A 65,899-nucleotide genomic window follows, 5' to 3' on the forward strand; every position below is an offset into this window, starting at 1 on the left:
TTAAGGGCCCGCGCCTTGAGCCCCGAAGAGGAGGAGCTGGTCAGGCGCCTACACCCCCATATGGCCTCCTTCCCTGCCTCTCTGCGCTCAGGCCTGGAGCTGACTCTAAAAATAGACCAAGGCGCAGGATCCTGCCCACCCAGGAGGGGGTCTGGGAGGGCTGAGTCACTGCTGCAACGGCCCCACCCCTCCACCTCCCCAACCCCCCAAGCCCCCACCCCTCCCCCTCCACTCCCCACCCCTCCCCCCTCCACTCCCACCCCTTCCCCCTCCATTCCCCACCCCTCCACCCCTCCACAGGAGGCGAGGCCGCCTTGATGGCGGGGCACCCCTCCAATGCTGTTGGCTCGGCCCTGCGCTCTTGGCTGTGCAGGGTCCGGTTTCCAGGGCTGCGAGCTGGCCAGGCAGTGGCGGCCCAGGCGGGCGAGCGGTAGCAGCCACAGCCGGGGAGAATTAGGAGTACCCGGGCTTGATTTATTTGGTTGTTTTTGTGCGTCTAGAGGCGGAACCCGGGGCTGGTGGGACCAGTGACATCTGCAGCTGCCCTGCCCTCCCGCTGGGGTCCCTGGGGCTGTTCTGGGCTTCTGGACGGGAACTTGGGTCTTAGCAGCAAAGAGTTCCGACTTGGATCTTAGAGGTTCTGGCGTGAACACCCCCATTCTACAGATGACTTGAGTCCCAGAGAGAGGAAGGGGCCATCATACAGCAGAGTGTGATGTCGTAGCCCTGGGTTCAAATCCCACCTCTGTCTTTTACTAGACAACTTGCTTAATGTAAAATGTTCAATTTGAGGAAGAAATCCAGGTTTATGGCTCATTCATTTATAACATGGAAATGATGATACAGGCTTAGAATTGATTCCATGATTAAAATAATTAACAATCAGCAGGGGTCTTTTGGGAGTCATGCACACCTGGGTTCAATCCCAGCTCAGCAGTTAGTCACCTTACCTGACCTCTGTTTTTCTCACCTTTGAGATGCACAGAGAAAGATGAATGGGTGTGGGGTGACAGGCTCCCCTCCTTGGGGCAGTGGGGCGAGGGGGGGTGGGGTCATGGTCACATGGCACTGGATGGCTGCGGGACATCTGTGTCATGTTTTGGACCCAAGTGAGGGCATCCTGGGCTGCGGACAGGTTTGGCTCAACACGCCCATCCCAGGGTGGGGGGCATGTTTGGGTCATCCTTAGCCTTGGGGAATTAAAGGGGCTCGGGAGTCCCCGAGGTCAGCCTTCCCTTGTTGTCAAAGGCCAGAGACTGTCCCAAGGCCAAACAGTCCCTGGACTTGAATCAAGTACCCCATCAGGAACTCTTCTCCCCACCTCCAACCAACTCTCCTCTTGAACCCAAACACCAGTGTCAGGCTGTTTCTAAGTGGTCAAGGCTGGCATTACTCCAGTTGGTTTTATTTCTTCATATATTATTTGTTATTGAGGCTACTTTGTGGAAAACAAAAATCAAACTATTTTGTGTTTGGCAGAAATGTCATTGACCTCTCAAAGCTATGTGAACTCACTATGTATAAACAATGAATTGGAAGGTGGGGGTGCCTGTCGGAGGGGCACGTGGGTGTGAGGTGCAGCGTGAGACGCTGGCAAGTTGCCAGTACTCTCCAATAATAATAATAATCTTAATAATAACTAACATTTTCAGTGCTTCCTATATGCTTGGCTTTGTTTCACATGTTATCTCATTAAACCTCACAACAACTCTGCATGATTAGGTGTTATCACTAGATGCATTTTAGATATGGAAACTAGGTTTTAGAGAGGTGAAGGGTTTTGCCTAAGAGCCAGGATCCAACCCTCAATGGTCTTTGATTTTATTTTCAGCCTTGCTGAAAAAAATTGAGGTGTTCACTCCGATCTCTCCCTCCCCGTCCGCCACTCCTGCAGCCTCCCTTTCTGGCCAGGTTGTCAGGCCCCCGCCCAGCCTTGGGCACTGCTGGGCGGAGGTGGGGCTGGGTAGCAGCCAAAGCCGCTCTCCACCCAGAGATTCCAGGATTTGAAGAATTTATGATTCCAACTGTCTGAAGCGCTTGCATGCTAAAAAAAGAATCTGGGAGTCCCTGAATGCTTCCCCCTTCTTACCAGGCCTTGGCCCCTGGGAGATTCTCGGGCTTACACTGCATGGAGGGGAACTTGCCTCCAGAAGGGGCTGGGCCCCCCTCTTTCATTCATGCAGCAAATATTAAGTACCTAGTTTCTGTCACGGGGCTCTGGGGATCAAATGGAAGCAAAACCAATTCCTCTCCTGGGGCTTATAGTCTAGCAGGGCACAAAGACACTCAAAGAAATCAACAGCAAATAACTGATTACAAGTCTGTTTACCCAACCTTGGGCTTGAATCTACCTAATTGCTAATTGTCTCAAAGCTAAGTGTGTGGGAGGGGGTGTGGAAGGGAAGCCAACCAACAGACTGTGTGTTGTGGTGGGAGCCACACATTTTCATAGTATGTTCACAGTAGCAGACATCGTTGGAAACTGGGCTCAGCACTTTAAATGTATCATCTCAGGTGAACCTCACAGCATCTATTTTACCAATAAGGTAAACTAAAGCTCACCCCAAGATGTGAGGTGATTTGCTAATAGTCGCACAGCTAACAAATGGTATCAGTGAGGTGTGAACCCAAGTTTCCGAGGCTGGAGCCCTCACCCTTAGCCACTGAACTGGGCAATTGTTTGATTTTTATAGATGAAGAAATTGAGGCCCAGAGAGGCCCAGGAATTGGCTCAAGGTCACACAGCATAGCAGGGCTGACATGAGTTTGTCTGGTAGCAAAAGAGATGCCTGAGTAAGGGTATACAGACAATTCCACCAGAGCCGTAGGAGGCCAACTCCTGTTCTAGAAGGCTGGGATCACTTGGGGTGGGGCAGGGTCTGGAGGGAGGATGGGGACCAGGTCAGCCAGGGGGTCTTCACTGCTGCCACTAGGGTTGGCCCAGCCTGTGCTCCACCCTCATGGCTGCTCCGGGAGGCCCTGTGCTCCTTGGGATGCCCCTCCTGCTCCTGTTCTGACATGCCATCTCTGGGTCCTTCCCTGTGCAGGACCAGGGAGTGGCAGGTAGACAGGGATTTGGGGAAAGGCCTGTGTTGGTGATCATGGTGCTGGCCAGCAGCCCGAGCCAGACCCAGGATTGAACCTAGATACAGGATATCTTATACCATGCTCTGCTGCAGGGGCTCCTAAAGTGTGAGCCCTAGGCCACCAGCATCACTGTCTCCTGGGAACTTGCTAGAAGAGCAAATTCCACTGAATCAAAAACTCTGGGGCCAGGGTCTGGCGATCTGTGTCTAATGCATGCTCAAGTTTGAGAACCCCTCTGCTCTCCTGCTCCACAGTACTTGGGAGGCTGCATGTGTCATGATATAGGTTATGAGCCCAGAAGTTTGGCAGAGCTGAGTTCCAATCTCTGCTTCCCCCCTTCCTAGCCCTGTGATCTTGAGACTTACATCTTGAATCCTCTCTTTCCTAGCCTATGAAATTGTGCCTTACCTCCTAGGATTGTCTCTGGAGCTACAAGAGATCACACCTCCATTTGACAGATGAGAAAGTGGAGGCTCCAAGAGGGAAAAAGATTTTCCCAGGCACTGCTATGGGGGTTCTTTCCCCCATAAAGAAAGGGAAATGCTGCCCATTTCAAATTCAGACTCCATCCTTGCCAGCTGTGTGACCTTCTCTCTGCCCGTCTCCTCAGCCCTAGAGTGGGGGTGTTGGCAGTGCCCAGGCCGCATGTGTTCTGAGACTAAAATGAGTTTGTCCGTGTGTGGTGCCTGGCACTTCAGAAGAGCTCAGTAAATGTCAGCTGCCGTTATTAAAGGCAGAGCCGGATCAAACTCTGGTGTCCTGGGGCCCACACTCCATCCTGGTCAGCATATGACTAAGAGTTGAAAGGAGGTCAGGAGCGTGGGAATTCTGAGAAGCAGAATCTTCCCTTTGGGGTAGAGCAGGGCTTCTCAGCTGCAGCACTGCTGATATTCTCGGCCCGGTGATGCCTTGCTGTGGGGGGCTGCCCTGTGCATTGTCAACGGTCAACAGCAGTCCTGGCCTCTACCCCCGTGGGTGCCAGCAGCACCTGCCCCAAGTTGTGACAACTAAAAATAGCTCTAGATCTGGCCAAATGTCTTCTGGGGGAGCAAAATCGCCGCTGACTGAGAACCACTGAGATGGGGTCACCAGCCCAATGCTTCTAGGTGCTTTAACCTTCAGATTAGGTGGGACAGCCTGGGATCCTATGTGGTACATATCTACGTGGTACTATGGGGAGGCCGGGCCCTGGGACATGCAGTGGGTAGAGGTAAGGCTGGAATCCAGGGCTTTTGCTGCCTCTCTATGGGCCCCTCTGAGCAGTGGGCAGAGCCCAGGGCAACCTAGCCGGGGCCCAGGATACCTGGAGTATCATTCCTTCTTCTTTCAGGGCCCACCTGCCCTGGCCACTGCCATGGAGTGTGGGCTTAGCTCCCCAGAATCTACAGGGCAGTCGAACTGAGCAGGTGCCTGGGGCCGTGAGCTACTTGAAGCGAGATGCCCAGGCTGAGCCTGGCTAGCGGCTAAAGTAGCGGGGCTGGGCGTCGATGTGGAGCGCACCGAGACCCTGCTGGGGCGGTGGGGCATTAGCTGAGTGGAGCGCCAGCCTGCCCAGTGGGACTGTAAAGCTGCCAGCCAGAGGTGAAAGATGGACCTCCCTGCCATAGGGATGCAGACAGTCGACGCGGAGGCTGATTTAGGGCAAGGAGAGAGAGGGAGGGTGAGATGCAGAGATACAGAGATACACACAGAGAGACAGAAAGAGGGTGGAGAGAGATATACAGAAGCAGAGACATAGTGTCAGGGAAGTTCAGAGAGGAAGAGACAGGACACAGAGATATAAAGGTGCACTAAAAATGGGGAAAAGACAAAGATAAAATAGCACAGAGAGATAGAGACCCAGAAATAGAGACAGATTCAAAAGCAGAAGGAAACAGAAGAGTTAGAAACGGAGACAAAGGCAAGAAAGAGTTGGAGAGAGGGGTAGGCATGGAGGAGGAGGCAGACACAGCAGAAAACCAGAGACCAGAGGATTGGGAGACATAAAGACAGAGAAAAGGGGACCGAGACAGGGGGGAGTTGTATGGAGCCAGGACAGAGGCACTCAGGGAAACTGAGGGAGGTAGAAAAGGGGTCCTGGCTTCTGGTCTTAGTCTCTCCTCGGTGACCCAGAAGCTGCGTTTGTGTATGTGCGTGTGAGTGAGAGAGTATTCCTCTGAATATGTGTGCATCCATGTGTGTTCTGGTGTGTGCTGACGGCCACACCGGACGGACACGTGTGTCCGCGTGCTTGCAGTGCTCGTGTGCTAATTCCCTCAGCAGCTGGTGGGTGCCTGCGAGGCACCGGGCTCAGCCGTAGGACAGCAATGCCAGCGGTGGACGGGGCCCCTCCCAGAGCCTCCCTGCCCAGCCGTGGAGAAAGACAACAAACCAACAAAGACACCAGAGTTTTGCAGAGACGTCGAACAGGGTGATGTGCTAGCGAGTGAGCTGCGGCTCCTCGGGCTCCTGCGGCCAGGGAAGGCCACTCTGAGGAGGTGATGTGGGCGGCGAGACCTGGACATCAAGGAGCTGACCTGGCAAAGGTCAGGGGAAAATCCTTCTGGGCAGAGGGAAGACTCGGTATAAAATCTCCAAAGGGGAAGCCAGGATGGCGAATTCAGGGCCCAGTAAGGAAGCCAATGGGGTGGCTTTTGGGGTGAGGCAGCTGGGCAAGAAGGCAGAGGCCCGATTGTGAAGGACTTGGGAACCTGAGTGAAGGGTTTTGGATTTTATTCTAGAATAAAGGAAAACCGGAACATTTAAGTGGGAGAATGAAATCAACTACAAGTTTTGAGAAAGCTGACTGACTTCTGGGTGGGAAGAGTGTAGAGGGTCCCAAGGAGGCAGGGAGGTCAGCTGGGAGGTACTTGCAACAGCCCAAGTGAAAGATGGTAGTGGCTTGGGTGAGGGTGGTAGCAGTGGAGGGGAGAGAGAAGTGGATGGATGAGGGCTGTACTTTGGGGATAGAATGGACAGGATTGGACGGGAATGGTAGGGGAAAGAAAAGAGCCAAGGATGACTCCTAGGTTTCTGGCCTGAGCAGCTGAATGGATTGTGGTAACATTTATAGGAATGGGGAAGACAGAGCAGCTCTGGACAGAAATCAAGAGGTCCGTTTTAGCCATGCATGCCCTGACTGTGTGTACCCGTATGCACACATGCCAGAGCCCACGTGTGCGTGTGGAAGGGGGGTGGTCCCAGGACCACTGTGCTAGGCTAAAACATTCAGACCACCTCTGTTAGGCTGTATGAAGATGCTAAGCCCGTCCTGACCAAGCCCTGACCTTGGCTCTGCACCCTCTCTTAGTCCCAGGTGCTGGCCCTGCCATATGGGGATTCCCCAGTGACCAGCTGGGGCAGGGGGATGGGCGGGCCCTTAGGCACTGTCCGACATCTGGATATACTAGCCTAGCCCCAGGAGGCCTTGGCAGCCTTGCCCGGCAGTGGCAGGCAGGCTCCAGGGCAGCTGGTGGCAATTAGCAGTGTTGATTACCTCGTGGAGATGCCATCTGGGGCGAGGGCACTGAGCCCAGCCCCACAGGATACCCTGCTTGCTGGAGTACAGGGCTTTCTGGGGCGGAATGCATGTAAATGAGTTAGCATAGCTGCATGCATGTGCTGTGCACATGTGTCAGTATGTGCATATCTGAGTGGGTGTTCGGGGGGCTGAATCTGTGTGCACACCTGTCTTTGTGCACATACGTGTATGCGTGATAGGTCTGCAGTTTTCTCTGTACTTGCATATCTGAGTAAATATGGCCGTGGGTATGTGTGCTTCTGTTTGTATGTTTGTGTGCACACATGTTTTTGTGTGCATGCATGGGCTCTGTGTCCGTTCAGTGCTGTATGCATGCATTCTGAGAATTCTGCACCTGTCTATGTCTGGGTATGTCCAGGAATTTATTTCTGCCATATGTCTTTGATTACTTATTAATGCAGAGGTTTAGTGTCTGTGTGCAATTGTTTGTGTGGAAATATTTCCGGGGTCAGGTGTGTCTGTGTGCACTTGTCTACATATCCATGTGCAGGGACTCCACACACATATGTTGTGAGGGAGCATATCTGACCGCTGGTTTCTGGGTGTGTGCACATATGTGCCGGACAGCAGAAGGGACACAGGTGCCTTTCTGAGACTGGGTCTGGGATAGTATATCCAGGCCTGGGGTATGCCCTGTGATTTCCTGTGAGCATCCTTGGGGTGCTGGTGCTGGTGCTGTGGAAAGTCATCTGGAATCCCCCTTTTCAGGTTCTGCCATCCCAGGTTCCTGCTGCTCTGGGCCCAGCCATTCCCTCCTGTGTGGCAGAGCCTGGGTCTGGGGCACCGCAGGGAGAAGGGAAGGGTGGGAGTCGCCCAGGATAGCACAGTGGTTAAGAGCTTGTGCTGAGATCCCAGGCCACCGGGGTGTGGGCCTCCTCGCTACCACCCAGAGCTGCGCAATCTCGGGCATATTGCATAGTTTGCATGTTCCAGGTTTCCCCAGCTCTAAAAGAAGGATGGTATCTTGCTCCTTGGGGTCGTTGTGAGGTTTAAAGGAGTTAACATACGTGAGGTTCCTATATCAAAGCCGGTCCTCTACGCATTTCCTATTGTTCTCCAAGTGCCCACTACTAGGGCGGCACCCCCCTGGGCAGGCCAAGCTGCGCCTGCGCCCCTGGGGCTCGGAAAGCCCTGCCTCCTCCACTTCCCGCCTGCTGAGCTCAGCGCTTCCAGGTCCCACCAGGCCACAGCCACATCTGGGCCTGGCTCCGCGCAGGGACCACAGCAGGACCCCGCCATGGCCGTGGTTGGGGTTTCCACTGACTCAGCACCTGGAGGCCTGGCGGCGGAATCCGCCTGGGCTCAATGGGGCCACAGGGCTAGGCCACAGCAGGGTCCCTCCACAGGGAGCCCCCTCCCCCTTCAGGAAACCCAGTTACTCCCCCCCTCAACCCCCATCCCCATCCCCATCCCCATCCCCATCCCCATCCCCATCCCCACCACTCACGGGTCTTTTGAACCTACTTCTCAATGGTTCCTCAGTCTTGGTGTCTGGAAATCTGTTTGAGGCCTCCAGGGGGCGACACTTAGGAGGTCAACTTGGCCATCCCACTGCCTCGGGGCAGAAAATGAAATGTTACCTTCTCCTTCCTCCTCAGAAGTCCAATTTCTCATCCAACCCCAATTTCTCTCCTTTCCTTGGACCCCTCCCCATCAATGGCCTATGAGCCAGCCCCAACCTTCTCTCCACCCCTCCCTGTCTCCTTTCCCCTCCCTCCCTGCCTGAGACACTAATAGTGATAAAAATGGAATATTTACTGAGCTCCTCCTATGTGCTCCTAAGTGCTAGGCACTTTACAGACTTCAATCATTTCTGGCTCACAATAACCCTGTGAGGTATTATACCACTATTATCCCATTTTACAGATGAGAAGGTGGACTCCTAGTTAAATGATAAGTTTGAAGCCACGAAACTAGAGCGGGGATAGGGAGTTGAGGCCTTCTAACTTCATGCTGTAAGGAAGAACAAGAGGACTCGCTGGGTTCCACTTTGCTGGGAATGAGGCCAGAGAGGAAGGGGTTAATTTAGCACCCTCCATGGCTCTCCCCCCACCCCCCCACATCCTCCATTGCAGACAGACAGACTGGGAATGTTAGACAGAGGAACTGGAAAAGGCTGACCACCGAGGCTTGGGCGGCAGCCACGTCACGGGTGCCACGGAACCGGGAAGGAGGGTCTTCCCCCTCCCTCCCCCAGCCTCTGTGGGCCCAGCCGGGGAAGGGGAAGGGGGTGGCACTGGGGAGGCCCTTCGAGCCCGGGGCCTGGCTCTTAAAGGGCCAGCACGTCCGCCTGCCCGCCTTCTGGAGCCCCTTCCAGGACAACTCTGGGCATGCAGGGTCCTGCCTCTCCTGCTCACCTGGCGGGGAAGTTGAAGGGGCGGGCCTGGGAACACCGCCAGGCCAGGAGCAGAGCTGTGTGTCTGTCTGTCCAGCCGCCTGCAGCCGCCACCGGCTGAGCCCTCTCCCGGCCCACCCTCCTTCCTCCTGCCTGGCGGGCTGGTCCAGCTGTGTTCCATTAGCGGTCCTGGCAAGCCCCCAGCCTCCTGGAACCACCCCCTCTCCCCCCACCCGGCGTGGCGGGCAGTCTCGAGTAGGCGAGCACGGAACAGCAGTCGGCCGGAGAACTCGGGACCCGGAAAGCTGCGGACCTACCGCCTGGAGAGATCGAGGACCAAGGCAGGGCTGAGGAACCCTGACCTTACTTCTTCTGCTGCATTGCCTGGGCTACCTGGATTGTCAGTGAGGTGGGGGACCTCCCCCTCCCCCAACCACAGGTAAGTGAGGCTGACGTAGACTGCCGGCAGACTCTGGGTTTCAGGACCTCTCTGTCCCTGACTTGCTGTGTGACCTGAGACAAGTGGCTTTACCTCTCTGGACCTCAGTAACCTCTGATTGAACAATCCCATTCTGACTCTCCCTGCCCCCAAATCTCGATACATCTGAGTTGCTGGATGGAGGGGTAGGGGTCACCTCCTTGGAGCTTCTCTCCCTCTATCCCTGTAGTCCCTGGCTCTGGCGGGCCTGGGAAGTAAAGACCAGGATCAGGAGCCGGAAGGGGTCACGAGCACATCCATGCTCACGCCTCCACATGCGTCCACATGCTTCCCATGGTTGGCAGCCCTTCCATTGGCTGGCAGGAGGGGGAGGCTGGAATAGGGCTTGAGAGTTGGGGTGTGCACACTGCTAAGATGGAAGGTGAATAGGGTGGGGGCACAATTCTACCCCAGAGAGGAGGGGGCTGAGTTCCTGTCTCTAAATACACTGGGGTGAGGGCTCTTTTCTGTTCTCCTTCCTATCCAGCATTGAGGGAGGGGAAATAGGATTCCATTACGGCAGGAGGAATGAGGTCAGACTTGCATAAGAACTTCCCGATAGGAAGGCCTACTGGAGGGGTGGTCATAGGCTGGTTGTGTACACATGTATATGTGCAAGCTGGTGTGTCTGTGTATATTGGTATGCATATCTCTCTGTGTTGGAGCATGCCTGTGTGCAGGTTCATTTGTCTGCACACACTGGCATGTATGTGTCCCTATGTATATGTGTATATGTGCTTATCTATCTACGTGTATCATGCGGACACATGATTTCAACATCTGTGTAGGGCTCTGTGTATGTGCATCAAGCTGCCTGTCCCCGGGGAGACCAGATGATGTATGACTCTGCTGGCTGCTTGCTGAGCTTGCATTGATTTATCTGGGCCCATCCATCAGGGTTTAATAAAACTAAAAGACAAACATCCATCAGTAGGGGAGGTTGGTGATGAGGTCCTGAGCCCCGGTGACTTGTTCTCCTGCCCACTGTACCCCTGGGGGAAGCTTCCTTGGCCCACACACAGCTCTGTGTTGCCTTCCAGGAACATCAGCTCAGTTGGCACCCCCTGACCTTGTGGGTTCTTTGCAGGGCTGCCTGAGCCGACCTGGGTGCTGGTGGCCAGGTACCGGGCTGGTAACACCAGTACAGTGCACAGGTTGTTTAAATGTTGAGATACTTCGAAATGTCTTGGTAATAGCCTCTGCCTCAAGCCCTGTCACTATACCAGTTCCCCTGGCCTTCCAGGACTACCTACACCTCTCCTTGATCCAGCAGCTTTCCGGTGGCAGAGCCAGGTACTGCCCGTCTCTGTGCTCTAGCCAGCGTTTGCGCTGGCTGGTCAGTGACCGTGCCATACCGGTAGTTAAATATTTTTAATATCGCCCCTGCCCAAATCCTAGCCCAAGGACTGACGCCTGCCCAGACCTCCTGCCAACCCAAGACCGGAGGTGCCTGGGCCCGTGGACTGGCTGCTTCTTGCCCATGTGTGGAACTGTGCTGTGTGAGCTCAGGAATCCGCCTTCCCAGCCTCTGTGGTTTACAGGTGCTGCAGCTGTGGCCGACCTCTCTGGACCAGGATGTGGGCATCTTGGGCTCCCAGCCTGTGGCTGCTCAGTGTCTGGGCCACCTGCAGCCATGGGGCAGATACAGGTGAGATGACACAGGACGGTCATAGGCCTGTGACTGGCTCCCTGGAGTTCTCCCTGTGTACTTATGTGACTTTATCCCTAGGTCATGTGGGCACCTGTGGGAGAGTTTGGGTGGGGGTGGGGGGATGGCTAGGCTCAGGGTGGCCTGGGGCGTTTGTGCACCCAAGCCTGGGCTGGGGTGAGCTAAAGGGTGTATGTGTGTGTTTCTGTCTGTACATGTGTGTCTCTGAGCATCTCTGGGTTTGTTTCTTCATGCCTCTCTGTGCATCTGTATGTATTTCTTTGTCTGCAAGAGAACACACGTGCATGCACCCATCCTGTGCATAAATTACTAGCAGGACCGTGGGGTGAAGAGGAGCAGGCAATGAGTTCTCCTTGCAGAAGGAAGCTGCCTCCCAAATGAGGCCCAGGCCCTTCTGATCTGTTTCGTGGTGGAGAATCCATCCTCCAGCCCACGTACTCCTCCTCCTCCCAGGCTGGCCTTGGATCTTGGATAAAGGGCCCACCCCAGGGCCCAGATGCTGGATGGGACAGAGGGTGAAGCTTTCCAGGGCCCAAAGCCAGGGGAAGTTGACAGGGCACCTTGCCCAGCTCTGCCAAGTGCCCTCTGGGCTCCACAGCTCAGCTGCCCAGCCAAGCCAGAACAGAACTCCTAGACCCTAAATCTAGCTGAGAGAGGCAGAGAAACCAAAGTGTAGATATGAGGGTGGTTGTGCACCCAGGGCACATATGATTGCCTGTGGGTTGTGTATGCCACATATGTTTGTGCATATGTGTGTATCTCCATCCATGTGCATGTGCCTTGCTCCCCTTCCCCTCACCATGTCCCCTGGGGGGTACTGGGGCAGAGGATTTCAACATCTGTAAGGAATCTGGGTCCATTGCCAAGGGGTGAGTCACTCATTGCTGCTGCTGATGCCGAAGACAGTGATGGTCTTTCTGGCCAGATCTGGGGGAGGGAGCCTCCGAGGGGGACACTGGACCCAGGGACCCAGCGTTCCTTCTTCCAGCCAGGCCAGCCAGGGAGTCCAGTGCCCAGCTTCTTGAAGCTGTCTTCATTGCCTTGTCCCAGCTACCCCATCCACATTGATGGGAAGGGCTTTGAGGTTCCAACCTCTTTCCCTGCTATTGTAGCACCCTCTCCCCGGCCCCGACATGTGTTATTCAGGGAGAAGGGAGGCCCACTGCTGCCTACCTGTCCTACTGGGGCTTTGGAGACCAGAATTAAACTATTCTCTTCTCCAGGAGCTCTTACCCCTAAAATATACCCTGTCTGGAGCCCCAAGCCTTCCCTGGTGGTTCCCTTAAGGCTGTGGCCCTCCTCAGGCCTTCAGTCTCTTCTCACTGCTTCTCAGGGTGATTATTCAGGTGAAATGGCACTCTGTCGGCTCAGACTCGTGTCGGATCTGCTTGTCTGCTTGGGGTGTGGAAGATGAGCCCCACTCATTGCTGACATCACATGTTTCAGCTGCACATGGCATTCCCGGTGGCACGGGAATCCACAACTCACACTTGCGCAGACATGCACATGCAACTGTATATAACACAAGCGTGTGTGAACCCATTTTTTCCTTACCCTGAAGTGCCCTAGGGCCCACCTGAGTATGAATCCATGCAGCGAGCACATGTGTACATCCCATCTGAGCTCTAAGACTGCCTAGAGCTTCTTTCAGTCTCTCCCTTGCTGGCCAGGCCCCAGACTAAGGGTCTTGGGGTATTTGTGTTATGGGATTTCTGGTCCTGCTCTGCTATGGACTCAGTGCCCGTGGTTCAGCCCTCAGTCTCTGGACCTCAGTCTTCCCGTCTGTGTGATGGGTGTCTTCCTGCCTCCCTGGGTGCCAGGGTCAGAGGCAAATGGTGACAGCAGCCCCAAGGCAGGGCCTGGTTGAAGGTCCAGAATGGGAACTATAAACTTGCTCCTTCCCGGGTTTCAAAGTACCCGACTATGCACCTCCGTCAACCTGATCCCACCTAATGCCCTCTGCTAATTTTCTTCCAGGCGAGCAATGCCCACCTTCGCAGCAAGAAGGACTCAAGTTGGAACACAGCAGTGACTTATCAGCCAACGTGACAGGTGAGTGCCTACTTCTACCGTCTTCAACTTCTTCCTGGAGTGGCCTGGGCCCCTCCTCACCTGCCCAGCTGACCTATCTGTCTGGTGTCTCCCCTGAAGGCTTCAACCTCATCCACCGACTCAGCCTCCTGAAGATACCCCCCATCAAGAAGATCCGCAACCCCAAGGGTCCTCTCATCCTGCGGCTGGGGGCGGCCCCGCTAACCCAGCCCACACGGTAAAGACACCAGGATGCCTGCTGAGACTCAATACCGACCTCACCTACATTCCCCAGAACCTCTGGGTGTGGGGCCTAAGCTTAGGGGTCCCTCTGGGGATCATTTCATCCCTCCCTCTGAGGAAGTCAACTGGGTTTTCACCCTCGTGGCTGGTAGGGTGGGCAGAGAGGGTGTCCCTGGAAGACCACCCTCTGTCCCTTCCCCACCTCTGGCTAGATATCTGTAGATCTGGACAGATCTACACCTGTGGGCCCTATAAGAGCTCCAGGATGGAAGTGTAAACCCGGCAAGAGTTGAGTCTGTCTGAATGTGTGTATGTGTGTGTGTGTGCTCACCTGCCTGAGGCCCAAAGTCCCACAAGTCTGGTCCTGCTTATCTCTCCAGCCTCAACTCCCCAAATGTTCCCTTTTCTTTCTTGCTGCTCTGGTTGGGATGAAACCTGTTCATTTTTTCACCATTTCTCCTCCCATAGGAGGAGAGCTCACTCGGCTATTTCTCTTCCAGGGAAGCTCACCTTTCCCTCATTTACTCTAACTCCTACTCATCCTTTAGGCCTCAGTTTATTCTCCCCAGGGCATCCTGTACTCCTTGGAAGCACTTGCCACAATTGTAATGAAACAGTCATTCTGAGGATTCTTTGTGGTCTGTCCCCTTCATCAGACTGAAGGCCCCACAAGGACAGACACCTTCTCTGTATTTTCATCACTGCATCCCCAGCAGCCAGACCCACACACCTGGCACTCTGTAGGCACAATAAGTGTGCAAGGAATGAATGACTGTGTGTGTGGGTGTGTCACTTTAGAGGTGTACACCTGTGCGTGTCTCGCGTAGGCTCAACAGACCCAGTGGGGGGACCAGTTGGGGCTTCACCTGAGGCTCAGGGCACCCTCCCTGCTCCATCCACAGACAGGTATTCCCCCGGGGCCTCCCGGATGAGTTTGCACTGGTGCTCACACTACTGCTCAAGAAGCGCACCCACCAGAACACGTGGTACTTGTTTCAAGTGACCGACGGAGATGGGTACCCTCAGGTGAGCCCGCCCCCAAGTTCCGATTGTCTCTTGGGGCCTCAAGCAGTATGACTTCAGCCCAACTGGCAATTACTGGGCCTCCCTGCTCTATCCCAGCACCCCAAGCACCTGTCCCGTTCTTTCAGGATGTAACTGTTTGGGGACCCCCCCAACCCCCCAGCTTCTTCCCTTTCTGGCCTTCAGTTTCCCTTTCTTGTGAAATGAGCTCGATGGCTCTTGTCTTTTCTGTGCTATGGCTCTGGAGCTCTGATTCCCTGTCTTGCTCCCTTTGCTGATTCCACCCAGATTTCCCTGGAAGTCAACAGCCAAGAGCAGAGCCTGGAGCTCCGGGTCCGGGGTCAGGATGGCGACTTTGTCTCCTGCATCTTCCCAGTGCCCCAGCTCTTCGACCAGCGTTGGCACAAGCTGATGCTGAGCGTGGCCGGACGCGTGGCCTCCATGCATGTGGACTGCACCTCAGCCTCCTCCCAGCCTCTGGGGCCCTGGCGACCCTTGCAGCCTGTGGGCCACGTGTTTCTGGGCATGGATGCTGAGCAGGGCAAGCCCATCTCAGTGAGTGCTAGGTTGGGCCCTGACCTCCCCTGTTACTTTCTGGGAGCCTGAGTCAGCATCCCATTGTCTGTCTGTATCTGCACAGGTCCTTCCCTTGCTCAGACCCCTTCCATGAGTCCTCGCTGCCCTCCAGATGCAGCCTAAACTTACTCATCTGGCACTCAGGGCCCTTCATGACCTGGTCCCTGTAAATGTCTGCACATCATCTCCCATTAAACTCCTCCTCTGGCTCTGTTCTGGCCATTTCCATCCTACGTGTCCAGCTCACCTAGTCCTCTCACCCCTCAGTGCCTTCGCCTGTGCCGTTACCTCTTTCTGGACTGCCTTCCCTTGTGTGCCCATCTGCTAGATATCTACTGGCCCTTCAAGACCCAACTTGAATGGACTCCCCTCCTCCCCTGTTCCTCTGAGTCACTTGTCCCTCATGTCCCCCTTTCCTGCATGTACAGTTTCATTCTGTTTTTGGTGACAACTGTATTCGTGATTGTCTCCCAAGCCAGGCAGGAAACATCCTGGGGTCAAATTCTGGGGTTCTGGGGGAAGGACATCTTTGAGCCTCAGTGAGGGCCAGGGTGCAGCACACATTGATAAAATGAAGTAAAACTGACTTGTGTGTCCCTGGCAGTTTGACATCCAGCAGGCGCATATCTACTGTGACCCGGAGCTTGTGTTGGAGGAGGGCTGCTGTGAGATCTCGCCGCGAGGGGTGAGCGGCTTGGCCCCGGCACGGCTTGGGGTGGGCACTGCCCAGAGGCGCGGTGTGAGGAGATGGGGGGCCAGGAGGGGAGGTTTGGAGATCTTAGGATGGGTGGGTAAGGGCGGGGGGTGTCTGCCCTCTGTACCGACCCCAGCTTCTCCCCTACATTGCACAGTGCCCCCCAGAGAGCTCCAAGGCCCGCCGAGACACCCAGAGTAATGAGCTCATTGAGATCAACCCACAGACTGAGGGCAAAGTCTATACCCGCTGCTTCTGCCTGGAGGAACCGCAAGGCAGTAAGGTGGGTGAGCAGGAAAGGCAGACATGGACGCAGGCACAGGTGAGACTGCCCCCTCCCTGACCTGGCAGGGTCTACCAACAGGGTCAGGCGGCTGTGTGCCCAGGACTGGAAACGTATTTACCACCCCATAGGATTCAGGGAGGACAAGAGACAGCCCACTGGGTGACTCTGTGCCTGCCTGCCTGTTGCCATTGAGAGTTACGCCCATCTAACTCTGCCACTACCCAGACCCTCTCTGATGCCAATCCAGGTCCTTCTGGTGAGGGCAGGGTCAGGCTATACCCAAAGGCAAAGGATACCTGGGGTCAGAGGTCAGTTTGCACTGCGTCCCCACTTGCTCATTCTTCTGGGCCAGCCCCGACTAATACCAGGCTGGTTCTATGCCCAGCCCCCTGGCCGGCTGCCCTGCCCACTCTCAGGTTCTTCGGGGGTGGCAGGGAAGCCCAGGCCTCTTTTAACCCCACCTCCTGGCTAGGAAGTCTCCTTTTCCCCTGGGCATCGTGCCCAGCCTTTGGCTGCAGAAACATAGGATCCCATTGATTCACGGTCTTGTTTTCTCCGACATCACGTGGGTGGGGGGAAGAGGAGGAGGGTCCAGGAAGAAGATGGATGGGGCTCGGGGGTAGCCTTGGAGACACAAGCAGACCCTTGGTGCCCTGGCAGGTGCCAGCTGCCAAGTGGAGGGGGTATCTGGGGTTCATGCCACTGGCCTGGGTGCCCTTTTCCAGCATGGACCCCAGAACTGGCCCCTCCTCAAGGGTTCCCTTTGTTCTGTCTGCCCAGGTGGATGCCCAGCCATCAGGAAGAATCAGCCAGAAGGGAGAAAGTAGAACAAAGGTAGAGATGGTGGGGGGAGGGTTCCACGGTGTCCTCAGTCTGCCCCTGTGGAAAAGACACTGCTCCCACTCTCTTCCCACCTGCCTGCAGGTGCCAGCTCTGAGAAAGAAGGGTAAATGGGGGTGAGACAGACTCAGCACCCTGGTGCTATTTAGGGTGGCTCTTGGGTAAGAGTGTTGGAAGCAATGCTTGATTCCTTGAATTCCCTGCCCATGCCCTCCCTCTTCCTAGGCCCATCAGGAGGCAGCAGCAGATGAGGTAAGACTCCTGTCTAGACTGGCAAAAAGGGCTCAATTGAGGAGGTGCCAGCCTGAACTCATTGAACAAGGCTTTGGAGCTCTGGCGCCTGGACACGGGGGTGGCTGGATGGCTATTAGCTGCCAGCATTCTTTGGGAACCCAGGGAATTCCAGGGGGGCCCCATCTGCCCACTGCCTCTCCTGAATGGGGGGTAGCTCTGGACACTCCTGCTGAGTTGGCAGAAATGGCCACGGATGTTATGGGGAGAACCCAAGCCTTGGACATGGAACCACTGGATTCTGAGTCTCAATCCACCCCTGACACTCTGTGACCTGGGCCCACTGCTCTTCTTCTCTGGGCTCCAGTTTGCTCATCTGAAACATGGCTTTGGGTCTGTACTGGTGGGAGTCGGTGGGGCGAGACTGGCTTAATGTGTCTGATCTTCATGCTCTCCTCACATTCCTTCCAGAGCACATGTGATGTTCCTTGGGCTTGGTGTACATGGGGGAGAAAAGGGGCAGGGAGGGCTGACCCTGCAGGCTCAAAATTGATATCCTGGCCCTGTTCTTCCATTTCAGTGCCCACCTTGTGTCCATGGTGCCCGCGAAAGCAATGTGAGTGAATGGAGGGTGTGTGGCGTGGGGTGGGTAGGGCCTGGGGCATCTGAGCAGGCAGGGCTTGGGAGTGGGCGTTGCCTAGAGGTTGGGTGGGCAGCCTCTTGGTTGAGGACAAGGGGATCTTTGTGCCCTTTCACATGTCCTCCCTGTCCATCCTTCAGAGTTGGGCTTGACCCCTACTCCATCGCTGCCAAGGAAGGCAGACCCACACCCCGTTTTCTGGACCGTGGGTTGGGATCCAGGATGGAGTTGGGGGTAGGGAGGTGCCAGGCAGGAGCAGGACCTTGGCTACTGATGCCTGCTTTGCATTCCCCACAAGGTCTCGGGCCTGCTCTGCTTAGAAGTTTTCATGGGTCATCTTGGAGGCCTAGAGATGGAGAAGACCTGGCTCTGGGCTACTCAGATCAGCTTTGGCCCCCAAAACCAGATGTTGGCTCGGGGTCTAAGCAGAACCCCTTCCTGTCCCCCTCCAGCTGGCCCTGGCCCAGCCTCCCTCTGGCATCCAGAAAGCAGGGCAGAGGGGCACTGTGAAAGCCTAGCTGTAACCCAACTGTGCCTCTCCCATGGGAGGCATGAGTCATTACTTTCCCACAGCCTGACGTTCTGAGTTGCCATGCCATGTTGGCCCACAAAAGGCACAAATCCAGCTCTTTTCAGGTCCAAGGCCCCTGACCTTGGGAGACATCCCCCACTTCTGCCTACCCCTTTTCCATCCAGCTCCGCACCAAATCCCAGGTGGAGGGGTTACCATGGCGACTGAGAAGCCATGTTATCCTAGCAACTGGGGAGTGGAGACAGCTAAAGGTTAGAGGAGGTGGATGAGATTCCTCTGCAAATTTTACAGCCTTAGGAAATAAAGTCAGCATTCTGGTCAGCCTGGCAGGCAGAGCAGGGGCTGGGATTTGAGTCCTGCCGCCATGTTCTGTGACCCTGGCTAAACTGCTTGCCCTCTTTGGGCTATGGGTGTCCTTCTTCCTCCTTGAGATCCTCCCTCCTCTGTCCCCTCAGGTCACGCTTGGTCTCTCTGGCTCCAAGGTGAGTCCCAGGTGGGGAGAGCACTCCTGCCCTCTTCAATAGCCCCAGCCCACACTAAGATGTGACCCTATGGCTGTGTATTTTTATCAGGGCTACTTGAAACTGTGTATGGCTGGTGGGGCAGTATTAGGTGTGTTACTGTTAGAGAGAGCAGGGGCTTGTGTGCATGCAAGGATGTTCAAGGCTGCCCTTTCCAAAGGATCTACTGTATCTCAGGCCCTGGGCCATACACTTGCAGCATCTATTACCTATTTGAACCCCTGCAAGCCCTTTGCGGGGTGGGTACTATATTACTGCAGGGGGAAACTGAGGTCCAGCTATGCAGGTATGCGTGACTGGGTGTGTCAGAGTGATTGTGTGGTTGGTTGCATGGCTAGATGCATCTGGGGCACTGTTTGCGTGAATGCCTTTGCACAAGTGTGACTCACTGGAGAAGTGAGCACAAACTTGTGGATGGGGCCACAGAGCTTGCAAGTGGTGGGGTCAGCGGCAGGTGTGTAAACACGAGGCTGTGTCTTCTGAGTGCTGGAGGTATGTGATATAGTTATTGGAGCTGCTGTCACGTTGGGGCTTAGCGTGCCAGCTCAGTGCCGAGCACTTTACATGCAGCATCATGCTTCATCCCTACCACAACCCCTCGAGCCCAATGCTGACCTCACACCCATTCTGCTGAAGCGAAAACTGAGGCTCAGAGAGTGATTTGGCTTGACCTAAGTCACACGCTTGCAAATATGGAGGCAGGATTTGAAGTTGGACAGCTGGACACTCAGCATTGTGGGTTTCTGCCATCCCACATGTGTGTGTCCATGCGTGTGCGTCCATGTGCCCTGGGGTGTGCTGTGTGTGAGCTGGTGTGCTTGGGTATGGGTGTGGGGGAAGAGATACCAGTGCATGAGACTAATTTTGCCAAATATAGCCCTTGTAGGGGCTGGGGGGCATGTGGAGGAATGCATATGGAATCCATATGCTGTGTGCCTGGAGGGGGAGTGGGCGGGGCCTGGGGATGGCCCGCATTGTGCACATTTACACACCCATGTGTGCCGGGTGGGTGGAGAAGATGGGGCAGGGAAGGGGGGACGCTTCCTCAAGCTCCCATGTGCCCCTCTGGTCCCAGCTCTGGTTCTGTCCCCCTCACAGGGAGGAAAAGGCGAGCGGGGTCTGCCTGGTCCCTCAGGCCCCAAGGGCGAGAAGGGAGCACGGGTAAGCACCCAGCCATGCCCCCTGCCCGGTGTGGGGTGGGTTGAGGAGCCATCACCCCAGCATCCCAGCTGGGAGCCTTCAGCCTGCCCTGGATGGGGGATAAGAGTTTGAGGGGTCTTACTAGGGGTTAGTGTGTATGGAAGCACCTATATTCCAGGGATATCTGGGATTAAGGGATTCCTGGGCTTACCCACCCAAAGCAGGTTCGGGTGACTCCCCTGGGAGGCCCACCCCTTCCTGATCCTCTGTTCCCTGTTCCCAGGGCAATGACTGTGTCCGAATCTCGCCGGATGCCCCGCTTCAGGTAAGACCTGGAGGTGAGGCCCATTTCAGGCCAGGATGGGAAGGGGCCTGTGCCCTCAGGGGTCCATGGAGAGGGGGCTGGGCCCCTCTCATCACCTTATCTCCCTGTTCAGTGTGCAGAAGGCCTGAAGGGAGAAAAGGGGGAGTCAGGAGCCTTGGTGAGTGTGGGGCCAGGGATAGGGCAGGGATGGCGTGCTCCTAGCCCACCCTCACTCTTCTTTCTTCACCCTTTCTTTTGTGTCTCCTTACTCACCTAAGGGACCTTCAGGACTCCCGGGCTCAACAGGCCAGAAGGTAGGCCTAGATTTGGAGGGGCAGGTGCCAGGGAGATCTTTGGGGATGGGGTGGGGCGGTCCTATAGCCAGGAGGAGGTGGCGTCCAAAGTCTTCCTGGGAGACCAGCATCCTGGGACCAGTGGAGTTGGCAGTCCCCTCCTTCTACCCTGTCCCTCCCAATCATCCTGCCTTGCCCAAATACCCACCCAGATGGAGAGCGAAATGCCACAGACTCCCCAAGCCAGTGGCCTGGCTGGCTTGGTGGTTCCTCCCCTGGTGACTGAGGCCATTCAGTCTCGGGGAAGCAGGACCAGAAGTCTAGAAGGCGGTTGCCTCTTCCTCAGGCAGAGCTGCCCCAGCTTTTCTAGCCCCTTCCCTCAACCTGGTCATTTTGCCACTTCTTTCCTCAGGGCCAGAAAGGCGAGAGGGGAGACGGAGGCATCAAGGGCTCACCGGGGAAGCCGGGTCGAGATGTACGGTGCTCAGGACCCTCCCCTATCATAACCCCCAGCATGGGAACTTAGGATCTTGGAATGCTGGAGTTTAGTCATTCAAATCCAACCCCTCCTTTTGCTCAGATTGGAGAACAGAGGCACAAGAAAGGGAGGGGCTGTGCCCCCTGAGGCACAGGAAGGGGGGGCAGAAAAGCACTGGACCTGTTTTCCTCCTTGACCTCTAAAGCCCTGAGGTTGACATTTGATGACCTTGGGGCATTGGGGTGGGGTCTGGTTTTGGGGAGGGACAGTGAGGGTGGGGTGGGTGGGTATTCACTGTTTCCTGGGGTGGCTGCTAACTCAGGGAGGTGCCTTGGTCCATCCTGACCGCCTCCGCCTCCCCGCAGGGCCGGCCAGGAGAGATCTGTATCATGGGGCCCAAAGGGCAGAAGGTGAGTTGGGTGGAGAGTGGGGTGAAGAGTGGGGTTGTGGAGCGGAGGGGGCAGCACTCTCATACCCACCTATGTCTGTGCCAGGGCGACCCTGGCTTTGTCGGGCCTGAGGGGCTGGCAGGCGAGCCTGGGCCCCCCGGCCTCCCTGGGCCCCCTGGAGTAGGACTGCCTGGGATTCCAGTGAGTAGCCCCTTGCCCCACCTGTTGTCCTTTCCTCAGAGAGCCCTCACCTGCCCTGACTGGTGGCAAGGGAGAGCTCTGTCCCAGGGTTCCTGGTTGGGGAGGGGGTTAGGTAGGAGATCCAGAAGCCTTCACCCTAGTGAGAGGCCCCTGGGAAGCATCCCCTTCACCATGTTTCTACCCTCAGGGGGATCCAGGTGGCCCAGCAGGCCCTAAGGGAGACAAGGTAAGCACAGACAGGTGTGGGGACATGTTGGGGGGAGGCGGGGCTCACGGTTGGTAGGAGGAGAGAAAAGAATGGGACAGGGGCAGCTGTGGCCACAGGTATGTCCAGGGAAAGTGCAGGCAACTTGGTCATCTGAGTTTAAGCTCTGCTCGGCCGGGTCCCCTGGTGTGTAGTATGTGTCCCCATCCCAGGGCTTGCTGACTAGGAGCCTTGGCCTGGGTTCCAGGCATGGGGACAGGCAGCCCCCATCTAGCTGTGACCAGAGGGGCCTTACCTGGGGTCCCAAGCTCATTTTAGGGTCTTGTGTCTTGATGAGTAGGAAGCTCTGTGAATGTATGTCTGTCTGTCTGTCTGCTGTGGTTCCTCTGGGGTCAGCCTGATCACCTCCTAACCTGCTGTACCCAGAAGCCTCATTTTCTCCCTTCTTTTGCAACCAGAAGAGCTTGGGTTAGACATTAAGGACAGCAAGGGGAAGGAGTATTTGTTGACCAAATGGACCAAATGGATATGGGAGATTTGGCAAATATTATCCTCCTGGGGGTGGTCGGGTGGAGGGCTAGACGGGGAGGAGGTGAACGGTCTGAGGTCACATGAGCTAGTTTCATAGTGCCCCTCTCTTAACCTTTCCTTCTGACCACAGGGCAGCTCCGGGACTCCAGGAAAGGAAGGTCCTGGTGGGAAACCTGTGAGTGACCCCGATGTAGCAGGGAGAGGGTGGCAGCCATCATGCCCAGGTCTGCTACCAGGGGCCCTCTGAGGAAGGAGGGGCTGGATCCTCAGGTCCTCTCTCAGCACACCAGGCCCCTCTGCCCTGGCACTCATGCCCACTGTTTCTTCTCCAACAGGGGAAGCCGGGATTGCCAGGGGTGAAGGGAGAGAAGGTGAGTTCCAGGTTTGGTTGCCCCAGAGTGAGGGTGAGAGTGGGAACTCCTCTCTGAAGTTGAAAGGGCATCAAGGCCCCGGGTCCAGGGAAGTTGGACTTCCTCAGGGTAGCTCCCCACCCCCTGCTTTGTTCCTGCGCTGTGCAAGTGAGATCACTAAATAAAGAGGCTGGCCGGGGAGGTGGACAGCTGGGTTCAAGTCCCGGCTCTGTCACCCACATGATTTATGAATATGGGCGGTTCAGTTTACCTCTTCATTAGCCCATGTTCACCATCTGTAAAATGGGGACACAATAAGTCTCCATAGTCTGTTGGGAGGATGTAGTTTTGGGATGTCCAGGACCCTTAAGTTAAATGAATGAATAAATTGAACAGAAATCTGTCCCAGTGTCCCTGCTGTCCACTTTGATGTTGGGATAAAATCCTGGTCCCTGGGTCTCTAGCCAGAATGGGCATGAGGTTCCTTGCCTTCTCCAGGGTCTGAGCCCAACCCTGTCCACTCATGGCCTCTCCCTTCTGTTAGGGTGACCCCTGTGAAGTATGTCCGATGCTGCCTGAAGGAATCCAGAACTTTGTGGGACTACCTGGAAAGCCAGGGCCCAAGGGGGAACCTGGTGATCCTGCACCAGCCAAGGTGAGTGCCCAGATTGGACACTAATGGACCCCACAGAAAAATTGGGGGCATGACCATAGAGAAGCATTGGGCAGAGAGGCTGGGTACTTCTCATGGTCATAGAGAGATTGTGGGTAGAGGGTCCAAGCTCTTACCCAGGGGAGAGAGGGTACAGAACCATAGAGCTTAGGGCTGGGCTAGAGGGCCACCCCGGATCTCCATGGCAACTTCCATGGCTCCTTCCACGGCTCTTGAATAGGTTCTAGGATGCCATTTGGGCAAGCTGGGGTGGAGCCAACCCTTATTGTGAGTGAGGCTGTGCCCTGTCCCTGGGAGTGGATATTGGTGGGGGATGAGGAAAATGAGTGGCAGATAGGGCTGAGGCAAGAGTCCTGGCCTGGATCCATCCCACTCTCTCACAGACCTTCTCTTTCAGGAGGGCCTTGGAACTGTCAGACAAAAAGGTGACCGGGTAGGTACAAAATGGTGATCGGGCAGGGTGGCTTAGCCTTCATTTTCTCCATTGGTTACGTGGTTGATGAGCCCTACCTCTGGGGTGCTGGCCTTGAACCCTTTGGGACCCCTGGATATTTGAAGGGCTTTTGGTGGTGATGTTACCATCCTCATATATGGGTAAGAAGTTTGGGGTGCCCCAACACATCCAATCTCAGCCCACAAACCTGTTCTTCCTGCAGGGAGACCCTGGCATCCAAGGCATCAAAGGAGAGAAGGTGAGGGAAACCCAGTCCCCTGGCTGTCCTTCCCTGACTACCTGGGAGTCTTTCTGATCCCTTCTTTTCCATCCCAAGGGGGAGCCCTGCTTGTCCTGCAGCTCAGCTGTGGGGGCCCAGCAACTTAGGCCCCTTACGGAGGACAAAGGAGATGTGGGCTATCCTAGCTTTGGCTTGCCTGGTCTTCCGGTGAGTGACTGTCTCTTCCCAGGCCAGCCCAGCCCAGCCCCTCCTTGCCACACTGGCAGCCTTCCTGAATCTTCAGGCCCTGAGTGTCAGGGAAGGGAAAAGAGGGAAGCCAGGAGGCGGGTGTCCTGGGCCTGCAGCTGGCCCTCTTCTTTCATCCACATGCTGCTCCCGGCCGCTTGCTCTGGTACTCCCTCTTAGGACCTTGAAGTCCCCGGTTAGTGGTATAATGGAAGGTACTGTCCAGCTACCTGCAGGACTGTGGGATCCCTAATTCTGAGCTTGCTTTTCTTTTTCTGGTGGACACTGGGCCCATTGAGTCTTGGAGGGGTGGGAGTTGGGGGAGCAAGCTGTGACTCTGACTTGGTTGGTTTTCAGGGGAAAGTTGGCGCTCCAGGACCAACAGGGCTGAAAGGAGAGAAGGTGAGACCTGGTTAGACATCAGGGGACACAGGGCTTCCTTCAGGGAGGTAGAGGAGGAGGTGGCCTGTGGCCACAGAGTGGGTACAATATAGAAAAGAAATAAAGATGTAGATTCACAGTGAAATAAATGCATCAGAGATTTGCACACTGGGGTTAAAGAATTTATTCCTGAGAGCCCTCACATTTTGCAAGAGCATTCCTTAATGTTGTATTTTTAAGTTAATGATCATTTAAAACAAACACATTCAACACCACCTTATAAGAAAATAATAGTTGACACTTTGATACCTCTTCCTATGTGCTGGGCACTGTTCCAAGTGCTTGCATATGAATTAACTTGTGTTATCCTCCCCAAACCTTACAGGGTAGTTACTCAGCTAGACCCATTTTACAGATGAGGAAATAAAGGCACGGGTCGAATAAATTGCCCAAAGTCATGTGGTGTCTGGTGCCGAACTGGGATTTGAGCCCAGAAAGTCTGGCTCCGGAGTCTGTAATCTTCTCTGCTCAGCTGGACGCTCAATTTCCATGCTTGTGTTAACATTTGTATTTATGATTGCTTTGGAGACAAATGACAGCATTGAACTTACAAGGCAGCATTACTTAAATGCAGGGTTGTGTGTGTGTGCACGTAACAAGCACGAGAAAACCCAAAATATATGTTCAGACTCAACTCCAACAGGCAAATCACATTTGTTAGGGTTCTCCAATGGAGCTTTTGCACTCTCTCCCTGCCCCCTGCTTTTTCTTCCAGTCTTTTCCATCTCAATAAATAGCATTTTTCCAGCTTCTCAAACCTGAAACCTGGTGTCTTCATTGATTCCTCCCTTCTCCTCATCACCGCCTCCAACCAGTTCATCGGTAAATCCTGACCATCTGCCCACAAAATCTCTCTCGACTCTGTCCTCCTTTCTGCATCTCCACTCTTACTACCTTGGTCGAAGTTCCAATCATCTCACTCCTGGACACCTGCAGCAGCCTCCTCTCCAGCCTGCCTGCCTCTCCCTGCAGCTCTTCTCAGTCCATTCTGCATCTAGTAGCCAATGTGGCTTTGTAAAAAGAAATCAGATTATGTTATTTCCCTGCTTAAAAGCCTCTACTGATTTGACTTTGTCTTACCTACCAAGACCCTGGACGATCTGGCCCCTGCTTACCTTTCCAGGCCCACCTCCTACTTTTCTCCCACTGCTTACTTGGCTGTCGTGGCCCACGGTCCATTCTGGAAACTGCCAAGACAACTCCTGCCTCTTGGATTCTGTACTTGGGTTTCCCACTACCTAGAAAGTTTTTCCTCTTTACCCTCCCCTTAGTCATTCTTTGGCTGACCTTATTCTCATCTTTCTGATAGTAATTGTGGTTAACACTTCTCTGTCTAAAATGGCCTCTTTCACTTATTCTAGTTCATCACCTTCCTTCCTTCATAGTACTCAGCACTATCTAAAGTCACTATTATCTTTTAATGTCTTTATTGTCTTCCAGAAGTATGTGAGCTTCATCAGGGATTTTTGTCTATCTTGTTCCCTGCTGCACACCCAGCACTTATTACGGTGCCCAGTGCATAACGGGCATCCGATGAATAGCTGTTGGATAGATGAATTAATGATATTTGTGTGCTGGGTCAGGGCTGGGGTGCAGGCTGGGATTCCGTGAAGCGAGGATGGAGGCAGAAATATGGCCTCAGTCCCTGGCTTGCTGCGGAGTCTCTGGGTGACCTTGGAGAAATCCCTTTCCCTCCCTGGGCCTCAGTTTCCCTCACCAGGAATTGAGGGGGTTGATTTAGAAGTTCCAAGGGTGTTCTTTTGTAGTCCTGAGTTTGGGGTTGCTCTGCCACCTCCATCCCACCCCCCACTTAGCCCTGATGCTCTCTGCTTTGCTTTCAGGGTAATTTTGGAGAGGCAGGGCCAGTCGGCAGTCCAGTGAGTATGTTTTGGATGGCAGCAGCTCAGGGGGGAAAGGCGAGGTGGGAGGTGCTACCCACTGCTGGGACAGTGACAGAACTGGGCTGTTCCAGACTGATGCCAGGCCTCACATGTGGCTTTTTATCATGTAGGGGCGACCAGGGCCAGCTGGACCAGCAGGCGTCAAAGGGGAGAAGGTGAGTCTGGGAACATTCTCCGAATCTGCAGTCAGGGTGAGCTTTCCAAACACCTGCTCATTTACCTCCCTCCAACCTTCTGAGGCTCCCCTGCTGCCAGTAAGGGGAAGTCTGATTCCTCAGTGGGATGGTCAAGACCCTGTTGACCTTCGTTTCCCCTTCAGTCTCTCCTGAGATACCCCATGCCCAGGAGGTGCCGGGTCAGGGACAGGCTGTACCCCAGCCCCAGATTCCAAGCCTGGCCCTGGTGCACCATGTTCTGGGGACCCCCTAACCCTGGGTCCTTACTTGGCAGGGGGAGCCCTGTGAGCCATGCCTCACCTTCTCCGAGCTTCAGGGTGGGAGCAGCCGAGTGATGGCCCTGCCCGGCCCTCCTGGAGAAAAGGGGGAGCCTGGGCCCCCAAGCTTTGGCCTGCCAGGGAAACCGGTGAGTACCAGGGCCTCTGGGACCAGGGGGCACGAAAAGAAGGGAGGGATCCTGCCTGGGTCTCTTTGCTGTGTTCCAGGTTCTCTGTGCAGTGGAGGGGTAGGTGATAGTATGTGGAGGGGCCCGTGCCTCCGTCTCCAGAGGGAGCTGGCCTCACAGGCCTCTGCCCTGTATCCTGGGACACAGCACAGTGGAAAGAGCACCAACCTGGACACAGCAGGCCTGGGTTCAAATTCCAGCTGTGTCTTTTACTAGCTCTCTGACATGAGCAATTTACTTCTCTTCTTGGGGCCTCTGTTTCCCTGCAGTTAAGCTTAGCAGTGTTGTGTATGAAGTGCTTAGCAGTGCACAATAGGCATTCGGGACATGGCAGTTCCCACAGCAGTTATTATTATTGCTTTAAGAGCAGCAGTGCGTGCTGCATGCCCAGCACTGTCTTGCTGATGTTAGCGCATCCAATCCTCAGAAGAACTGCCATGGAGTAGAGCTCTGTACTATTTTTATTATCCCCATTTGACAGATGAGGAAACTGAGGCATGAAGAAGTTAAGTAACTTGCCCAGGGTCATCCAGAAAGGGTGTCTGGCTCGATCCTCCTCTTCTAACCTAATGCTGCACTAAGATTTTCTTTACTGTTGTCTCTCCCGGGGGTAACACAGTACTGGGCAATTAGGGGGGTGGCCTGGTATGAATGAGTGGATGCTGGGAATGCTTTCTCCTCAGGGCAAGGCTGGAGAGCGTGGACTGAAGGGCCAGAAGGTGAGAGAACCTTGGTGGGCATGTGGGTGAGCAGCACCCCTGGGTCAGCCTATCCAGGGCAACATGGCCCCAGTGGGCCACCTCAGCCCTCCTTGAACCTCATTCCTTACAGGGTGATGCTGGGAATCCTGGGGACCCGGGAATGCCAGGCACCACAGGGCAGCCGGGACTGTCAGGAGAGCCTGGGGTCCGGGGTCCTGTGGGGCCGAAAGGAGAAAAGGTCAGCCAGGCAGGATACCACTTGCTGCATGAGCAAAAATAAATCAAGCTGTGGGGTAGGACTGGGGTCAGGAGCAGGGTCAGGCTGTGAGCCCTAATGCATGCCGGAATTATTGCTGGGATGAACTCACTGGGTGGGGGCGTCTCGGCCATTTTCTGAGTCAGGGAGGAGAAGAGCCAGGAGTGTTGGGGGCCTATTTTGATTTCCCAGGCAGAGGTGGGATCAGCAGAGGGACAGAGCTCTCAGAGGGCTTAAAGACCCACTTTCCAATGCCTCCTCCTGGCCTGGCTGCCAGCCCTGACTCATGGTACCTTCTCTGACCAGGGCGATGGTTGCACTGCCTGCCCCAGCCCGCAGGGGGCGCTGACCAACATGGCAGGACTGCCGGGGAAGCCCGGCCCCAAAGGAGACCAGGGCCCTGAAGGTGTGGGCCGGCCTGGTAAACCTGTGAGTTCTGGTCCCACCCTGCCTGTCTTTGCCTTCTCCTCTGGCCCCCCCTTTTCCCTGCAGGGACTCCATCGGCCACCTTGTGCTTTTTAGGGCAAGCCTGGTCTCCCAGGAGTTCAAGGGCCTCCAGGACTGAAGGGGATTCAGGTATGTATACCTGGTCTACAGGTATGAATGGGTGAAGTTGGGAGCAGGGAGATACATGGGGCAGTGGCCTGGAGTGGGAAATGGAAGCAAGCCACAGGGTAGAGAGAAGGTATAGTTGGAGATGGTTGAGGAGAAGGAGAAGGACTGGGGGCTGGGGTGGGTGGGTGAAGGGTGAGAAGAGAGCTTCAAGCCTGGGTTTGTCCTTTTGCCTCTTCAGGGAGAGCCAGGGCCTCCAGGAATGGGAGTCCAGGGGTCCCAGGTGAGCCTCCAACCTTACCTTTGCCCCTTTGCCTGAAGCCCCCCAACACTTCCAATAGCCAGCTGCCCACTCCCATCTGCCCAAAAGATCTCACAGCTCTGACTGCCCCCACAGCTCTGGGGTGAGGGGTTGGGCTGCAGCCTGGTCTGCCATTGCTTTGTACCCCTGCCTCTCCGGCCCTCAGAATCTCCCTGGGGAGGTTTCCTGAGTTTGGGCTGGCAGATGCCACACCTCAGCCCAGGTCAACCAGTGGACAAGGCCAGTGAAACGGGTTGGCTTGGACCTGCTGTGCCCAGTCTGCCCTTTCTGCCTTGCAGGGAGAGCCTGGAGCCCAGGGTTTGCCTGGCATTCAGGTATGTCTGTCTGCCTTGGGCCTAGAGGTAGCTGGCAGGGAAGGGCCCTCTCTAGGATAATGGATGGCTAACTGTGCTTCCAACTGCAGGGACTTCCAGGACCTCGGGGACCACCTGGCCCCACTGGAGAGAAGGGTACCAAGGTGAGCCTCTGCCTCCTTGGGCTTTGAGCCTGCAGTGCCTCAGAGAGCCGTGGTACTGGGGTGGTGCGAGCTGGGTGCTGCCTGCCAGAGAGCTGCCCAAGGTCTCCTGCTGCTGGATTGTGGCAAGCTTCAAATTCTGCTCCTGGAACCTTTGTGCCCCTCCTCTGCAGGGATCTCCAGGAGTGAAAGGAGCCATGGGCCCTGTGGGACCTCCTGGTGCCAGTATCTCTGGGCCTCCGGTAAGGCTCTTCTCTGTGCTTCTGGCTCCTTGCAGGGTGGGGCCCCCCCAAGGGCACTGTTCCTGGGAAGGGGAGCTGGGGGCCAGGCCAACCCTGCCTGCCCTAGCAGTGTGGGAGATGGGTGTAGAGAAGCCTCAGAGCTCAGAGGAGGGTGGACAGGACACCCCATGGTGGGTGGGGTGGGAGGTGGGGGGCGAGCCTTGAATAATAATAACAAGGCTACCATGAGCAGAGATGATACGGGGGCCCCGTGCTAAGCTCCAAACACACAGCAATTCACTCAATCCTCACCAGAGCCCTGTAGGGAAGTGCGATTATGGTCCCCATTTCACAGATGAGGAAACTCACTCCCGGAGAGCCTCTCTGTCTCAAAGCCGGTACATTAATCCCACCCCCGCATCCAAGCTTGGAGTCGTTAGAGATCATCCAGGCCAGTGCTGCCCAGTAGAACTTTCCACGATGATGGGAATGTTTAACTCGCACAGAAGCTACTAGCCACATGTGGCTATTAAGCACCTGGAGTGTGGCCAGTGCAATGGAGGAACTGAATTTTTTATTTCATTTCATGTAACTTAAATTGCAATAGCCACATGTAGTATTGGATACCACAGCCAGACCACAGCACAGACCCAGCCCAGCAACTCCAGTCTCATCACCCTCAAAGACCTCCCTGCATCATGGTCTCTGCCCAAGGACTGTCATGCTTTAGAAGGCTGCGTCTGTTCAACAAATGGCATAGATTAATTGAGAATGAATGGATTGCCTCATTTTTGTTCATCAGAGTGTACAGTAGTCAGCTTCTACTCCACATGGACCCACTAGAAGTTTACAAGATGATATAATTCTAGCTTAAATCAAAGAAATGCTACCTCTCAGTCAGCTTATGCCTATGGGGTCATGGGCAAATGTCTAATTTTTCTTGGGCTTTTGGTAATGTTGAAAATAACACAGCGAACCATATTCTTTTCTAACCTAGTGGATCTCTAGAGACCTTCCGGTTCTGGTTTGGACTCACCGATGGGTTCCCCACAGGGTGCGCCAGGAGGTCTGAATTGCTCCGCAGAGGGGGATCCCTGTCTGACCTGGGGAGCCCCAGGCCAGAGGCAGAGATGAGGTCCTGATGCCTGGGAACTTTGAGTCCTGTGGGCTGCTGGGATGCTCTCCATGCCACAGGCTGGTCTCCCTGGGCCTGAGCAGATTCCATGCCTTTACTCAAGCCACCCTCTTTCCTGTCTTCAAGCTGAATCTCTCCTGGGAAGTCTCCCAGCCCCAGCCCCACGCTCACTAGTTGTTTGAAATTAGGCAGGTGACAGCTTCTCAGAGTCTCTGATTCCTTGTTGCAAAAATGGGAACTGAAGTACCCACCTCCTAGTTAAGCCAACTGGCATAACTCTGTGACAGAGAGAATGTGTGCTGAGTGACTGCTAAAGGCAGGACAGAGCAGGGACTTGGAGACCGAGCAGATCTGGGTGCAGTTGAGCTCTTGGGTCTATTGTGGCATTTCATCAAGGCTTAATGTCCTCACCTATGAAACGGAATGAGATCGCGCTGCAGGGCTGGGAGGGGGGATTCCACTATGCTCCCTGACAGGTGCTTGGCCAGTGTCTAGCACCCAGAAGGCACCAGAAGATGGCAGTCTCCTTCTTCCTGCCATCCTCTCCTCCTGCGATGCCTCCGTCCCCGCCTGTTGGACATGGATGCGGGGCCGTGGGCTTCAGTGGGGCCTCATGCTGCTTCTCTTTGTCCTAGTATCTTTCTCTGTGGGCAGGCCAAATGGCTGGCTGCTGTCCACCTCGTCCACTGACCCTGGGCTCTCTCCCTTCAGGGCCTTGACGGACAGACGGGGGCTCCAGGAGCCAGAGGGGTGACGGTGAGTGCCACATGCCTCGGGGCGGTGGGATGTCACCACTGGCCCTGCCTCAGCACCCCTATCCATTCACTTTCCTGTGCTTCCTCCCTACAGGGTGAAAAGGGATCTCAGGGAGAGAAGGTGAGTCCCAGGGACCTGTGATCAATACTTTGGGGGAGTTAGGAGCCCCCTCAGCCCCCACCATGTAGGCCCAGGAGCACCAGGGCGTGGGAGCTAAGGGGCCATCCTGGCCACCTTACTACCCACCATCTCCTGGTTCTAGGGAGTAGGGACCCCAAATACACCCCCACTTTGCCTGTCACTGGCCTAGGGCTCACCCAGTATCACAGGAGATCCAGAGAGTGCCAAGGCCTCCGTGGCGGCAGCTGCTTCACTGGGCCTGAGCCAAAGGCAGGAGCAGGAGCTGAGTTGGGAAGGACTCGTGTTGAAAGGGCAAAAGTGGAAGGCGCAGGAGTGAAGGGCGCCAAAGCCAGGCTGGGCCGAGCCCATGACTGGATTGGAGACAGGAACCCCTGTGCAGCAGCAGCTGATGATAGGCTAAAAACAATAGGAGTCGTAGTAGCTGCTGCTTGTTAACTGTTTACTATGTGGCGGGCGGGAGCTCTAGATAGAGTAATCCATTTCATCTACGCCGTGGTCCATGCATTTAGAATTATCTGAGGAGGCTGGGGTTAGGGAGGGTGAGCAGGTTGCCCCAGGGCAAAATCAGAAGTGGCAGAGCCTGGATTTAAACCCTGCCAGGCTTCTCCACCTCTAGAGCCTGCGCTGCCTCCCAGGTGTTGGTTTCCAGAGGGGCCCCTGTCCTTGCCCTCCTTTCACAGACTCTTGTCTTTTCAGGGTGAACCAGGAGAGTGCTCCTGCCCCTCTCGAGGAGACCCTATCTTCTCTGGCATGCCGGTAAGTGGGGCTGAGAGCCCTCCCCCCAGTCTGGGGGAGAGGCCCGGCTTCCTGCCTCATGCCCACTGTGCAAGGGCCCCGCAGGGCTTCGCGCCCCTGCCAGCCGCCTCCCCGTGCAGCCCTTCGCTTGGTGTGGACGTTGCCTATAACCTCTCCCCTTCTTTTGCGACCCCCACTCCCACCCCAGGGTGCTCCCGGACTTTGGATGGGCAGCTCCTGGCAGCCGGGCCCGCAGGTGTGTGTCGCTTGTCTCCTCTGTCTGTCCACTCTGTCACCAGCGCCCCGCGGCTTGCCCACCTGAACACACCTGCCCCCACCAATGGGGCGGAGCGCCCTTCTCCATCTGATTCATCTTTCTCTCCCTTAGGGACCCCCAGGTGTTCCCGGACCACCAGGGCCCCCTGGAATGCCTGGACTGCAGGTAAAGGGGGAGAAAAGAACAAGGGATTTGGGAGGCAGGGAGGCAGAGCTCAGGCAGTTAGGGTGTCACGGTGGCTCCTCCATGTTGGGCCTCAAATATGCTGCACTATTGCCCCAACTATCGTCGTGTCATTTCTCTCTCCCCTGTGTTCTTGCTTCCCAGGGGGACATGGAGGGCCTCCTGATCCCCTAGGGCCAGCGTGGGGGCCTTTTTCGAGGAATGTCCTATTGTGTGCTCACTGAGGCACCCCATTGATGGATGCCAAGCTCACCAAGCTCAGGCCTTGGCAAGCTGTCAGGATCCCAGAATCTGGGTTACTAAAAATCCCTTACAGTGGTACAAAGTTCTACGGTTTTGGAGCAGTGTTCAGTAGTCATTGGTGCAACAAATATTTTTGCACATTGGTTATTTTCCAGGCACTGTTCTGGGTGCTGGGGATATAGCAATGGAAAAACAGATAAAAATCCCTGCCCTCTTGGAGCTTGCATTCTAATAGGAAAGATAGGTAATAAACAAGATGAATAATATGTGTTAGGACATGATGATACTAAGGGGAAAGATAAGGCAGGGAATGGGGATAGAAACTTGGAGGGGGAGGAAGGATGATGTTGGAGAAAAGTCTTGAAAAGAAGATGACATTTAAGTTAAGACTGAAATGAAAGGAGGAGTGAGCCTGTGAGTATCTGGAGGGAGAGCATTCCTGGCAGAGAAAATAGCCGGTGCAAAGGTCCCAAGGTGTGTCTGATGTGTTTGGGGGAATAACAGGGAGGCCAGAGAAAGTGAAAGGATAATAGCAGGAGTTGAGGTGAATGTGGTGTTGTGATTACAGTGTGGGTTCCAGGGCCAAGTGGCCTGAATTTGAATCCTGGCTCTGCCACGTACTATCTTCGTGATGCTGGGCAAGTTACTTAACCTCTGTGTCTTGATACCTTCATCTGTTCATTGGAGATAATTATAGGACCCAACTCACAGGGTTTTCTGCAAGCATTAAATGAGTTAAAACATGCAAAGTGCACAGAACCTTGCCTGGCATGTGCTAAGTGCTTGGAAAACATTTGTCGACATTATTACAGAGACTGCTATCATTGTTTTCCATCTACTCTTTCTTTCATCTGAGCCTTACATCAACCCCAGTGGGAAGGCTGTAGTATACCTGAATCACAGCTCGGCACAGTGAGGCTCTGAAAGTAGCTCCTCCAAGGTCAATGGCTGGGAAGTGGCAGCATTGGCCTGGGGCCTCCCTGTGCACAGCACTTCCTGCTCTCTCCATTGCCTTCCAGGACAGGTCCCCAGTGGTTTCTATACCAGGCCACCTTTTCCAGAGCTTAGGGTGTCTGGCTTCCAGCTCCTGTAAGAAAGCTTCTCACTGGAAGAGAGGAGTGAAGGAAGCAGAGCAGAACCACACGAAGGCTTTTCACAAACCACTCCCCCCTGTCTTGAAGATATGATACATGCCACCCGCACCCACCCTTCCCCAGGCACACACCTCCCCTGCCTCCCAGGATCAGCTCTGGCCAAGCACCACTGCTGAGGGGAGTCTCTGCCAGATCCCAGTTCCCTCTGCCTCTTCGGGAACTCAACTTGAGCCCACTCTATAAGCCATGCATTTGTAGGCCGGCCCTGGGCTTCCTGCTCCACTGCCAGGAAACAGGAATCTGTCCGCAGTAGGCTCGCTGTTTGCTTGAGGAAGGGGGAGGCAGCATGATAGTCATTTCAAAGTGACCCATTAACAAGCCCAAGCTAATATAGCACGAACCTTGCCAAGACCTGCTGGGGGAATGAGGAAGAAAAGGAAAGAATGTGGTCCCAGGCACCAGAGCAGGCTGAGGCTGTGCAGAAACAAACTCAAGAACAGACAGGACTTATCGGCCCAAGGACTTCTGGTCCCAAACCCTTTATCTCATTTAATCCTCACGCATTTCACAAATGAGGAAATTGAATCTCGGAGGTTCAGAAACTTCCCTGAGGACTGTCTAGCTGGTAGGTCCTTGAGCCTGGGTTTAAACCTGGGGTTCGACTCCAGCATCTGCTGGAGTCTGGAGGGTAGAAAAGAATCACAAAGTAGATCAGAACTAACCTGTGGGCAATGAGAGTGGAGTAAAGGATGATAAAGAGCGGGTAATAATAATGACCATTTTCAAGGTGCTGCCCAGGGGCCAGGTACTGTTCTGGGCAATTTGTGCTTATTTTGTTAACTGAGCATTTGTTAAATGAGTATTAACTCATTTAGGATGTAGAGAAATCAGGGCAGGGAGATGGCGTATGGGGGCCCGAGAGAGGCTGCAGTGGAGATGGACTCCTAGGCTGGCTGGGTCTGTCAGAGGCTGCCCTGAAATAGGGAGGGCTGGGTGGAGAAGATGATGCGTTCTGTTGCTGGGGAGCTGGGACTTGAAGAGAGGCCAGATCTCAGAGTGGGCCAAGGAAATCCTGTGCAGGGAGAGCTGAGCAAGCAATGGAGCATTCCCTCAATGCCTGTTCCCTGCCTACTTCCTCGATGGATGGCAGGCACTGGAGATTTAAAAGGCAACACATGTCCTGCCTCCATGGAGCACTGAATGTGCAAATGACCATGCACATGTGCGCTGTGACTCGCCAAGGGGGTGGGTGACAAATAGCGCCCCAGCATGAGTGTCCCAGGTGCCTGGCTCTGTACTAACCTTGCAGTCATTTCCTCCTTTAAGCCTCACGATAAACTCTCCCTATCTTACACATAAGGAAACTGAGGCACCGAGAGATGGTGGTGTATTTTTTTTAAGTAACCTGCCAAAAGTTATACAGGTAGTTGGGATTTGCACCTCGATGGGTCTGATTCCCAAACACCCACCCTTGCACCGTGCCCGAGTGCTCTTGGGGACGCTGTTGGATGAACGATGCTGATATGGTGGTCAAGGGACGGGTTGGAAGCCAGTGGGCCTCACTCTGAATCTCAACTCTATGCCCTGCTTGTCCTGAGAAATGTGACAAGTGCCTTACCCCTCTGAGTTCTTTGTTCTGTTTTTAAGATAGAGACAACAACCAGCTCGCCAAGATGACATGATGATTAAATGAGAAAATATAGGAAAAGTGCTCAGCAGAGTAGTTATTTACTATTTGGAAGACACTCTATCCTTACCCTGACCTGTGAGGAAAAACTCCCCATTGTACTGGCTTGGGGAGCAGGGCCACCCCTCTGGCCCTGCTTGGCTTCCCCTTCAATTAATCTGGAGAGTTTGGGGCTAAGAACAGATGTCAGCTGTGTGCCAGGCAGGGCTCTCAGCACTGCAGGATGAGGAGAAGAGGCGGCAGGGATGACAAGAATGGATGAGGGTGCTCAGTGGGCTAGAGAGATGAGGCTACTCACTCGTGTCTCTCCTTGGCTGCAGGGAGTGCCTGGAAACAACGGTTTGCCAGGACAGCCAGGGCTAACTGCAGAACTGGTAGGTAGAGGCCAGGACTCCCTGCCTGTCCCCACTCTGCCCTTCCTGGGGCTGAGCTTGCCAGGCTGGCTCCTTTAGCTGCAGTGGGAGTCCCTCTCTTCCTTCCAGGGAGACCCTCCTTTTCCTCCTCGTGGGGGTCCCTCTTTCTCCTGGAGGCTGGGAGGAGCCTGGGGGGCTGATGCCTGATCCCGTTAAGTCTCTGCCCCCCTCCCTTCCCCTGCCTGAGTCCCCTTGTCTGTCTCTTGCAGGGATCCTTACCAATTGAACAGCACCTCCTTAAGGTAAGAGGGTAAGAGGGAAGGGTGTAGGAGCTGGTGGGGGTTTCCTGTACTAAGGGCTCAGCTGTGCGGCACCCACAGAGAGAGCTGCAGAGAGAGCTCAGTATTCCTGGGGAATGTGCATTCCAAACATCTCTCTAAGGGCCTAGCATAGTGCCTGGCTCCTTCTGGACCCTCAGTCAAAATTTGCTGAATGAGGGCTTGAATGAATCCAGGGAAGACCACCCACATCATGGATGCTGTCAGCAGAATCCAACCTTGAAAGCTGCCATAGCAGCCAGCAATGAGGACTGTCCCACCCGGATGATGCCAGGGCAGGCCTGGCAGCTTCCAGAGCAGAGGGGTGTTGGGGAGAGAGCAGTGGAGGTCAGGCAGGGGGCTCTGAAGGTTCTATCCTATGCTGACACTGGATGGAGGCCTGGAAGAAGCCTTTAGCTATTCTCTGGTCAATCCAGAAAGAATCCAGTGAGCAGACGGGATATGAGAAGCAATTTTAGTGGTGTGTAAAAAGTAGTTTTGAGGCCTGATGGGAAAGTCGGCCTGTGCTGGAGCCTGTAAACAGTGTCAAGACTAGACCAGGGGGCTTTCACTCAGTCTGATCCCTCAAGCTGGGCGGGGATTCCCCTGGGTCCCTCCCAGACCAGAGGCCACACTGCCTTTTCTTGTTCATTCACCTCTAGAGACAAAAGCACAGCGATTCCACAGGCTGCCTTCAGGTATTTGAAGGTGACCTTTGTGTTTCTGGGCATTTCTGTCCTCTCAGCTCAGTATTTTCTGGTGGTCTTCTCCAGGCTAATTAGTCAATACCCTGGACATCCTACTACCTCCATGGGCCCAGGTCAGGGGCAGAGTATGAGGACTCTCTGCCCCTGCTTTGGACAGCAGATGTCTCCAGAAATGGTCTGAACTTGGTTTAACCACCTGAAAGTGGGTTCATGTTGGATCATAGTGGGCTTAAGGCAATGAAACCCCCGGCTCTTCCCCCTTAGGCTTCTGTGAAGCATCCTGAATATGCCCTTGGGCAGTTGATCATTTGACTTCAAATGCAGGAGCTGACATTTCTCCCAGTAGCATTTCACTCTCTGGGTTTTTAAGAGTTCAGTAGAGGGCCCCAGATAGGAACTGAGTGTGCAATGGAGAAGGGGTCAGATGGCATCTGAGTCCCACTGACCAGGAGCTCCAGTCCCACGTATATCCGCAGGCAGAGGGAGCCCGAGCTCCTGGAGAGAGCGTGGCTTCGGCTTCATACAGATCAGGCCCAGCGCAGGCTCCCACTTACCTGAGACAAGTCACAGCGCCCCTTCGAGTGCCAGCTTTCTCATCTCCGGAATGTTGATGAGATTACCTGCCTGGCTGAGTTGTCAGGATTGAATGTGACAATGTGCAATGCCTGACCTCGTGGATGCCGAGTAAACGACAACCTTATCATTGGGCTTTACAGTGAACAGTGAGGGTTAGAGCAGCTAGAGTTTCCTCCCTCTGGTGTACCGATACCCAGCCATTCCCTGGAGAGACTCCAGGCTCCCTGAGTCCTCTGAAATTTTAGGCCAGTTTTTACTTGTTGGTTTTCTTTTTCTGGGAAGAGGAACCCATAGCTTCCATCAAAATCTCAGAGGGATCTGTGGCCCAAAGAGGGTCTGAACCCCTGGATAAGAGGAAGACCTTCCTGTTGGGAAGACTGTTTAGACCCAGTTCAGTGGGGTGCTGTGAGCAGTCGGGTCTGCTCTGGGAATGGGGGGCAGGCTGCTTTGTAGAGGGAGTCCACACAGAACCTCTCCTCTTGCAGCTGTTTCCTTGCTCTCTTGGGCAGAGCCAGCCTTTCCAGCCCAAATCCTGGTTGCTTGTCCTCACAGTGGGCGCAGGTTGCAGGAACAGCCAGGACAGATGGTCCCTCTGTGGGTCCCTCCACCTCCTCCCACACGCCTGTCTGGGAAAAGGGCTTTGGCTTGGCCCTACCAGAGCGTCTTCCTGGAGGAAACTCAAAGCCGATTGTCGGGATTGTGTCCCCTGAGGATCGAGCAAAGCTGCTGTAGGGATAGGGCTGGGGGAGGAGAGAGCGGGGGTGGAGGACTGTCAGGCAGGGTGCCTCTGGCTCTGAGGTCTGCATGGGGTCCCCCCTCCAGCCCATTGTGGCCTTCTCCTGCCCTTGCCCCACTGTTGACTGCTTTCCTTCCTCAGAGCCTCTGTGGGGATTGTGCCCAGGGGCAGATGGCCCGCCCAGTGTCCATCCTAGAGAAAGGAGAGAAGGGAGACCAGGGCACCCCCGGCGTGCCGGGCCTCGACAGCTGTGCCCGGGTGAGGAGACTGGGCTCGGGGCAGCCTTGTGGCAGGGAGTGCTCCCTGGCTGCCCCCACCTGACAGCCTGTCACTGTCCTCCACAGTGCCTCACAGAGCGGGAGCGCCCGAGAGCCGAGGAGGCCCATGTGAGTGGCCCTCACCTTATCTTTGCCCCCTGCCCTGCGCCCCACGTAGAGGGGCCCTGGTGCCCACTCACCACCTCCATCCCCACTCCAGGGAGACAATGGAGAGGGAGAGCCAGGCTGTGCTGGGAGCCCTGGGCTGCCCGGTCCTCCGGGACTGCCAGGCCAGAGAGGAGAAGAGGTAGGAGCAGGGGCTGTGCCCTCATCGGGGTGGTTCCCCTTGAAATCTTTCAGTGCCCCCTCCCCCAGGCCTTATGTGACCTGGCACCCCTTGCCCTGCCCGTACCTCTCTGCCCTCTCCTGCTTCCCGGCACACTGGCTTCCTCGTTGTTCCCTGATCCACACTTTTCCTCCCCAGGGCCCAGCTGCTTCCTCTGCCAGGTACACTCTCCTCCTTGGCTCATCTCTTCCGTCCTTCAGCTCTTTGCTCAAATGTCACCCTCTCAGTCAGCCCTGCCTCGACTACCTCTTTAAAATTGAACCCCTATCCCAACCCCAGAACTCCTGGTCCCCCTTCCTTGCATTGCACTCTTCACTGGATGACATACTCAGTGTTTACTTCGCTCAAGAACCCTCAACGGATATGTATTGAGCACCAGCTGTGTGCCTGCCCCTGCCCTATTTGCCACTGGCCCCCTCTCTCCCTAGAATGTACGCTCCACAAGGCAGGGAATTTCATCTGCTTTGCTTATTGCTGTGTCCCCAGCACCTGGACCAGTGCCTGGTACATAGTAGCCACTTAGTAAGTGTTCATTGAATGACTGAATGAACTGAGTGAAAGGCCATTTCAATGCCATGGTCCTGCTGTGACACCAGCCGCACCCTGTTGACTGACGAGCTAGGAGGAAGGCCCGCTGAGACCATGGGCTGTGTGGGGCCTGGGCCTCTTCATCCCGTTTCCCTTGGCTTCTTTTTCAGGGTCCGCCTGGCGTGAGGGGCTCCCCAGGTCCCCCAGGTCCTATTGTAAGTATCTGTGGTTCCCTGGCCTGCTTGAGAAGCTCACAGAGGGGTCATAACACCCTGATGCCATCCTGCTGCCTTGTCCCAGGAGGCTGGGCTGTGCAGGAAGAGGGAACTTCTTCCCTCCCTGCACCGAATTCCCTGGAACCGGCCGGCTCCGCCCTATCGCCTGTGCTCCTGTTTGGGGTAGCCCTCAGGGTTTGTCTTTGCCCCTTCCCTGCTGCGTTTTTCACAATGGATCCAGGCTGCCAGGATCATGGTCTTGGCAGCCAGGGGAACGTGGGGCAGCCTGGCTAGTTCTCTTCATGCTCCTGGGACACCAGTTGCTGCAGGTCCGGGGGCCAGGATGGGACCCGTCCTCACTGTTCTATGGTGCCACGTGTAGGGCAGGTCTACAAAGACCAGGCTGGGAGCATGCACCCTGGAGACCTCTGTGGTGTGGATAAGGCAGGAAGAGAAGCAACTGGAAGCACTGAAAATGCTTTCTTTGGAGGGGAAACAAAAAGGCTGATGGAAGGCACCTTAGGACATCTTTATGGAGGGCAGAAAACAGACAGAAACGGGCATCCACTCCAGCAAGGGCATCCGGTTAGACTCGGAAAGAACTGTTTGGACACTGAGTGTGGTTTTGCATCTCTGCTGATGGCAGAGCCATTCTTCTTGGAGCCAAGGGGAGGAGCAGATGACTTCTGGGCCAAGACTTCAATGAGTCTCTCTTCCAACTGCATTGAAAATATTCCCCTGACCTCCTCTCCCTGCAACCCCCAGCCCCAGACCGCCCCAGGATTACTGTGCTCACGAGATGTGACCTGCCTATTTCTCCCACCAGGGCCCCCCAGGTTTTCCTGGTGCTGTTGGCTCCCCCGGATTGCCTGTAAGAACCTAGCACTGCTCGGCCTCCCCTTTCCCCGCCAGCCATGTCTCTGTGGCTTTTGTTTGTCTCCTTTCCCATCGTGCCTTCGTGTTTTTTGTTGCCCCCCTTCAGGCACGGTAGCTAACGACACAGATTCCCTGAGGTCCCAGGCTCTGACTTCTCTCCATTCCCCCTCTCCCTGGTCTCCTGCTTTCTTTCTCTAGCCTTCTCTTTTCTACCTGCTTCTGCTTCCCCTTTCTCCCTGATCCACAACCCCACATCATTCCCCCTAAGTCTTCCTGAGCTACTTCACCTTCTTATTTTAAGCTGGTGTCTCCGAGGGCCCCTTTATTCCTCCCTTTCTCCCTTTTGCCTCCTGCATCTTCCACCTTTGGTGTTGACTGAAGATTTGCTGAAAGTAGTTCTTGGGGCCCAGCCAGGCACCTGGCACAGAGCCCGGCAGAGATGCCAGAGCTTTAGGGTTTCACACTGCAGGCTGGCACAGGTCGGCTGCCCTGCTGCTTGGTGGGGCCGTCCACAGGCACCCCGGGGATTTACAGGCAGCCTTGCTTGCACCTTTCCCATCATCCTAGGGCAAACTCTCGGCATCCTCCTCCTCTTTCTTTCCTCCTCCTTGGCTCCAGTCCCAGCCTGCTCCAAGCCTGGGAGCATGAGAGCAGCCAGTTGGGTTTCTGGGTGTCATGGGGCTCTGCCCTTCTGTGCCGAGCCCTTGGCCTGCTCCTGCCAGGTGTCGTTAATTGCTCTGCCTCCGTCGTCGTCGTCACAGGTGTGTTTAAATCGCCCCGTCCTCACTGTTGTTCCCTCCTGGGTCACGGACACTAACCTCCTGTTTGTCGGATTTTGTGTTCCGGGGCCTGGCTCCTCTGCTCCAGAGCCTGGTGGTGGAGGCTCGGGGGGCAGGCCCTCCTCGTCGCAGCTCCATCTGTCCCCATACCCTCATCTCTAGCCGGACCGTGTCTGTTTCTGCTTGCTTGGGTGAAGGGGCCATCTGTCCGTCTAGCCATCTGTCTTGGGTTGTGGAAAGGTTTGGGCGCCGTCTCTCGAGGGACATGGGGGAAGGGGCATGCGTGGGGCCCTTCATGGTGGTGAATCAGCAGGGGCCAGGATAAGGCGTGGGAGTCGGGGCTCTGGCTTTGATGGAAACTGATAGCCCCTCCTCCCGACAAAGTGACAGGGACTGCTCCAGAGGGAGCCCTCCCTTGTCTCTCCCTTCACCCCCCAAAGAAAGTGACTTTTGGCTTGGTAGGTGGCTTAGACAGGTAAGTGTCAAGCGTCTGGTGGTACATCTGGGTGGGGGGTCTTCACCCAGGGCCTCTGTCCTGCCACTTGTCCTCGGGAAGAGCACACATTTGTCACCCTCTTAAAGGTTCACCCCAGACAGTGACCACAGTTGGTCACACCAATGACAGTCACCTGCCTGAGAGAGTCAGCCGCCCAGGGTCCATGCTCCTGAGAGGTGCCCATTTGTGGGGGTCTGTGCCTCTGACAGCCATCCTTCTGGGGCACACTCCCCACTGTCATTTGCTGGGGACACTAGGTGCCACCAGAGACCTGCACGTTTGCCTAGAGTGGGAATCGAGGGCTGTCAGGCCTAGGGAGAGAGTTGGGCTGGGAGGGACAGCCCACGTCTGCAGTTTCTCATGACTCTTCTCTCCCAGGGTCTTCAAGGAGAGCGAGGCCTCAGGGGCCTGACAGGAGACAAGGGGGAACCGGTAAGAAGATGCTGGTGGGGGATGGAGATAGACCAAGAGCCCTGGAGAGTCAGGGGTCAGGTCCCTGGAAGTGGAGGATGGGAGGAGAACTCCTTGTGTTGAAACCCATGGCCTCTCAGCCCCAATTCTGTCTGTAGTGATCTCTGCACCCCCTCTGGATCTAATGGGGCAGATCTCCGTGTGCCCTGGCTCCCTATAAACAGCAAAAATGCCCATCACCTGTCCTCCACCAGCATACCTGGGAGCTTTTCTCCTTCCCTCTTCCTGCGGCATCCAGCTTGCCCCTTCCGGCGGTTCCTCCCTGGCCCTGATCGTGAAGGCTCTGGGCCTTCTCCTCTGGTGGAAGTCATGACCAAGCGAACCCGGGCTTGAGGCAATGGCCCAAAGCAGTGGCTGTACTAGGGGGTGGGTGGGCACCTGCCGTAAGGCAGCTCCAGGCCTTCTGGCATTTGCCACCCTTTGTCCAAAGGAGCAGGAACAGAAATGTCAGAGGCTGCTCCATCATGCCTTCCTTGCCTTGCAGGGACCTCCTGGGCAACCTGGTTACCCAGGTGCCATGGGCCCCCCTGGACTGCCCGTGAGTATGGGGATCCTGGCGCTGGGCCCACTGCAGCCTTGAGGGCAGTGGTCAGGGTAGAACTGGGCTTGGCCATCCATCGGCAGGCACCCTCCAAGTCTGCCTCCCACCTTTCCAAGTGTTTCAGCCCATACCTTCGCCAGGCCACCTCTGCAGCCCCCCACTGTGGGCCCCTTGGTGGCATGGCTCAGCCCCGTCATTCTTCCTTTGGGCACCCATCCCTGAATTTGCACCCTGAGGGCCAGATTCTCAGAGTCCCCCCCACACCACCACCACAAGAGGCCTAGACACAGCCAGAACTGAAATCTGCCTCCTTGGAGAGGTGGAAGAATTGGGGAGACAGCACCGAGGCGTCACCCTCACCCACTTTCCACCCAGGGCCACGGTGGCAGGTGGGCGGCCACTGGCGCGCTCCAGAGCCACCGCTCTCCTCCCCCGCTGTCTCCCTCTGTGCCATCTGCCTCTAAGTGGCAGTCTGTGAGCCAGCTGCAGTCTCCACCCCTCGCATTAGCGCCGTGACGGGCAGGCCACGGGGCTAATTCTGCTCTCCCTTTGCTTGCTTGTCAGGGCATCAAGGGGGAGCGCGGCTACACAGGGCCTGCGGGAGAGAAGGGAGAATCGGTGAGTCGCGGCTCGGCGCGGGGGCGGGAGGAAGGGCTTCAAACGGCCCTGCGCCTCCGCTGCCGCAGCCTGGAGATTTTCCTAGCAGCCTGTGAAGAAGGAGACCATGACCCCTGCTTCCCCTGCCCCCCTGCGTCGCTCCAGCTGCGTCTCAAGCCGTCAGCGCAGGCTGGTTGCCGCGGAGGCGGGAGCTGTGAGGAGAATCCCAGCGGGTTTCGGGGAGACAGGCCGGGCCGGGGCTGCCAAGGGGAGGGGGTCCGGGAGTCAGCTGGCAGGAGATCTCCTCCTCCCCCTGCCACGGCAAGCTGAGAGACGGCCAGGGCCTGGGGCTCTAGGCGGAGCTCCTCTGTGACCCCTGTCCATGGGCATGTCGCTTTGCTGGTGATCCCCAGAGCTGCCCTTGCTGGAGCTCACGCTGAGCGAGGGAGCCAGGGGTTGTTCTCGGAGGGGGTGGCCGAGGCTCGGACGCCACTCAGCCAGGGTCCCGCAGCTGGTTGGTGGTGGCACCTGGACTTGAACCCAAGCCCGTCTGGTGACAAGCCTCACAAGCCTCAGATCTGGGTCAGCCAAACTGGGATCAGAGTCTTACCTATCCTCCCTCGCAAATCTCTGGGAGGCGTCAGTGGCATTCAGCAAACCCATCGTGCATTTATCCAATAACAAATCCTCACAGGCCCACTGGGTGCCGTCCTGTGTGAACAAAACAGTTCTGCCCCCATGGAGCTCACATACCAGTGGGGGAGCAGCTAACAGATGAATAAATACCTATAAATTATGTGAGAGAAGGCCAGTCAAGGACCCTGAGCAGGGGCCGGGAGGACAGGCCTCTCTGAGAAAGCGGCGTTTGGGCTGAGACCCGAATGGAGGGAGAGAGGGAGCCGTGAGGTTCTCTGGACTGGGGGATTCCAGAGGGTAGACCATAGCTGAGGGAACTGCAGGAATGGCTTCAAGTCACCCGATGGTTTAGTAAAGGTTTCAAAAGACCTAGAAGGGCTGGGGAATGGTGGGCATTGCGACAATGAAGGTCTGGGGAAGGTTCAGGGAAGAGGCCGACTGACCACTGCAAAGTGGAAGCCAAGAAAGGGAGAGGGAGTGTGGTGGGAAAGGGCGGTTGGTGCCAGATTACAGAACGCCTCAAAAATTAATGTTAGTGGAGAGTGGGCACCTTACTCTGTTGGTTGATGGGACCCATGGAAGGTTTCTGAGCAAGAGAGTGACAGAGCTGTGCTTGAGGAAGAGAAGATGGCAGCCATTTGCTGGCTGATTTGGAATGAACCAGGAGGTGGTGGGACCAGTTAGTCTGGTTCAGTTCTTCAGGCAAGAGAGGGAGGCCCTGTTGGCCTAGAGGGGTCCCCCATCCCCCGCCTCTGCTCTGTCCCCAACCGTGGCACTGTCCCTGCCCCATTCCACCCAAACCCACTTCCCCCAGCCAGATGGTCCGGTTTTGCTCCTATTTGTCCACAGGGCCCGCCAGGATCTGAAGGTCTCCCAGGCCCCATAGGCCCAGCGGTGAGTGAGAGGGCAGGGGTGAGTGAGGGGGCAGGGGAGAGGACGACACAGGGAACCTGGTCCCAATCCTGCCCCGGGGTCTGGAGGAAGGAAGATTGGGTTCCAGCTGCTTGGTTCTGTGTGGATTGCAGGGTCCCCGAGGAGAACGAGGACCCCAAGGAAACTCGGGAGAAAAGGGCGACCAGGTGAGTAGGCAGTGGTGACCTGCCAGACCGTCTTGACCATGGCGGATGGTTGGGGGAGGCAGGCCAGGAGGGGGGCCTCTTCTCTGGTGGTCATCCTCGAGCCTCCCTGCCCTTGAGTTGTCACCTCCCCCCCACCCCCAGCACATGGCCAGTGTCTTTTCTGCCACCATCTCGGGCAGAGCCACCTCCCAGCCCAGGCCCCCGGGGGCTGCCTCACTCTGTCCTTTTTTCCACCTGGACCTCCAGGCAGGAGAGAGGGGCCAGCACAGCCAACTGTCCCTTGCTTCTTCCGTAGGGCTTTCAAGGCCAGCCAGGCTTTCCAGGCCCACCGGTGAGTGAAGGCACAGAGCTGGTTGTGTCTGATATGGGCTTGTCAGGGAGGGGCAGGCCAGGCCAGGCCAGGCTGGGGTGAGGATGAGCCTGGGGAAGGGAGGGCAGAGGCAGGGGAGGGCGGCCTGGGTGGCCAGGCCTGATTCCAGGAGCTGGGGCCTGGAGAGCAGGGCCTCCTGGGTGGGCCCCAGCCCCACAGTCAGGGGGAGTCGGACCTATTGCTCCTGGCCGGGAGTTTCTAAGAAATCAAAATGGATTGCATCAACAAGAGTGTAGCACAAACAGGAGGAAGAAGGAAAGATATTCCCCCTCCAGGCCCCCTTTCACTTCCGCCTGCTCCTCTGTTGATATAGGGTCCCCCTGGATTCCCAGGCAAAGCTGGAGCGCCTGGCCCACCCGGTCCCCAAGCGGAAAAGGTGAGCAGGAGCACAAGCCGGCCAAAGTGCGCTGATCTGAGCCACACAGCCCCCATCCCTAGCCCAGGCCACCAACTACAGGATGGCTACAGGGACCCAGCAGAGGGGTGGGTGCCTAGGGATGCGATCTTGTCCCAGGGAGCCTGCCAGCCTCTGTGACTTGATGTCCTGATCTGTGGGGAGTGGGGAAAAGGCAGGGCAGGTGGGTGGGGAAGAGGCCGAGGGGGAGAGAGAAGGCTGGCCTCATCTTCTCCAGGGGGAGGGCAAGGAGTTGAGGGAAGGAGGGCTGCATGTCCCCGGCCTGCACCCTATATCTGCCTCAGGAGCTGTCCTAGGCATTTGCCTTTTGGGTCTGATAACCACAGGAGGAAGTCAGCCTGCAGGCTGAACGGTCTCCCAGGCAGCCATGTGCACGTGCCCCCAAAGCTCAGAGAGGGCAGAGGGTGGACTGGGACTTGGTGACAAGGGTGTAAGGGAGCAGCAGCCTAGGGAATCCCCAGACAGGCTGCCCCTGGGTCTGGCTTGATACACTTTAACATCTCCACCTCAGCCTAACCTCTGAGCTTCCCAGATTTGATGGGTGAGGAGGGGGTAAGGGGCCCCAGAGACTGAATTTGGAGCTTGGGGTGGGGGTTGGGGGACCATGGCCTAGTGGGAAGGGCAGGAGGCCTGCAGCTTCGTGGAAAGTCTCTTTGCTCTAGAGCACACACAGCACAGTGCTTCAGAGCTGGTAGGGACTAGGTCGAAAGACCATGCTGATTTAACTTCTCATTTCCAGGTGAGGAAAGTGAGGCCCAGGGAGGGGGTAGCAGGGTAGCCCAGGGGCTCAGGCTGACTTAGCAGCACAGCTCAGACCTGGAGGAAGCCCCCACTGGCTGGAGCTCTATGTACTGCAGGAAGCTGGCTATCTTTGTGTCCCAAGACTGCCTGCTCTCCTTAGGCTGGTCATTGTGGAGAATCCCAAACATCTGGCCAGGGGTTCTGGTCTGGCACCCGGTGGGGGCTGTTTCCTAGGGCTATGCTGACCCCTCCTGGTGGTTTATGGCATTGCAATGACACCCCTCCTCCCCCAAGGTATTTCCCCACTTTACTGGGTCTCGGGTCTATTCTCTCTTTCCTCTTGGACATCCCCACGCTCACTGTTCTAGGGCAGTCACTCTCTCCCCAGTGGGGGACTGCAGTGGCCCTCTTTGCTTGCCTGCCCGCCCCCCCCCCCCCCATCTCCGGTAAACATTCTAATCCACACTTCAGTTCTCATCACTCCCCTGTCCTCGAACCTTTAATAGCTCCCAGTACCTGCGGCGGTGGTTTTCAGACTTTACTCTGTAGTGCCTGAGCTCTTTCTTCACACAGAAGCACAAGTGAAAGCCCAGTCTATAAAACAGAATCAAGTAGAACTGCTCTGACTAAGGCAAAGGGAGGGGTCCCGGAGTCCCCCCTCTGGCCCCCCACTTCATGCTCTCAGCATAGAAGTTTCTCCAGGAGCCCCCAGGGCCCTGAGAAGTACAGTTTGAAACCACTGGCCTGATTAATATTACTTAATAAAGATTTTTCCAGTGTTTGGGGCCTTCCGCAGTCAGGCTCCAACTCCTCCAACCTCTCCTCCTGTCCTCTGTACCCCCATACCTTACAGCCCCCTCCCGCCGCCCTATGCTCTGTGGGAACCAAGCACATTGCCACCTCCAAACCTTTGTCCTTTCTCTCTCTGCATTTCCTCTGGCATGCCCTTTTCTCCTCCACCTACCTAAATCCCAGTCATGCTTCAGGGTCTGGGGACCCTTCTGTGGCACATTCCCTGACCCCCAGGCAGAGTGAGCTGCTCCCTCTCTGCACCCCTCCCAGCCCTCATTCTCACAGGGCACGTGGCTTCTCATGTTGCCCTCGATGCCCTCGATGGTAGCGGGCCTGTGCCCCTCATGGGACTGTAAGCTCCTTAAGGACAGAGGTCTCCCTTTATTCAGCTTGGGGACATCAGAGCCCACTTAGTGCCTGACATGTTGTTGTCACTGATACCTTCAGTTCAGCACACGTCTTGAGCACGGCCTTGCCAGCTCCTGGCTCTGCCTTGAAGAAGACACTGGACTCATGGAGCGGCGAGGGAAGGGGGAGGACTCTTTGCAGATGAGGATAGGTCCTCTTTGGGGGGGTGGTGGTGGAATCTACCCAGGTAGGTCAGGGCAGCCTGGTGTTAGAAGTCGGCTGCCCTGAATTCCAGTAGTCACCAGGCCCTCTGGTCTAGGACTTAGACCTTAGGAGGGCAAGACCCTGCTGATTGCTGGGGGCTGGTTTCCAGGGCAGCGAAGGAATTCGAGGCCCATCAGGCATTCCTGGCCCCCCTGGGCCACCAGGACCTCCCGGCATTCAGGTGAGTGTTGGCCCTCTTAGCCTGGTGGATCTGTGTGTGTGTGTGTGTATGTGTGCGTGCATGCATGTGTGTCCCTGTGTGTTTGTTTGCTAAGGGTGGGAGTTGGGTGATGGAGGGTTCGAGGGAGTCAAGGGGCTGGAACAGGCTTCCCACCCCTGGGACTTTGGTTCAGACCTGCAGAAATGCCTTTCTCCTGTTCCCAGGGCCCTGCTGGGCTGGATGGTCTGGATGGGAAGGACGGCAAGCCTGGCTTGAGGGTGAGGTGATGGACTGGGAAGGCTCTCCTTTCCTTCTCCTTTCTTCTCCAGGGGCCTAAGTCAAGGGAACCTGATGAAGGAAACTGAAGTGTCCCCACTTCTGTCAGGGGGTCACAATACCATCCCTTGGTCTGCCTCCAACTCCCTGGTGGAGCGGAGTCCCTTGAAGTCTCAGTTCTTTTGGTAGCCTAACTGGTTGGATGTGCTGGGCCTCAGCAAAGGCAGAAGAGTGAAAGGAATTAATTTATATCCAGAAACTTAGGCAGCTAGAGAAACTAGGCTGAGTTTCAAAAAGAATCAGGCTGCAGACATAGAAAGACTTAAGCAACCCTTTGCTCCTTGGGTTTCATTTTGCTGGGGAATCTGAAAGGGATGGGGCTATGGCAAAGTTCAGTCTCCTTTTGTACTCAGAAGAAGGAAAGCTAAGGCCCAGAGACTTTATTCTGTAGGATTTACTCAACGTCCACAGTCAGAGGCTGAGGATCTTTCCCCTGCCGATGTCACATTGCCTCCATCACAGGAAGGCTGGGGGAAGGGGGCTGGAGAAAGTAGAAGACGGTGGCGAATGAATTGGATGTGGGCCTGACAAGACTTCTGTCTCAGTCCCCTGGTCTCTTTCTCTAGGGGGACCCTGGTCCTGCTGGCCCCCCTGGAATCATGGGACCCCCGGTAAGCTGAACTGCAGTGAGGAGTGGAAGCTCGGTAGTCCCAAAGACTGAGCAAGTTGCAGGCTCTGCCTGGGTGGGCGGGCAACTAAAATTTGATCCTCTGTGAAACCACATTGTGACTTTGGATTGGTTTGATTTATTTAATCCAAGGAAGAAGGAACAGGAAAAGGTCTCTGATTGAGGCAAGGGCATGACAAGCATGACAGCTTCCTGCTTTCTCTTCCAGGGCTTTAAAGGGAAAACGGGACATCCTGGCCTTCCAGGATCTAAGGTAAGGGCCTGGTAACGTCTTTTTTCTTTTTAAACAGTGTTATTCACACACCATACAGTCCATTCTAAGTGTACAATCAATGGCTCTTAGTATAATCACATAGTTATGCATTCACCACCACAATCAATATGAGAATATTCTCATTTCTTCAAAAAAAATCTCATACACCTTTATTGCCCTGTTATTGACATTTATCTTTAGTATAGCACCTTTGTTACAATTAATGAAAGAATATTACAGTGTTACTGTTAACTATAGGCCTTAGTATGCATTAACAATATTTTTTCTATATACCACCCTATTATTAACTCCTTGTAATAGTGACTGTAAAATATGTTTTACAATGTAAGAACTTTCTTATATTTGTATAATTAACCACTGTCATCATCTACTCTAGGTTCTGCTAAGTTATACAGTCCCAGGTTTTATTCTCTAGCTTTCCTTCTAGTGACATACACTACACTAGCCTTTCTCTTCTGCCATACTCACACACAGCTTCGTACTTACACTTATAGTATTGTGTTACCATCACACAGTATAGTATAATCCATTTCCAAACCTTTAGACTCAACCTAATTAAACATTCTATACTCCTTAAGCACCAATTGCTCAATCTCTACCCTCTTTCTATCTTCTAATAACCCATGCTCTCAAATTTAACTCCAGAGTTTGCTCATCATAGGTAGCTCATATTAGTGAGACGATGCAATATTTGTCCTTTTGTGTCTGGTTTTTTTGCTCAACATAATGTCCTTAAGGTTCATTCACTTTGCTGCACGCATCATGACAACTTTATTCCATCTTATAGCTGGATAATATTCGATCACGTGTATGTATCACAGTTTGTTTATCCACTCCATCAGTTGATGGACATTTGTGCTGTTTCCATTTCTTGAGGGCCTGGTAACTTCTGCCAAGCAGGTTTTCTCTACCCTCCTTGAGACCTGACTCAAAGCATGGCAGCTTTGTCCAGGTAGAAGTGCCACCTGACCCCTGGCTGGGGTGACACAGCATCCAAGCCACCTGAGGCCACCAGTGCCTGGCAGACTGGGTCAGGGATTCTCCATCTACCAGCCTGAGGGCATAAGAACAAGGGCAGGTGGCAGGGCCCCTATGGGGTCAACTGGTGGGGGAGTGCCAAGTAGAGGCCTGGTAAGCGCCAATTCCCTCTCTCTCTTCCAGGGTGACTGTGGAAAACCAGGTCCCCCTGGCAGCAGTGGCCGGCCTGGAGCAGAGGTAATGGCCCAGAGCCCACTCAGGCTACCTTTGGGCAGCCTTTGGGCTCTGCTGAGTCTGGGATGCAGTAGTTTCTTCCCACATACTGACAAAGCAGACAATTTTTCTCCTTGGCCTTTTGGGTGAGGTTTTGCTTAACACTGCACAACTTGAAATTTTTCTCTCCTCTTAAGGGTTATAACTGGCTTCCCAACCTAGAGGCTGTTGGGTCACCAATCTTGACGGGCAGAGCCTGGCTTCCTTGGGCTGGGGGCTCCACTTTCTCTATCCAACAATACTCCTTGGGCAGGGCTGGTCCCGCAGGCTCTGGAAGTCCTGGATCTGAGGCTGGGCTTGGCCAATGGTGTTCACACCTGCTCCACTGAGCCCTCTCCCACCAATAGCCACATGGGTGCACGTAATCTGTTTTTGTTTTGTTCCTTCTCTTTTCCGGCTCCTGCAGGGTGAGCCTGGTGCCATGGGACCCCAGGGAAGACCCGGTCCGCCCGGCCATCTTGTGAGTTAAACTGCTTTCATCTCTGTCTCTGTGAGACTAGGATTCAGCTGAGGCAGGGTGGCGGAGGGCATGCTGGTGATGGAAGAACTGACCATAGCAGGAACAGGGCTGGCCTTGTAAGGGGCCTCCAGTGGTTTCCAGGCCCAATCCAGTGGTTTCCAGGCCCTACACCTTGTTCATACAAAGGTCATTCAGTTGTGCAACCAGTATTTATCACACTGCTCCATCCCAGACCTGGTCCAGGCATTGGGGCCACAGTAGTGAACAAGTGAGATAAGGTCCCTTGAGCTCACCGAGCCTTCGTGCAGGCACAACAGACAGACAAATTAATGTGAAAATCATCAGGCAACGATGTGAGGGTCCAGGGAGGCACTGGGAAGGAGAAGTGACATTTGAGCCAAGTTGGAGCTAGCTATAGGACAGACTGGGGGAAGAGTGTTCCAGGTGGAGGGAACAGCTGGCACAGGTGGGGAAGGTCTTGGTGCCAGCTCTGTAGGTCTGAGGAACCCAGAGAAGGCTGGTGTGACTAGAGTGCAGTGCCAGGAGGGTGTGCAGGGAAGGGGGAGGGTGAGCTTAGATGGAAAGGCATGGAGTCAGAGGGGTTGGAGGTGTGGCCAAGAGTTTGGGGGGGAGCACACAGATGGAAGTGGGGCTATCAGCTAGGGGCTTCTTCAGCAGGCGGTGGATGGTTGTAGTAGAGCAGGGAAGTGTGGGCAGATCTGGGGTGTGTTTGGAAGTAGAGGACTTGCTGATGACCCTGGTATGGGGCTGTGGGAAGGAGGAAGAGAGGATGAAGGATGACTCCTGTGTTTGGTTTGAGCCCCTGGGTAAGTGGGTGGCATCGTGCACCGGAACAGGGCGACTTGGAGGAGATGTTTATTAAACAGTAATTCAGATTTCAGTAACATCAGTAACACAGACAACTGCCAACCGGCGCCATCGATTGGTAGGACTGTGCCAAGTTGAGAGGGTTCCAGCTAAAAGCAAACACACTGGTGTTTTACTGCAGCCTTATTGTGGCTGGCTGTGAAATTTCCAGGAGACTTTTTGAAATGGTAAAGTAGTTCATGATTAAAACAAAAAAAGTAGCTTTCAGTTCCCCATCGCTGTTTTTATGGCTCTCAAGAAGTCCACGTCCTCAACTAGAACCCAGGGCTAGCCCGGTCCCCTCATGTGACAGATGAAGGGCGAGAATAATGTGTCCAGGGGCCCACCCTCTGAACTGAGTCCTCACTGGAGACTTACAGGGGACTGGAGGCAAGGGTGGCACAGGAGTCCCCCTCTCTCTTCCGCATGTCCAGCCCAGCCTCTCTGCTGTGTGCCCCAGCGCTGGACACTTTTGCCCCAGGAGACTTGAGATGAGCAGAACAGAGATTATGGACTCTGGAACTTTCAGTTTGGGGTGTGGGGGGAGGTGCTTTGGAAAGAACTGAGTGTCCTGGGGTGCAGAGAAGGGGTCACTTCCAATTAGGGAGGGGACATTTGAGTTGTGCCTCAAAGGCAAGGATGTGACCGCCTGAGATGGGAGAGATATTTCAGACACAGCCCCCACCCAGGTAAGGAAGGAGCCTGCCTGTGCGTTTTGACAAATAACAAGGAGTCTCTGTGCACTCAGGCCTTAGGGAGCGACAGGAGACCAGCTGGGAGTGGGTGGGGGGAATCCATGTGAACACTGGGGTGGGGGCTGAGCCCCTGGCCCACCCCCCTGCTCCTCAGCTCCCTGGCTCCTGGTCTGCACTCCAACCCACTCCCCCCCCCCCCCCGCCCCTCCACACACAGAGCAGGAAGGGAGAAGCACGAGGCCTCGGGAGACTCCAGGCCCATGGAGCAGCTCTCTCTGGCCTCAGCCCTCCGTCCTTGGCCTCTGGCAGCAGCTCTAAGGTCCTCCCTCAGGGAGCCCTGGAGGCCTCGCTGGGAGATAGAGGGCTTGAGGTCGGAGCGACGATCCTCACTGGGCCTCTGGGCACATCTATCCTAGCAAAAGGTCAAGTACAGGGCCAGAGGGGAAGAAAAGGTTTAAGGGCAAGACCAGAGCTGGAGCTGCGGAGATTGCAGGCTTCCTCCTGGTCAGCCCCTCTCTGCCTCCCTGGAGGTCTAATTGCTGGAACCTCTTGCCATCCACTGACTCATCTCTCTTTAGGGGCCACCAGGGCCTCCAGGCCAGCCAGGTCCAGCTGGGATCTCTGCAGTGGTGAGTGACATGCTGCCCTCGCCCTTCCTCTCCCAGGGATTTTGCCCAACTCTGCTGTGGGCCCCTTCCAGAGGGGGCTGGAGGGATTGAGAATGGTTTGTCCCATCCCCCTCCTTCCTTGGCATCACCTCTCCTGCCTCCAAAGATCACCCCAAATGCAGTGAAACCCTTCAGAGAGGTCTAGAGGCCAGCACAGGGCCCTGCTACAAGTTCACATGGCGCCCCCTCCCCCTGTGTTTCCTGGGAGGTGGGGCATGGTCCCTGGCACATGATGGGGCATCTGCCTCTAGCTAAGTGGGGTCCAACCCACTGCCTCACCTCCCCTCTCACCATCCCCCTTACCATTCTCTAGGGCCTGAAAGGAGACAGGGGAGCTACTGGAGAAAGAGGCCTTATAGGCCTTCCAGGCCAGCCCGGCTCACCCGGACACCCCGGCCCCCCGGTAAGGCCCCAACTTCCATTGCACAGCCAATCAGTTGGCTTTGCCACATCAGCTCAGCACTGCAGATCTGGGCTCTCCAGAGAAGGAGAGTCTGTTAGGAAGGCAAGATGGCAGGTTGCAGCTTGTGCCTGAGGATCACATAATATTTGGAAGAAGAGACAAGCCTTGCAAGTCAGTGCTCTGCCAACTGCACACAAGGTTACTGCCTTTGAGCTTCCTCAGCTCCCCAGAAGCCACTCCTCTCTTTCATCTCAGCCAATGTTTAATATTCAGAGCTACAATGTATTGGCCGGTGGCCACGTGCTGGATGGTGAGCTAAGTGCTCAATGTGCATTTTGCCATTTAATCTCTATTGCAACCCTGTTTAGTGGGTCTGGTTGTCCTGTTTTACAGATGAGGAGACTGAGGTTCAGCATACTTAAGTAGGTCACTCAGAGTCACACAGCTATTGAGTGGAAGAGCTGGGACTTGATTCCCAGCCTGCATGACTCCAGAGCTTGTGTCCTGAGCCACTTAGCAATTCTACCTCTTTCAAATATTCCTGATAGGTGAACCACATCGGGTGGAACTATTAGCAGATCTCAGGGCCAAAAAGTCTCCTGGGATTGTTGAGACAGAGTCCCGGGTCTCCCAGCTCCCAGGTCAGGGCTTTCCACCAAAACAGATTGTCTTCTGGAAAACAGTAGCAATCAGTGGTCCCTGCCTGACCCTGGGATGGGGTGGATGGCTTCAGCTGGGGTGGGGAAGGTCGATCAGCCATCTGCCAGGAGGCCCTGCCACTCCCACTCATTCACATTCATGCCGAGAACCCTCCTTCCCTCTCTACCTTCAGGCTCAGGAGCCTCCAGGGTCCCTGGATGTATTTTACCACTTGCATGCAATCACAGACTCCTCACTCAGCATCTCACCAGAAAGGAACTGGGCCAGACAGTCAGCCTGTCTTGTGGAGGGATTGGGCTCAGGTTCACCCCGGCCAATATCAGGGACCTCACCAGAGAATAAGGCATCCTGTTTGCACTTCATGCGTTCATTCAGAAAACATTTAGCTGATATCAACCAGGAAGTGTGTGAGGTGCTGATATCTAGGAAAGCGAGGCAGGCCCAGTGTGTTCTTCCTTCACTGAGTTCATAGTCAGGGAGTTCCCAAGGGTTGTCAGAATGGGACTTGGGGACCAGGCAGGGATACGAGGTGGGGCTAGAGGTGGGGGACGTAGTTTCCATGGGCCATGCCCAGGCAAAGGGTGAGGGCTGGAGGACTGTGAGTTCTTGATGGGGCAGGGGGCTAGGCATGCCCAGTGGGCTGGACAAGGCATGTGAGGCCAAGTTGGGTTGGAGCTCATCACCTCTCCCATTGCTCCCTGCCCCCCAGGGTGAACCAGGCACGGATGGGGCAACTGGCAAAGAGGTACTGTGCTGCTGGTCTTCTGTTCACCTTTTCCCCTTGCTTTTGCCTTGTTCTGACCCCTTTTTGCTCAGTAAACATTCCCTGTCTGTGCCCTCTGGACAGACATACAGAAACTAGTAACCTTTGCTACTCTGGAGAGGGAAATCAGGAACTAGGGAACCAGGATGGGAACAAGACTTGTTTTCATTGTTTATTTTTCCATATGCCCAGTTGCAAAGAGACTATAATAATCCCAAATCAACATTTCCCGGGGACCAACTCTTGCCAGGCCCACCACATGCCACAGCTGACTTTTCCTTCTGAGTTCTTCTCACCTCCCTTCTTCTGTGACAAGAGTCCCACCAACATAATCAAACAAGGCCATGACCCAGAGGACATCATTCTCTTTCCATGTTGTCTACCCTTCTGTTGGCAGAGAAGCTGTTGTCCTTTCTCACAGTCACAGTCCAGGGGCCTAAGCCTATGGAGGGTGGTCCCTTCACTGCACCTACCTCCCTTGGACAGTTCAGGAATGCTGCCTGTACTTGACCCCTGACTTTTTCTCTTCTTCTCTAGGGACCACCTGGAAAACAGGGACTCTATGGACCTCCTGGTCCAAAGGTGAGTGGGCACTGGCTGGGTTTGAGAGGAGACGCTCATAAGTTGATGAAGCCCAGCTCCAAGCTCTGACTTGAGCCACAGAAAGAAGGCATGCAAAGGCCAGTGGGTAGGACTTGGAGCCACCTTAACTCTGAAAACCTCCCAAATGGGACTCTTCCAGGGTTCTTAGCTGTGGCTGGGGGGAATAGGAATTTCCAATTCATTCACTCAATAACTGATTTATTCATTCATTCGTTTATTCATCCCTTTATTCTACAAGCATCTGCTTAATCTTGCTTACACTCCAGGCCCTCTTTCCTGGCCTTGGTAAACAGAGATCCCAGAACAGGAGGTGCCCACTGCAGTCCAGTCACTGTTATACTCGAGTGTGTTGAGTTTTACAGAGGAGGATGAGACATAGCCCTGTGGATTCTGAGGGGAGGAGCCCCCACTTGGCCTGGGGAGTCAGGGAAGCCGTATAAAGCACAAGACCATTTCTGCCAAGTGGGAGGAGTGCACTGAGTAGAGAAGCAGAGGAGGGCACTCCAGGCAAGAGAGCTGCTTGTACGAAGGCTGCTTGTACTAAGACAGCATGGCAGAATCAGCAAACTCTATCCAGGGAGGTATGGCTGGAAGTGTAAGGGCAGGGAGATGGGCCTAGAGAAGGTATGGTCAGGACCACTTATTGAATGGTCTTGAATGTCTGGTCAAGGAGCTAGGCCTTTATGCTAAGAGACCTGGGAGCCATCAGAATCCCTAAGCAGGGAGTAACATCATGAGAGCTGTCTTCTAGGAAGACCCCTCTGGGGGCAGTATAAAGGGTAAATTGCAGGAGGAACTTGGGGCAGGGCAACTTGTTAGGATGTTGCGGTCACAGTCCAGAGGGAGGTGCAGTAGGCTTTGTGTGTGGGGGGGGGCAGGGAGGAAGGGGCCTCATGAAGGAGGCTTGACAATACTTGGCAGTACTAGACTGTGACTTCCTCTCCTTGTAGGGCGACCTGGGACCTACAGGACAGAAGGGCCAAGCAGGAGAGAAGGGGAGAGCTGGCATGCCTGGTGGACCTGGCAAGAGTGGCTCCATGGGGCCTGTGGGGCCACCGGGTCCTGCCGGAGAGAGAGGCCACCCTGGATCTCCGGGGCCGGTGGGGAGCCCTGGATTGCCTGGCATGCCGGGTTCCATGGTAAGGGGGCAGGGGGGAAGGCTGGCAGTCCCTCAGCTGCACTGCTCCATGCAGCCGGCAGGTGGGAAGGAGCATGGATCATTTCAAGAAGTCCTCTGGTGCTCTGTGGGAAAGAACACCATCCTCCATTCGGTGGTGTGTGGGAGGGTGGGGGGATTGGGGAACCCTCTCCCTAGAAAAATGCACTCATGCACAGAATGTTTTGTACAATTTCGGGAGGGTTAGGACTGTAGATTAAGAATCTCTGGGAGGCTACTGGTACCTTTGCCACCCTCCCCATCCTTCATTCCCATAGACATCTGTTCCCTGGAGAAAAGTACCAGGCTTGGAAGTATAATTGAGAGAGGTTTTCTTCTTTTTCCTCAGGGAGACATGGTGAATTATGATGAAATCAAGAGGTTCATCCGACAAGAGATCATTAAAATGTTTGATGGTAATTGGCAGCCGGCTGGGTAGCAGTGGGGGCTACTTGCCCTTCCCAGCTGCTTTTCCACCCAGCTCTGGCCTCCTTTTCCTTAAAGTTTCATGTACTACCCCCTTGCCACACCCCTCTCATATACTTAAAGACGTGGGGTTGACAGACATGTATTCAAGTATACTTCAGACATTTCCTGTTACCTTCATTGTTCAGAGATAAAATGATCCCCTCCTGCCCTCGCCAAGCCCCAACTTGAGCAATGAAGACAGACAAGTAAATTGACATCAAATGAGGCAGCAGTATGTGATCTCTAAAGAGAGGGATAAGCAGCAACTGTAGGATGGTCAGTGCTTTTTTTTTTTTAAAGCTTGTTGCCCTTTTTTTCTCCTTGTAAAACCATCTGCTCATTTGTTGACCCAACACCAAGGTACTGGGGGCTGGCTGGGGACACACAGCAGGGGGAGCATGGACCTGTCCTGAAGGGCTAGACATCAAGCTTGGGGAGCAGACCTTGAATGCCAGGCAAGGGTCTGGACTGTGTCCTGAAGCCAGTGGTTAACCAATGAAGGGTGTTTGAGAAAAAGGTGCCGTAGTCAGATCTGGGCTGCAGAAGGTCACCATGCAGAGCAGGGCGGAGGCAAGGGCTCCGAGGCCACTTAGGAGATCATCTCCCATGTCCTTGCACTGACCTCCCACTGAGAGATGTTTTGGACTCTAGGCTGGTGGCCTGTCTGCAGTGTCTGCCATCATTCTGGGTCCCTTGGGGATACTCTGTGACCTGCCCTTGTCCTTTCTTGCAGAGAGGATGGCTTACTACACCTCCAGGATGCAGTTCCCTGTAGAGATGGCGGCAGCTCCAGGACGACCAGGGCCCCCAGGGAAGGATGGTTCTCCGGGTCGGCCAGGCGCTCCAGGATCGCCTGGGCTCCCCGGACAGATTGGCAGAGAAGGCCGGCAGGGCTTGCCAGGAATGAGAGGTAGCTCTGCCCTCTGGATCCCAGAGGGGCACACAGAGCTCTTAGGGGCATGCATGAGCATTACACGAGGTCTGTTGTGAATGTGGTGTGTTGTGTCTGTGCTTCACATAATCCAACTGCGAGGTGCCACTTTTCTACCCAGGGATAGGACTAATTTTTTTCCCCTTGTGCCAGGGTTGCCCGGTACCAAAGGTGAAAAGGGAGACATTGGAGTTGGCGTCGCAGGAGAAAGTGGTCTCCCTGGTCCCCCAGGTAGGAAAAGCCAGCCCTTGAGATGATGATTTCAGAGCAGCAGAGACCCCCTTTCTTTGTTTCTTTTACAATACAATTGTGTACAACTCCCAAAAATGACAGGCCAATCAACCAACATTTATAGTAACACTACTGCGTGCCCTACACTCTCCTAGAGCCTGTGGCAGAGACAGTGGGAAAGGGATGGAGAAAAGTGGAAGACCTAGTCCCTGCCTTCCTAGTCCTAAACTGCACTTGCAAGTTAGTGGAGGAGATCTGGATGTGTTGGAGGTCAGGGAGCATGAGTTCAAGCTCCGCTTGGCCTCTCTCTGGCTGCATAACTTTGAGGAGGTCACTTACCCTCTCAGAGTGACTCTCTAACGCACATCGTTGGTTGCATAGCCCCAAAGGGAATGACCAAGGCCGGATGACCTGGCTGTACCAACCAACTTCACCACCCTCCAGATCTGCGTCCTCATTGATAAAATGAGATGATAGCTCCTTTCTCAGGGAATCGTTGTGAAGATTGAAAAACAAAAAACAGAAAGCAACTGCATAAAAAGCTGTCCAATGCTTGGCATAGAGAAGCTATCAATAATACCAGCTAGTAGTATTGTTATTGTGAAATTAATGGGAGAACCAGATCCTTATAACTGGAGAAACATTTCTCACATGTATGGTGTCATTTGTCATGACCATTGCTTCTTCTTTCTCTATGACTTGGGCCTCTTGACTTTCCTTCTCTGACTCTTTCTCCCCTAGGTCCGCAAGGCCCTCCAGGGTATGGCAAGATGGGCCCAACTGGACCCATGGGCCAGCAAGGTATTCCTGGCATCCCTGGCCCCCCAGGTCCCATGGGCCAGCCAGGCAAGACTGGTCACTGTAGCCCCTCTGACTGCTTTGGGGCCATACCAATGGAGCAACAGTACCCGCCCATGAAAAACATGAAGGGGCCTTTTGGCTGAAATCACCATCTGCCGTTAGATGAAGGACTCCATTGGGAACAAATGGCCAAAGCTTTCAGGACTCTGTGATGGGTTGTGAATGTTTGTTTGTTTGTTTGTTTAATGACTGTTAATATTTTTTTAACAATAAAAAAAGCACAAAAACTATCTGCATTCCCATTCTCAGTGGTGTTCTTCTGGTGCTGCAGCCACATCGTTCTCCTTTTGTCACTTGGTCCCAGGGTCAAGAAAGGACATTTGCCTCACTGTCTGTGGCCAGCCAATGCAGTTGTGTGATGCTGCTGAATAGTGCACTCCAGCTCAGTGCTCTTCTCCAGATGCTTCTAATCTATCCTTTGCTCCTCTGGACCTGTGTCCCATCCATCTTTCACAGCACACTTCTCTCAAGTTAGAGAAGGGACATTGCTCAGTCTTTTCCCACAAACCAGGGGCAGTTTTGAAGACTCTGCTACCAGCTCATAAACGTCCCTCCTTTTTGCTTCTCTAAAGAAACCAGCACTTGCTATCCTGCCCACCCCCTGCCCATCCCAGCCCACCCTCTTTGCTTCTTGAATGTGACCCGAAGCCAATCCAGGTCATACCCTGGGAAATCCCAGATAGTACTAGAGCATGCAGTCTTTTCTTGATGCTTTGGTAATTTTTTATTAGAAAGCCTGAGCAAACAGGAGGCAAGATGGGCTCCAACACGTGGCCCAGGCCGCTGGGGAATACTTCTCTGGGAAATGGGATAGAACCTCCTGCTGGTGCCAACCCATGGCCCCATCTCCAGCTTTCCCTGTGTGCTTCAGGCCATAACTTTCTGGACTGCAAATGACATCTCTGTCATTCTAACTCAAACATCTTAGCAAGGTCTTCAGAAACAAGTCAGGTTGCATCAGTACAAAAGGGCTTACAGACAGGAGCCATGATCACATCTAAGCTCAGTACCCTCAAAGCCCACTGGGAATTTGGTGCCATATCTGCTGCCTCCTCCATCTGTATAAAGACTAGAAGAAGAAGAGGGAAAAAGACAGCAAATTGAATATATGGAAACATTCTGTCTCAAGCATCTTCCTTGTCTACTTTCCAGATCTCTTGTCCTGATGGGGTGGCTGCCCAGTAAGAAAGCATCAGGATGCATCTAGAGGGACTTCCCAAGAAAGGCTTTTTACTGGTCCTGAATTTCTGGAAAGTTTATTTGAGTTGGATAAACTTCAAAGGGATCACAGAACAGGCTCAGAAATGCCCCCACATTTTAGATGCTTATCTAAATCGCTTGAAGCCTTCAATCCAGGTGCTGGATGTCTCCAGAGCTGCCGTTTCCAGTACATTTATGAAAATCTTCTTTTCTGCTAGGCCCCAAATATCATGAGACTAACCTATTAATGGTTTTTCAGAACATGTGCTCTGTTTTTTTTCCCCCCTCCCAGGAGCAGAAGTGGCAAGAGGAAGGAAACCAGGCAGACTCCTGAGCATGCAATGTTTTTAGATAAAGGAGTCAATTCTTATTTCAGCTTTCACCAGCAGCTCTCAGTCAACCCTGGTTCTAACATAAAACATTAAAAAGCAAACACATCATCTTTTTATTGACGTAGCAGCCAGATTTTGGACAGTGGATGAGGACAGATGTTAAAGCACTCCCATTGGAAAGCCAACAACTTCCATTTTCAGCCCAGTCTGTGGCTTGCTAACCGATGATGGGCCTCATGATAAGGAGCATGTTGGTGGGAGTAGAAAGGCTGCGAAGCAAGGACCAGCTGCTGCTGGACAGGTTGGCTTTGAAGGCCAGAGAAGAAAATTGCTATGGTGAAACATCAAACTCATCCCTTTTGAGGGTCACCAGGGAATTGATCCTTCCAGAGTAAATGAAGCTTTCTTCACTTTTCTTCCTGAGTTAAATCCATGCTGCTCTTAGGGGATTCTACAACAGGCCAGGTTTAAGCTTTCATAATTTGAGTGTTTGTCTCCTTGGAGTTTGAAATTGCTGTATTTTCTTGGACCATGAAGAGCCAGATGGAAATCTGAATTTTATAGTCTCCTCTGGTGTTATGGTCAGCAAAAATCAGTGGCTCTTGCTCATAAGTTCAGGAGCTGGATATGCTGAAGAGAAAGGCAGGAGGAGTGCATGCCTTCCACTTTTTTCGGTAGCCTTCTTATCGTTCCTGCGCTGTTATTCTTCGGTCTTCATTTCTTAGTCTATTTCAAGTGTTTAAGAGAACACAGATCATTCAGATTGCCAAAGTCTAACTCGATGAGTCTGTTTCCTCTTTATACTTTGTGCCAGGAACTCTACTAGGCTCTGGGGATTAAGAGACCAACCAGACAGAAATGGTCGCCGCCCCCACAGCATCTATGGGGAAAGCAGACAGTTAAACAAGTAATTATAATAAAGTGGGATGATGGGGCCGTGCCATGCCAGGGGAGCGAGCACAGCTGGGGGTGCTAACATTGTCTAGACAAAAGACAGAGAGATTGATCCAGGCAGAGGGAACAGCATGTGCCAAGGTCCAGAGATGACTGAGCCCAGTGTGCTGAGTGGCTGGCAACAGACAATGCAGCTGGAATGCGGAGCATGTGCAGGGGAGGCACAGCAGGAGGCCACTGATGGGTTTTATGCAAGGGTGTAAGGAGTCAGGTTGACCTAGTGATGAGTTTACTGGCTACAGTGTGAAGAATGGATTGGAGGATCCTTAATTTGAGAAATCTTCGGCTCTGCAAAATGGAAGATAGACTGCTGCCTATTTGTTCTGTAGATAAAAATCCTAATGTAGATGCCTTCTGGAATTTAAATCTTTCTTTTTGTCATAATATTTTTCTGTCACCAGAATTCACTAGAATCTACTTAAACTCTTCCTTTACATGTGGTCTGTTAACCTCTTACACAACTATATCTTTTCTGTAATTGTCCTTAATATTTTATGGGAGTGGAATGGATAAACGTACTCTCCATATGATCCCATAATAGAAGGGAAGAGCAGCCAATTTGCCAAATCTGCTATTCTCATTTTTCTGTGTGTTCTGTGGAAAGCTGCATCTCACCCTCTGATCCACAATATCCAAGTGGAATTTAGATTTCGGAACCGGATCTGTTTGGAATCAGAGAGAAGAAATTCCATAATAATTAGGTAGGTGTTGGTATTCCAGTAAGTAATACTGGAGCTTGGCGCTAAGCCAAGAGGCCATGGGGGTGATGTGTCTCTAGGGGAGGCAATATTTTCCAATGGATGGACCTTCCATTACCGAACTCGGCTTCACCTCTAATGGGTCAACAACAGGGCTTCCATGAGCTCAGGAAAGTGCTCTGCACTCTAAAAAAAAAAGCTGGAATTCAAGTTTTGTCCTTTGGCTAAAGCTGAGATAATAACTTCCCCACCCACCTTTGTCTGCCTCAGGTAGTTGAGGTTTTGGAAATGCATTATTTTTCAATCTTTGGAGATCCTTCTTTCCCTCTCATCCAGCAACCTCCAAAATAAACACACCTGGGCCTGCTGTGGATCCGCTGAGGCACAGCCCTAAATATCTTAACCTTGGCTGGTCTCTGACTGCCTGAGAGATGACTCGGATGTCTCTGCCCCCAGATAGCACAGAGCTCTAACAGAAAATGCTCCTAAAAGCCCTTTGCTGGGAAGCAGGGTTTGGGTACATGGAAATCTCATAAAGTTGTATCCTCCTCTCCTTTAACAGAGGCTGGCAAGTGGTGAGTTAATGTCTGTGGAATAAATGACTGAATCACATGGCCCCAGTTTGCAGTCCAGGTGCCACTATTATCTCTCACTCTTGACCTCCAGCCCAGACTTCAGAACTTTTTCTTTTTGAGATTTTGCAATTCAATTCCATAAATATTTTTGGGAATTGGTCTTGGTCCAGGGGGCTACCAACTACCAAACACTGAGTAGTTAAAAGAGTGTGGACTTGGGTTCAAACCTGGCTTTTCCATTTATTATCTGTTTGATATTAGGGAAGTCACTTAGTGTCTCTCAGCCTCTCTCCTCGTTGTAAATGGAAAATAGTATCTACTGCAAAGGACTATTGTGAAAATTAAACAAAACATAGTACTTAGCACAATGTCTGACACCTGGTAAGCACTCAATACCTGATAATAATAACCACTAATATTTACGAATCCATGTCAGACACTATTCTAGGTTTTGGGATAAACCAGTGAATAAGAAAAGAATGATTCTACTCTTATGGAGCTTACATTTTTCATGGGGGAAATTCCATTACATATGTAAATTTTAAAGAGGGCACTGAGCAGAGATAATATTATGAAGAAATAAGACATAGTGATATGATAGATGATTGGAATGTGGGGGTGGGAGTGGGGTATTAAGGAGTACCCCCTTAAAGAGGTGACATTTGAACTGGGAACTGAATGACAAGGAGAACCCAAGCAGTGATGAGCCCAGAAAAGAGTTAATCCAAAGATCCAGAGCCAGGAATGAGTTTGGTAAGATCAGGCCAGCGTAGCTGGAGTGAACTGGAGGACAGCGCTGGCAGGAGGTGAGGCTGGACATATGGACAGGTCTGGGTCAGGTAGGACCATGATGGTCATGAGGATAAGTTCAGATTTCGATGGGATGGTCCTGGAGAAGTTGAAGCTCAGGAATGACAGAATCTGATTTACATTTTAGAAGATCATTCTGGCGGCCTTATGAACAACAGAGTCGGGGGTGAGGTGGCAAGAGTAAAAGCAGAGATATTGGTCAGAAAGCTATTATAGTGATCCAGGCCACAGGTGATGACGCCTGGACTAGGATGACAGTGCAAACAAGGAGAAAAGGGCACATGGGAGTATAATTTGGCCGTAGGACAAATGGAGGTGAGGGGAATGGGGAGATAGAAGACTTGTGAATGAGCCTAGCATTTCAGTCTGAGCAAGTGGATGAATTTTTCTGAGATGAAGAAGGAATGGATTGTGGGGAAAAATCAAAGAGAACTCTTTGATTTTGGTATTTGGCACAGTAACTGGATCAAGTGCAGGTAAGAGAGGGATTAACTCTGGAGCTGGGGGAAGTGGGGGAGGATTATGAGGAGGATGTGATTGGAACTGGGCCTTAAAGCACTGGCAATGAGACAGCTGCTGGGTCAGGCAAAAGGAGTAATTTGAGTAAAGGTAGGGCATGAGCAGATGCAATAAGCTCATTTTTCCATATTTATTTGTTTCTGAGAACTGAGGAAACAGACTAAGAGAAGTTAAAAAGATCATCCAGTTAGGAAGTTGTGAAACCAAGATCTTCACTCTGCAGCAAAAGTGCTGAATGGGAAGAGAGAGCATAGGAAGTACAGAGTGAAGGGCAGACAGGGACGGTGAGACAGATTATAAAGGCAAATTGGGCCAGATGAAGGGCCTGGAATGCCAAGATGAAGAGACCGGGCCTTATTTTGTAGGTATGGATTGAGAGAAGCTATTGCAGGCTGCCAGACAAGGAGCATGACCTGCACTTTAATATCAGAAGATGCCTGGCTAGCTGGTTAGATAGAGCGGCTGGACTGCATAACACCGCATAACACTAATTTATTCATTTAAAACAATACAGCATGAGGCACTGTGCTAGGTATTGGAGATATAAGGGCAAGCAAAAACAATCACCATCCTTGTCCCCATGGAATTACTTAATAAATTAACCTAATAAACAAGTATAGAATCTAAATTTCCACTAAGAGGCAAGTAACTCAGTAACTACGATTTGACCTACTATGGGGGCAAGTCGAGGCTTCCCTGCTGAGAAATGGACATTCCCTGATTCGGTTACAGGCCACATTGCCACGAATTCATTGTGAACTAAGGCTAGTCACTGCCACTTTGGACCTGTTTCCCCATTTATGAAATGAGGCACTAGAGGATCTCATTTTCCTCCCAGTCTGACAGTTTGGTATTTTCTTCTCTGAAGATCACAGGTCTGTATCCCAACCCAGAGCTACTAATTGGCACCCGGGTGTCTTGTCATTAGAGAGGAGGCGCCGCCCGCCTCCGTCTTCTCCGGGGGGGGGGGGGGGGGTCAGGCGATTTCCCGTTGTTATGGCAACCGCCTGGGCCCTCCTCGGGTGGAAACTTGGAGGAACAACAGCAACTACGCCACTATTCCGCGT

The 65,899-nt window shown here is 54.1% G+C and overlaps 1 protein-coding gene across 1 annotated transcript; it reads left to right on the plus strand.

Moving 5' to 3' along the window:
- Positions 1-8,697: 8,697 nt before the first annotated feature.
- COL16A1 (collagen type XVI alpha 1 chain) lies at positions 8,698-59,974 on the plus strand. Its single transcript, XM_077150510.1, has 72 exons — positions 8,698-9,381; positions 10,962-11,068; positions 13,067-13,141; positions 13,241-13,358; positions 14,266-14,389; positions 14,675-14,941; positions 15,567-15,647; positions 15,814-15,939; positions 16,723-16,776; positions 17,008-17,034; positions 17,594-17,629; positions 18,641-18,667; positions 19,805-19,867; positions 20,130-20,171; positions 20,284-20,328; positions 20,429-20,464; positions 20,856-20,918; positions 21,287-21,331; positions 21,416-21,511; positions 21,699-21,737; positions 22,378-22,422; positions 22,583-22,618; positions 23,142-23,252; positions 23,668-23,703; positions 23,927-23,962; positions 24,041-24,151; positions 24,527-24,571; positions 26,452-26,487; positions 26,622-26,666; positions 26,962-27,093; positions 27,816-27,851; positions 27,964-28,071; positions 28,396-28,518; positions 28,612-28,665; positions 28,883-28,924; positions 29,242-29,277; positions 29,367-29,420; positions 29,591-29,659; positions 31,485-31,529; positions 31,623-31,649; positions 32,367-32,426; positions 32,614-32,661; positions 32,794-32,847; positions 36,210-36,263; positions 36,512-36,544; positions 38,720-38,836; positions 38,923-38,964; positions 39,056-39,142; positions 39,880-39,924; positions 40,751-40,795; positions 42,454-42,507; positions 43,031-43,084; positions 43,652-43,705; positions 45,170-45,214; positions 45,346-45,399; positions 45,695-45,730; positions 46,083-46,145; positions 48,439-48,510; positions 48,714-48,767; positions 49,392-49,436; positions 49,662-49,706; positions 50,889-50,942; positions 51,385-51,438; positions 53,579-53,629; positions 53,982-54,071; positions 55,441-55,476; positions 56,032-56,076; positions 57,048-57,236; positions 57,603-57,669; positions 58,455-58,631; positions 58,806-58,883; positions 59,625-59,974. Exons 2-72 carry the CDS (start codon positions 10,996-10,998, stop codon positions 59,825-59,827), a joined length of 4,869 nt encoding a protein of 1,622 aa, XP_077006625.1. The 5' UTR covers positions 8,698-9,381; positions 10,962-10,995; the 3' UTR covers positions 59,828-59,974.
- Positions 59,975-65,899: the final 5,925 nt, after the last annotated feature.

The sequence above is a fragment of the Tamandua tetradactyla genome, chromosome 2 (genome assembly GCF_023851605.1).
Source record: "Tamandua tetradactyla isolate mTamTet1 chromosome 2, mTamTet1.pri, whole genome shotgun sequence".
In the NCBI taxonomy this organism is placed as follows: domain Eukaryota; kingdom Metazoa; phylum Chordata; class Mammalia; order Pilosa; family Myrmecophagidae; genus Tamandua; species Tamandua tetradactyla.

Bases quoted from the DNA above. Each gene is read 5' to 3' on its own strand.
- COL16A1 (XM_077150510.1), top strand. From the start codon at position 10,996: ATGTGGGCATCTTGGGCTCCCAGCCTGTGGCTGCTCAGTGTCTGGGCC. The intron at 17,630-18,640 runs GTGAGTGAATGG...CTGTCCCCTCAG, and splicing joins ATGGTGCCCGCGAAAGCAAT to GTCACGCTTGGTCTCTCTGG. The intron at 57,670-58,454 runs GTAATTGGCAGC...CCTTTCTTGCAG, and splicing joins GATCATTAAAATGTTTGATG to AGAGGATGGCTTACTACACC.